General features: G+C 38.2%; 2 protein-coding genes and 1 pseudogene across 3 annotated transcripts; 2 read left to right on the plus strand and 1 right to left on the minus strand.

Moving 5' to 3' along the window:
• Positions 1–3,165: 3,165 nt before the first annotated feature.
• LOC145054751 (putative xyloglucan endotransglucosylase/hydrolase protein 26) lies at positions 3,166–5,161 on the plus strand. The gene is made up of 4 exons (XM_079003002.1): positions 3,166–3,471; positions 3,557–3,657; positions 4,319–4,512; positions 4,598–5,161. Exons 1-4 carry the CDS (start codon positions 3,201–3,203, stop codon positions 5,004–5,006), a joined length of 975 nt encoding a protein of 324 aa, XP_078859128.1. The 5' UTR covers positions 3,166–3,200; the 3' UTR covers positions 5,007–5,161.
• Positions 5,162–38,729: 33,568 nt separating this feature from the next.
• LOC145050673 (uncharacterized) lies at positions 38,730–39,302 on the minus strand. The gene has a single exon (XM_078998886.1). The coding sequence runs from the start codon at positions 39,300–39,302 to the stop codon at positions 38,730–38,732; it is 573 nt and encodes a 190-aa protein (XP_078855012.1).
• Positions 39,303–68,364: 29,062 nt separating this feature from the next.
• Positions 68,365–70,234, plus strand: LOC145051737 (putative xyloglucan endotransglucosylase/hydrolase protein 26; annotated as a pseudogene). The gene is made up of 4 exons (XR_013683802.1): positions 68,365–68,601; positions 68,687–68,787; positions 69,454–69,647; positions 69,734–70,234. The product of XR_013683802.1 is annotated as a putative xyloglucan endotransglucosylase/hydrolase protein 26 (transcript).
• Positions 70,235–72,089: the final 1,855 nt, after the last annotated feature.

Consider the following 72,089-nt stretch of genomic DNA (forward strand, 5'->3'; position numbering starts at 1 on the left):
ATACACAACAAAACATAAAACTTTTTGCCTTTTTTCTAAAGTACATAAAGAAGTAACGAAGATAATTTAGGCAATTTCTCCTTATCCTGTAATTTCTAATTTGTTATGGCGTTGATAAAATGTTTATAATTATTTGAAGTACATTAAGACAAACCTAATAAATTTTTGAACTTCTCTGCATTCACATTTTGTTTCGTGTGAAGGGCCCCAATGTACAGTAAAGCAAAGTTGGAATTTTACATATACATTCGAAGTGAAATCTCTTTTTATTCTTATATTTGTCTTATGGATTCATGTTAGAAGTTCATCATTTCCTAGGACAAAATATATTGTAGGATCACTTAGATGTGGTGCTTTTTCATGTCACCGATTAAATCAAGAGGATGAACAAAGGAATCTATAGATTCCAAATTTTTCATTGTACAAACACATGTATATTCATTCAGTTACTTTAGTGTGCAATTGGTGTTGGTAATTATATAACAAAACTAGTCCCTGACAAGGTGAATCAGAAACGTGAAGCATAAATCATAGAGTAAATGGTGACGAAATTTTATTGTATTCAGACCTTGAATTATTTATCTCAATAGTTTTCATCTTCATTGTGTTAGTTTATGAATTATGTTATTAGGTTGCTCTTTTTGTTCTAAGATAACACTTTTAATCTTAGGATTGCCTTTAGAACACCCAATTATTGGTTTCAAGTTGCAAAATGGGAAATCACTCAAAAGATGGATTGGTTGAGAGCATGTTGGTGGATCAAACTTCCATGGGTCTTGTGGTGCTAATCACATGGCATTTAATATATAAACTGAAAAACTATTATATAAGATATTTTCCTAGATTTTAGCATATTTTACACGTTTTTGAGGAAATTACTCTCAATGGATGATGTAATTTTATTAAGAAAGATTTTGTGTAATATTTTATAGAATATTGTAACTTTGTAGTGTAAACTTTGTTGGGAAATTATTGTGAAATATAGTTAGATACAAAATAGTTATTTTGTAGTTAATTTTCTAAGAATTTCATTACGAAATTGTTCCGTAGTAAGAAGACTGATATTCAATCCCAAAATCATAGTATCAAGGACTTAAATGATATAAGTGAGGCCTTGAAGTAAATATATTAGAGACCGAATATGCTAGTATCAAGACTAATACTTAGTCTTTGAAATATAGTATCCAAGACTAATATGACATAAAATAGAGATTTTAATGAAACATATTGGAGAATGAATAATATATTTTAAAGGACTGATATTCAGTCCCTAAAAGATAGTATTAGGGACTAATATGACATTAAATCGCAGATTTGATGAAAAAAATTAGTGTATGAATGAGATATTATCAAAGACTGATTTTTTGTCTTTGATACTTAAATGTATTAGGGACTGATTTCCAGATACATAAAAAATCGACTATCTAGGACTAGATTTCGGGGAGTAGCAAAGGGACTAGCTAAATCAGATTCTCATCAAAGACCTATTATTGACCATCAGAGACTAATGTCAGACTTTGATACCGCTTTTTCTTATAGTGTCATCCCTTGTTTATCCTTATCGAACCCTCCGTCTCTAAGAGAAAGTGTTAATGTATCTCACATCAATATAATCTTAGACTCCACGTAGATCTTACATAGTCTTATAAGGTGTATATATATATATATATATATGTTGGAATCCCCCCACTCAATAAGGGCTCTTATGGAGAGAGACAATCTTGAACTTCACATATATATCTCACAAGAGCAATATACACTCTGGGTAAGCTTTGGGAATACAATTAAGAAACGGGATATAGTTATTTCCACATATAGAGAATATGCCCGTCCCTCTGGAATAATGTACCACAACGTTCCCAATATATACTCAAGTCACTCTCCTCGTCAGACACATAAAATACATCGATCAACTCTCTCTCTCTCTCTCTCTCTCTCTCTCTCTCTCACACACACACACACACACATACACATACACATACACAAAATATATAAGTATTTCCCCTCCTTTGCTCTTTGAACGCAATCCTACTTAACTGCCCGATATCCCCCAAAATTTGCCTAAAGGTTCATGGTCATGTTGTGATCATGTACTTAGCTTGTTAAAGGTAGTTGCTAGCTGATCCAGATCATTACCCATTTACCCGAGCATACTCGGGAAATTTTTGTGGGTGTATTTTTGTAAAGCTTTTGATTAAATAGTTTTGTAATATTGCAAGTATATAGCAATATCACTCCAGTTAATTAGTAAAGCTTCTCGAAAGCGTTTTCTTAAATTTTAATTTTAAAAAATAATTTTGAAGTCTATGTAAGTCCCAGTTGCTTTAGTGTCCTTAATGGTTGTGGTAGATTTCTACATTTAAATGTAATTTATATTATGATTTTGAAGGGTTGTAGGCACGGTATTGTTATAACTTATTAGTCAAAGAATTAGTAAAAATATGTACAAGTGTTGTTATTGTTTAATATAGGACTATGTATGCTGTAAAGTTTTATAAAGTACTTATCAATATAATTGAAAATAATATTATAATTATTGACGTAGCTATGTTCCATTGGGATGCACGTCTTACAAAACCATAGGTAACCAAAAGCCGGTTTGTATTTATTTTAAAACAGTCCCACACCCCGTCGTGATCATCTCTACAGCTTGTACGCAAGTCTTTATGGGGTAATATACCTACTAAAAGCGTGTTTATGTGTACATGTAAGTATTAACTTTAGACATTACATATATAATAAAGTATAAAACAGATTTATTTCTTACTCCAAACATTTAAACAATTAAAAAACAATGTATATACTAGATAAATACACAACTTATGTCATAATAAAATTATGAAATTAAACTCGACTGCTTTAACATTTTTAGTTAATAAACTACTAATTAATACTGTAACATTTTGGATGGAATTCAAATATGCAAAAATTTATATTGCTAATTAATCTGTCATATATTTAATGCAACAGAAATATATGTTGTATATCTATTCTGAGTTTTATATGTGGAATAGGGTGTGCACAATATTTTTGCTTAATTGGCTTCTTTTCCATAATAACACACTCATTAAATTTAACATGAAATTTTACAACAGAAAGAAAATATATTAAGGCAGCAAGAATGTCAAAATGAAGGACAAGGTCAAGATATATTATAAAACCAAGTCAAAGAATACAAGATTCATTTTGGTAAGGTGCATATGCTGGAAAAAGGCTATATAAACCATCAAGAAATCACCACCATCACCATCACCATTAACCAACAAACCAAGCAAATAGAAACATTCACCAGATTGAAAATGGCAGGTTTTCATGCATTGGTGATGGCTGTTTTGGTGATGGGAATAGCATTCCATTCCACCCTGATTGATGCAACTATTGCCAAAAGCATGTATTTCAATTGGGGTGCTCACCATTCTTCAATTCTAGGCAATGGTGATGACCTCCGACTTGTTTTGGACCAAACATCAGGTATACAATATGGATATTAAAGAATGGGATGTTTGATTCCGACTCCGATCTTAATTCTAATTCCAGTTCCAACTTTCACATACAGGATCAGGCATCCAATCAAAGAGGGCGTTCCTGTTTGGAAGCATTGAGATGCTAATCAAGTTGGTGCCAGGCAACTCTGCTGGAACCGTGACAGCATATTATGTAAGTTCAAGATCCATCATAAAATATAGGGATAATATAAAAAGATAGCAACATACTTTCATCTAGATAGATATGTATATAACATCCTACTTTCACTTCTTTCTATTTGAAGATTGTAGCTTCAAAAGTATACACAACAAAATATAAGGAAAACGACGAAAAAGAAAAAAAACATTATATCTTCGGCACTTTCACCGTTTAACCACTAATGTTATACTTTTTTCAATCAAACAATATTAGAAGTTTCAAATATTTTTTAAAATTAACTATTATGACCTATTATATTAATCATGATGACCGGTTATAATAACAAGTCAAAATGGTTAAATTGGAAAATGGGTAACTTTTTTATACTTTGATAGAAAAAAATTAAGTACAAGTAGCTAAACCTTAAAATTGTCAAAAATGTAATGGTTTTTCTATGATTTCCGTAAAGTATATACAATTATAGAAATGGAAATTGGTTTGTGTATGGATGACAATACCATAATTACGTTTACTCTTCAAAGTACAACGCTATAAAAGAAAGAAATATATGTTTGATGGTACAATAAACAAATCAATGAAAACACGATATTTCATGCATTTAACTCTAAAAAACAAATGAAGATTGTATAATTTCATAAACAACTTTAAACACAAAGTTGAACAATGATCACAGTTGTCTTCTACGGGTGCTAAACATGATGAAATCGACTTTGAGTTCTTGGGTAACTCAACAGGAGAACCATACACAGTCCACACAAACATCTACACTCAAGGTCAAGGCAACAAAGAGCAACAGTTCAAATTATGGTTTGACCCAACTTCCGGATATCACAACTACACCATTCACTGGAATCCTACACAAGTAGTGTAAGTAAAAACCAAATCGAAGTACCGAATTCTACATCTTTAATGATTTTTTAATTGTTATTTTAATATTGTTTATGTATTGCAGATGGTATGTTGATAGCATGCCTATTCGGGTGTTCAGAAACTATGAGAGTGAAGGGATTGCGTACCCAAATCAACAAGGGATGAGAGTTTACTCCAGTTTATGGAACGCTGATAATTGGGCGACTAGAGGTGGACTGGTCAAGATTGATTGGACTTCAGCACCTTTTGTGGCTAGTTATCGTAGGTTTAGAGCAAGAGCTTGTAAGTGGAATGGACCTGTTAGTATTAGTCTGTGTGCTATTCCCACCCCCGGAAACTGGTGGATGTCTCCTGTCTACAAGCAACTGAGCAATGGTCAACAGGCTCAACTCAAATGGGTGAGAGACAACTACATGATCTATAACTATTGCACTGATTTTAAACGGTTTAAAGGTCAGATCCCCCCTGAATGCTCTAAGCCACAATTCTAACCAGAGGATGATTAATTTCAAGTCTATTTTATTTCAATATTTTGAGATTCTTTCATTGCGTTATGGTCACTTTTTTTCTTTTGTATTCCTCATATATTTGTTCCCAAAAAATGTACTTATCATATTTTAATTTCTCAACTATTATTTATTGTATACTTTATTAGTGTTTAATATTTTTGTTTACATCAACTATAGACTCTTTTAAGCACTTGATGATTCTAGTTTACATCAACTATGGAACCTATTTATGAGTTGGTAATAAGTAGGGTGATGCTGGAGGATTATTTTACCACAATCAAATATGTTTGAAGTTTCTAAAGATGAAACAACACAAGTTAAATGAATCGGAAGGTATGTAGAGCCTATGGTACCGAATGAAACAACTAACGAAGCAAAAATAAATAATATGCTTTAGACAATTGCCTCAAGTATTTACACAAGCCGCTATTGTGAACCCAACTATAGATTTTTCCTTGTCGGAATTTAAACAAATAGCATAGCCAATGCCTCAGAATAAACCTAAGAAGACCGCTCATTTGCACCAACTGCAAATACTCTAATTCTAAAAGAGGTCTACAATATCATTTGATGTTTATAACCACGGAACAAATAAGAATATACACGACGTTAAATTTGAGGAATAGAGCATCAAGATATGGTACTATATCATATGATTGATCATCACGAAATGTGGGTAATTTTAGTGTTATCAACATAGTTTAGTGTAATTGTTATTATTATCGAGACAGGTCGGGTTCAGTAACCATCCGAGACGGGAGGTGCAGCGTGCACACTCGGAGTGTTAATGTGAACTTGGGTATAAAGGGGGGGGGGGGGGGGGGCTCCTGGATATAGGTTTCGAAAGGGCAATGCCCATGGAAGGGTCTAAGGGCAGCGCTTGAATGGGGTAAGCCTCAGGCCTCAGTCATGTAATCGAGAGTGTTGATTGTTCGGGGAGACAACCCAAGCGCTAGGAGTTGTATGGATATGTGTTAGGACTATTGTCCCTGTTGAAATACTATGGATGTGTTGATAAAGATACTGCTTCATTTTAGAGTAGTAGTGTTCCTTGTTAAGGAACTAGCCGGTTTTATACATGAATAAGGGAGAGAATGATCTTTACCCTTAGAGGGTTGGCATTAGAAGTTGCGGATCATAAATTTCATATTTTTGGAAGTTTTCGTAGAGAATTGTGTTGAATCTTTATGCCCAAAAATTATTATTAAGTGACATATGATCCTATAGCGTCACACATTCATCAAATTGGTACTTATTAAATATTTATTAAGTATTTGATATTAATAAATAAATTCAACTCTTCTGTTTAATTAGAAAAAAATATTTTCTTATGAAAACAATAACAAAAGAAAGACCAAACTAGTAATTATATCATATAGTATGATTTATAAGTCATGTGCAGAATTTTGGACACTTTGGTTCATCATGGTTTAGTTAATTAATTAGTCTTTGGTTAACTAGTCAATAAATTTTGTCTTCTTCTATTGATCCTATGGCCAAAAGTATGAAGAGGTTATGGAGGTTGCTTGTCAACCTCCATATCTTGCATCCATGCCTTGTCTCCCTTGACTTATTGCTTTATAATACTTTAGAGTATTATAATGAAATGGATTTACCTTGAGTGATATATAAAAGGAGAGTGTTTGCATGGAATTTAGCTACTTCTTTTTCTAATCTTTCTCTCTAAAAAACCGTAGGTAGTAAGAGCATTTGAAGCTCTCTTACTTTTGAAGTTATTGCTTTGGTTTTGGGTACCATTTTATGCATCTTTTAGGTTTTTTTTTTTTTTTTTTTTTTTTTTTTTTTTTTTTTTTTGAATTTACCATCATATTTTGTACATATGCATGCCATTAGTTTAAATAATTTTCCGCTCATGTGTTTTATCAGAATTCCCGTATTGCTAGCATTTTTTTGTGTCATTTTCAGATATTTCGAGTGCAGCGGTATTTGGGCGCAGTTGGATGCATATTTGTAGACTAAATGAAGTTGGAACTGAAGGAGGATTCTGAGCAATGCTTAGAAGCTATTTTGGTCAAGAAACATTCAATCGAACTGATTTTACGAAGATAGATTGATACAATCTAAAGCTTAAAGGATGTTGCTGGCAGCTTTGACATCCTGTCAGTATTTTGACCATATCTCATGACTCTTAACTCCGATTGACGAGATTCCAAATGTTCCGGAAACTAGAAAAAATTTCAGACGAATTTATTGTTTCATTAAACATAATAATCACGACGAAAACGGTCCAAAAAGCCAAAAATGCGGTCGTATTTTTCACTTCTGCGATCGCATAAATTCATCGAAGTTTCCAAGGGTCAAAATAAGTCATTTGGAAGTTATCTGAAGAAAAAAACCAAAAAAATGCGATTGCAATTTCCAGTTCTATGATCGCATTTTTATGTTGTGACTCTTGAAACTACAGAAATAACATCATACATCATTTAAGGGAAAATATGGAAAAAACCTTAATATCTGTGATCAGATATCTGATTTCTGTGATCGCATTTTTCGTTAACTTTCTTCGGAAGCTTCTGTCTTGCGTATAAATATGTGCCTCATGATTAGATTCGAATGTTAGATGGTTCCACACGACTAAAAAACTTCTGAAGGCGATTTCTGATACCTTTCAATGATTTTTGAAGATCTGAAGGATATGAATAACCTCACATACTTAGTTTAGATGATTATTCGGTTAATGTTTCTCTATATTAGTTTAGATTCATTTTTGAGCTTAATGAATGTTTGATTTTAATTCTTGTTAGTCTGATCACCTAGCTAGGATTTTTATCATTCCAGTTAATAAGTTAATGGAATCCATAATTGTTCTTGCCAACTGGTAATAAGTAAGAAGCATCAGATTGGTTCCATGTTGGTGATTTAACTCTGGTATAAACTGTAAAAATCATATATTTATGGTTATGAGCTTGTGTGAAGTATTGGGTATTGCTGGGAATTCTGAACAGATCATAATGTTGCTCTTCTGATTTAATTAAGAGCTTGTTTAATTGAACACTAAAAGTGTGGGTTAAATAGACCCTGATAGGATCCCTGTAACATAATTTGGCGATTCCAGAGGTACCAGACGAAGAAAATACGATTTTGGAGGTGTTTCTTCTCCGATTTCAATGATTTCTGAAGATCTGAAGACTGTGGGTCATCTCCTACATTTAGTTTCATAAGATTAGTTGTTTGATGTCTCTTTTCATTTGTTTTTATCAGATTTTAGCCATGTCTGGCTAAAACCTTTAGTTTCAGTGCTGCAAGACAAGTACTTTTCATATGATTGATCATTAGATCTGATTTTTGGTTTGTGTTTCTATCTAGAGTCTTTAGTTTTGTTCTTAATGAATGTTTGATTTTGATTCTTGTTAGTCTGATCACCTAGCTAGGGTTTTATCATTCCAATTAATCAGTTATAGAATACGTAATTGTTCTTATCAACTAGTAAAAGTAACAACTAATAAATCAGTTCCATGTTTGGGATTTGACTTTATTATAAACTTGAAAAATCATATCTTTACGCTTCTGAGCTTCTGAGAAGTATTGGTTATTGCTGGTAATTTTACAAAGAACTTAAAGTTGCCTTTCTGATTTAATTAAGAGCTTGTTTAATTGAATAATAAAAAGTTAGGGTTAATTGAAGAGCTTGTTTTGATTAACTAGTTTAGGTAAAAGAGAAATTACTAGAGATTGTTAGTTTTTCTCAGTACCAGCTTACATAGAACACATCTCAAATAACCAGGTCAATGTTGATTGCATGATTAGGAAAGTCGCAGCAGAGCTGAAATCGTTTTTAATATTGATATTTGTTTAACTTAATATCACTGCATTTTTAGTTTTTAGTTTACAATCAAAAAACCCCCTTTTATATTCTGATTCTTGACTAGATGTGCCTGATGCCAAAATGCACTGACTTTTAGGCTGTGTCCCTAAGGATTCAACCTTGCTTCCCTGTGCTATATTTTTAGTGCAACCAGCAGTGATAAACTTATTTGTTTAATACGTGTGCGACAGCTTGTTAAAAGACCTCTAGAAATTACCACACCACAAGGCAGTCCCTTGTGGAACGAACCAGACCCAACATTTCCATTTTTCCAAAACTACCCCAATCTTCACCTTCAAATAGCCCCTTTAAAACTTACTCGTCACCATCCTCAGTTAAATCCAAGAAAACAGATTCTTATGAAATCCAATCGGAAAAATCGGAAATTCCAGAACCTTCAGAATCTGAAAATCAAGCATGAGTGATGCACGAGAAGAAGCAGAAAAGACTTTTAGAGAGTGGGTCACTCAAGAGGTCAATCAAAAACATCTTTCCATTACTTTTCCAGAATGAAGCCGCATGATGTTACTGGAGATCAGATAATGTTAAGGACATTACCCTTTTTAGTTGAAGACTCAGCAAGAGAATGGTTGTACGAGCTCCCATCCAGATCGATCACCACTTAGAGAGAACTCGCAAAATTGTTTTTAGAGAAGTATTTTCCAGAAACACGAGTTTCCAGTCTCAGAATAGAAATCTTGGTATCAAACAAGGAAAAAGAGATGACCTACACACTTACTACAAGAGATTTAAAAAGCTGATGGTTCGGTGCCCCTAACATGGGATTAGTGATTATCAGTTCTATAAGTGCTTCTGTGAAGGTCTGAAACCCATGGAGCGACGTCTAATAAATGCTTCGAGTGGTGGTTCTTAGGCGATATGACCCCAACCGAAATCCGGGACTTAATCGAGATGTTGGCGATAGAGTCCAAGCATTCCGAAAACAAAGACGAGTGGTATACTGATCATCTACGAGGTATCAAAGAAGTCATCAATACTCATTTGGAGTCCTAAATTTCTGTGTTGACGAAAGCTATTCTATTATTAACAAAGGAAAAAGCAATTGGGAAGAAGCAATGTGGTATCTGCCTGAATACTTAACATCCAACATATATGTGTCCAATATTGCAAGAGGATGTTGCTTTAGTCAAAGCTGTCAGAGGATACCAGCAACAGAGGATTTATAACCAGCCTCCAAAATATTATCAAAACAATAATTTCAGCCAAGACACAAAAGAAACACATAAAACGAATAAAAATAAGAAAAAAAAAGAAATTGTTTGCACAGTGTCCACGGCATGGGGAAGCGTGACCTTAGCGTGGCGAGCTGTAAAATAGAAAAATATTAAATCATAAAATAGAACAATAAATTAACTTTTTATGCATTAAATTCCACACAAAGGATCGATAAATATAAGTATAATAAAATCAACTACTTTATGAAACTGTTCCTCAACAACGACACCAAAAACTTCATATGCACTTTATATACCGGTTTTGAATTTATAAACCAACTATCTAAACTAGCTAATGCGTTAGGCAGTATAACTAATCAAGTAGTAGTATATTAAAAAGTAGGATGTTGAACACAAAGGGAACGGGAATGATTAAAAGCTAATTTATCTACTAAAGTTAACTAATTTTAAAGCAATTAGACAATGGTTTTTCTCTGGTTTTACAAGTGCAACTTACTTGAAAACAGTTATCATAAAAAACAATTAAACCAAAAAAAGCGATTCAAGTTAAGGTTTTAAGCAAGATATTAAAGAGACTACCATTTAGGTACCATTCACACTATTCCTATGGTTGATTTCTTGGAAAGTGCTATGGATTATGTTGTTTGTGGCCTACCGATTCCAAAGTTTATTAAACTTTATGATGAAATGAATAATCCTTTAGTAAAACTAATGCATTCATACATTGATCCGGTGAATAAAAAAATATGAATGTTGGTATTAACTTTGATTTATGCTAGACTTGAACTAATGGTTGATATTAATGGATAATAACATCAATTCAATACATGAATGATCATCACATATTAGCTTCCAAATTAATTTACCTACTTTTCTATGTAACCCTAGGTTTCTGATCAAAACACTAGTCTTACAACTTTGATGTTCACAAATTCATAACATTTAAGTTTATCAAATAAGAATGATCATATAATTTAGAAAAACTGAACAATAAACATAAAAAGTAGTTATCATTAACACACAAGGGTCTTTAACAAGTAATCATAACAAATAAACAACTAGCAAAAATCCAAGATCTAATAAATCAACACATAGTCATAATGATCCTGTACTCTAAACAGAAGATAGGCTTTTTAGCCCATGGTTACCGGAAACAAACACTTAAAATCGAAGTTCACAATGGAAATAATAATGAAGAACAAAGTAAACAAGGTTTAGAAGTATTATATCATTATATCTCTTTGAAAACCAAACCTCAATCGAAATATGATCTCCTTCTATCTTCTAGCACGTCTCTAGCCTCCAAAATTGGAAAATAACTTAAAGCGTAACGTAGGGTTGGGAGATTAGACGAATATTTATAGCTTTCTAAATCAAGTCCCCACGCCGTGGCTAAAGCCTCCACGGTGTCGCTGGCATTATTCACATGTGTTTGTCAAATTTGTTTGATGGTCGCAAATTTTATTCTCCCCATGTCGTGGCCAAAGCCTCATTGTCGTGGGTTTTAGACTCCTTAGGTAATTCTGTCTTTGGTTGGTCTTCGGTTAACCATCTTTTTCCCACTTCCAACTATACATTTTGCTTCCTTTTAATCTCGAGCATGTATTCACTGCTACAAAAACAAAATTATTAAGTACCTTTTTTTTCAATATTGAGCATGAATGTAGCAAAAAGTATTAACAAAATGCATTAAATATATAACTAATTATGCATATATCAAAAATACCCCACACTTGACTTTTGCTTGCCCCACAACAAAACTGATTTTATTATTATAATCATCACATCAAAACCCTAGTCACCAAAATCATGCAAAACAATCCATTTTAAGCCTATCCATTACATCAAGACCGCAGTGCATATAGTTGGGTCTAAATTTCCTAAGAAGTTCCCAATCCTAAATACTTACAATCCTCATAAACACATCCCCTCTTATTTTGAACAACATTCATTTTATGCATCCCTCTTAATATATCCTCGAAAATCTTTGTTCACCTCAAGGTAATTTTTGATTAAGCTCCCAAGCACACATAAAGAAAAATAACCTCGAAAAGAAAATTACAATAAAATAAAATACTCAATGGACTTCATGGCGATTTTGTACTTTCTTCTTCAAACTTTATAAGCTTTGTTCACTCAAAATTTATCCTTTTTTTAACTAACTTTTTTCACACAAAACTAAATACCTAAGAAAAATATATGCTTAAGTAAGTGACCTTAATCTTCAACCCTTATTGGTTAGAGGTATTAGTCTAAAGTGCGATGACTACTTAAGCATTCATCCATACATTTCTGGTACACAATGCTAAACATATTATTGATGGTTTTACATGTAATAATGTGGAAAATATCTTAAACTCTTAAAGGTACATGCAAACTAATTAGATCTATGTCATAACTCAATTGAAGCAACAAACCATTAAACAAGAAAATTCTAACCCTTGTAAAAATGGAAATTCATAAGGATAATTAACATACCTCTAGTTTGTTATGGTAAACAAAACATTTGATCAATCCTATAGCCTTTTGAAAACTAGCTTCAATTTTGTGAAAGTCTCTAATAGTTCACACCTACAACACAAGAACCCTAGAAGATTTAGGATAGAGTGGAGAACTATCTAATTTTCGGCTTTGGCTTGTCTGAATGCATTGGCCGAAAATTCCAAGTCCAAGGTCCTATTTATAGATGACTAGGAAACACCTGGAAATCCTAATTTGAATTAAAATAATATTATTTCAAATAAGGTAGTTATCTAGTTCCTATTTTATCCTCATGAAAGCTTCCAGACGGTTCCAAGAGAGCCTCCAAACTGTCAACCACAAGGACGGTTCTAGAACCTATTCTTTGCTCAACTTTTGAACAATTACAAATCTAGTCCTTCAAATTTTAATTAATTCTAATTAGCCCAAAATTAATTTCAAATTAATTCTAAAGTAATTATAACTACAATTAATTAATATATTAGTCATATAATTAATATTTTAATAAATCATTTATCTCTCTCTAAAATCAATCTAGGCAATTTCATGGTTATGAGGGCAGCCCAAAAAGGAATTTACTCATATTCATCAATATTATACCAATTTAGTTAGGACCTTAGACACCTTAATCCAGCAGTCTCTCACTTTGATAAGTCGCTAACTACAATTGCCTGTATAACTCCGAATAACCGGTAACGAGTGTTTTCAAGACTCTACCATACTATATTGGTCCCAAGATAAGTGATTTCCTATTAGAATGAAAATGAGACATGGATTAGAATCAATCTCCTATCCAAGATTTTGTTTCGAGATACTCTCGTTTTGTGATGATGTCATCAAACTACTAATGGAACACATCAATTGGTCCTGGATGGGCCCAACACTATATTGTCAACATCAAAACACCTAGGGGTCCAAAGATATTACTTTTCCTATTAACGAAAAAGGAAGGAATAAACTTTAGCTATATAATCATTTAATTTCACTCATTAAGTCATACATGGAAATACTCTTTCTAACACCTAGTTACGAGATACGTTCGATCAAACCAATGCACAACCAACTCGCGAAATATGACTTACACACATCCATCTTAAGAATAGAGGATATTATCGTCTTAGAATTACTTGTGATTAAATCCATGAAGTAATCTCTAAGAATAGAAGATATTATCGTCTTAGAATTACTTGTGATTAAATTCATGAAGCAGTCATCAATTTTGCAGCAATTCCAATGCAATGTCCAGTCTAAATGGACAATTTACTGACGATTCATAACAATCTTAAATCATTACTTACTTCCAAAGTATGACCAACTATGGAATTTCGGATAACTTAATATTCAGGAAGTAAATTATGCAAAGTCAAACGTAACAAAAATTAATCGACAAATAGCATCAAACACATTGAATTTGAAGAAATATCTATTTAATTAATCACTATTCAGTTACAAATTTATTGTTATATAGTTTCGAAATAACTTCTAAAATATAATATCAACTCTTTGTCCAATGCTTTTAACATGCTCCATGTCTGCAACGACCGAAAAATTCCAACCAATTTAAATTTTTTCAAAAACAACTTGATTCCATTAAAGTTATTACAAAAAGGTTTTCAATACAATTTATCTAAAGTATTCCCAGAATCACATCACGACAAAACATGAGGAGCGGTACGATCACGCCTTTGCCTTGCCACGGTCTCCTGAAGAACCTGAAAAACATTAAACCACAACTGTAAGCCCGAAAGCTTAGTGAGATATCCCCAAAATACCAACCACATATACCATACACGCATAACCTGCCATAACATATCCGATCACAGAACAGCCATGCACTTCGGGTCTACTGTGTGGCTGGTCCGCCGCACCGGCCAACAGTCCACCTGGTCCACCCTCCGAGTCTAGCCATATACATCGAGTCTGTAGTGTGATTGGTCCGCCTGCACCGGACCTTCAATCCACCCGGTCCACTCTCTGAGTCTACAGTATGACTGGTCCGCCCGCGCCGGGCCTTCAGTCGGCCTGGTCCACTCTCCGAGCCTCGGCACGTCTGGTCCGCCCTCTTGGGGCCTACAGCCTATCTGGACCGCTCGCTGGGCCTTCGGGACAATCGGTCCGCTCTGGGTATCTTGGCCTACAGCACAAAGCAGGACCCGTCTCAACCCAACTCCAGTCCAAACAACCATGTGCACATAAACATACAATCATATAACAATTAACAGTCAACAAACCGATCAAACAGATCACATAACATATCATCATCCTAACCAGGATACCGACCTAACCGGTCACTAGCATAGCATCACCCTACATCTCAGGATACCGATCTCAACCAGGTCTCTAACATATACCATCCTAGCTACCAGGATGCAACATATCAAAGCAATAATATACAAAAAATACCCGGATCTTAATTCGATAAAGGGCCGGCCTTGGTGCCTTAGACCCTATTGATATAGTGAGGATAACTCACCTCGAAACTGCCGGCTGAACGGATAACTCAAGCTGCTCCGACTACTAATAGGATCTCCACCACTCGCCAACCACCAATACATTGAACTTAAAACAATATTTAATAATTACCAAAATGCCCCTGGAAATCAACTAGTCAACCCTTGGTCAAAGACAGGGTCAAAGTCAACCCCTGACTGACATTACTCGCTGAGTCAACCCGATGACTCGCCGAGTCCCTATACACAGAACTTCCCCAATTCGCAACTCAACTCGCCGAGTCACCCCGAGACTCGCCGAGTTCAGCAACGCTGAGTCCACTCGCATACAACTCACCGAGTCATCCCTTGACTCACCGAGTCACAGCTCTACCAAAAGAAACTTAGATCCCTCGACCAAACTCGCCAATTCCAAGAACAGACTCGCCGAGTCTACGACTATCTTCAACCTACTCGTCGAGTTGTTCTTCCAACTCACCGAGTTCCAGGCCATCTTCATCCAACTCGCCGAGTTGTTCTTCCAACTCGTCGAGTTCCAGCCTATCTTCAAGCAACTCGCCGAGTCCACCCATGTGACTCGCCGAGTACCACCGGATCTGAATCCATACAGAGGCTTTCCAAGCCATGCAGATGATCCAAACAATAGATCTACCCTTCCTAAGGCCATCCATCACGTAAAGTGGCAAACTTTACGTGAATCCAAGGAGATCTAGGCATTTTCACTCTAGGGTTTGGGTTTGGGACAAGATAGCTCCTTCAATCACTCAAAAACAGGGACTTTTATGCATTCTAACCCTTCTCCATTCCAGATCTGAGGTAGCAACCTCAGATCTAACCTCTAAACTCGAATACACCAAAGGATATGATCTCTAACACCTCCAAAAATGATGAATCTAGATAATAGCAGCTCAAACAATGAAATAATACCTCAAAAGGAAGCTCCAAGAGAAGATTAATCCGGATCCTTGCAAAGCCCTTTGATCCAAGTCTCTTCTCCTTCAAGATTTCTTCAACAACCACTTCTCCAAGCTCCAATTGCACTCTAATCCGTCACAATCATGGCTCAGGGCTATTTGGACTTCAACAGAGGGTAAAGAGGCTGGGGAGAGGGTATAATGTTCTTTATATAGGGCTCATCCTCCGGATTTAGGGTTTTCTCCACTCAGCGCCTACTCGTCGAGTCCATCCGCTGACTCGCCAAGTCGGCGACTTAACACGCGACCAAAGTTGCGACCCTACTCGCCGAGTCTCCCCATGGACTCGTCGAGTTCCCCTTCCCAATTTACTCTTTTAGCCCTTCAACTTTACTATTGATATTCCGGGATGTTACAATTCTCCCCCACTTAAATTAGGCTTCGTCCTCGAAGCCTACAACAACTCGACTTTTGAGCCACTCCCGCAACGCACCACCTGGCATTAACCAGACCAGGTTCCTCAAGGCACCACGATCGAAACTCGAACTCACTTTCTCCTTGTTGGGCTGAAGATTGTTTTGTTATTGCGTCTTTTGGGCTCGTTAGTTTAGCCTTGTACTCTCCGGTTTGGGCCTGTCCAACCGAGAGCCTTTTATGTATTGTATATAAGTTAATGCTTGCATGCATATTAGGTTAACGTTTTAGAGATTATCGACATAGCGATTCATCCAGAGTACAAGATTTTTCTTTAATCGTTCTTGTAATCTTCTAATCCTCTACAGTTGATGTTCTTAATCGAGCTCTTCTGAGGATTTTATTTAATCATTCGACACGTTTGATTCAAGCTGTTTTGTTCTTATTATTGCATTCTTACTGTTTTATATTCATATACTTGTTCAAGATCTAATCGATCTTCATAGATTAAAAGTTGTTTTAATCCCATCAATTGGTATCAGAGCAGGAGGCTGTGTAATCGATACACATCTTTTCTGTGAAAAAGATTTCCATTAGGGTTTTCCGCAATCATCGATATTTATTGAGTCGTCATCTTAATTGACGTATCTTAATATTTATTGTTTTGCCCTAATCTGCTTTATTACAAGTCTGATCTTTGAACAGGTTTTACGATCATAATGGACGCGACGCAATCAAACCCTATTAATATTTCCAACAGCATCGGTTCGACGACAAAGATTCCAATCTTATACACCCATGACTATGAAGTGTGGGCGCATCATTTTGAAGATTACGTGATTGGATCGGAGGACAATGGTTACCTCATATGGGAAGCCATCATCAATGGACCGTTTTCTCATTCTGCTACATCCAGGATCATCAAGACACAAAAAGAGTACAACGATCTGCTTAAGGACGTGAAGGATATTGAACAAGACGAGAAAGACAAATTCCAGTGTAATATTAAGGCGTTGAGGTTGATCAGATTTGCCCTTCAGTCCGACACATTCAGACTGGTCAGCTCATGCACTACGGCGAAGGAAGTATGGGATAGACTTCGCGAACTGTATTCCACAGACGAAGATCTTGAACATTCTATCCAAACCTTGCTTCTATCTGAGTTTGGAGAATTCAGGCAAGGGCCGAAGAAACGGTGACCCAGACGTTTGATCGCTTCAATCATCTTCTCAGCAAGATGATCAAACACGACATTGAAAGGAAGCTTATTGAACAGAAGGTTACTTTCTTGAACGGACTGAGGTCAGAGTGGAGAGCAGTGGTTTCCACAGTCAAAGCCCATGAGCAGTTTAAATCATACTCTTTGGCGAAACTGGTGGGTATTCTAAAGTCTCAAGAGAAGATTGTGGTACAAGAGAAGAACGTTGTTTCTAGTCTTGGTTCGTTGGCCCTCCTATCTAAAAGTAAAGCTGTGATGGAGGATGAAGAGCTCAACTTGGAGGAATATGACCTCACGTCTGAGGATTATGCCATGATGGTGTCCAATCCTAAGAGGTTCATAAAGAACAGATTCCCCAGCAACAAAAACCGAAGCTGGCAGGGGAGTTACAGCTCTGAAAAGGTGAACAATGAACCGAAGGCTGAGGAGCCCAAGAAGGAACCGAAGGCAGATGGCGATTCCGGAGTAAGCTGTTTCTACTGTGGTGGCAAGAACCACTATGCTAAGGACTGTGTTCTTAAGAAGATGGCTGAAAAGGACGATGGAAATGATGAGCAAGCCGTGCTGCAGAAGAGATTGGATGAGTTGAGAAAGAAGAAGTCTACCGCTAACCCTTCTATTAATGCTCTTATTGTGCAGGGTTCGGTTAATGATGATGAGTTCGGTAGCACAGAAGTTTGGTCTACTGACTCAGAAGACGAAGAAGTGAGGAAGCCTACCCATGGAAAGGCATATGTGGCTAAAGAGGAAAGCAGTGGAGGAAAATGCTTCATGGTGACTGACGTATCTCAAATGAGGGGATACAACACCGATGGAGGAAGCGATGGACCGAAGGTACAGGAGGATATGTGCTTTACGGCCAAACCACTCAGCCAACAGTTCAATGAGCTCGATGAACTGATAAAGAAGGTACAATCTGTTTTTATTTCATCTAAAGTACCACCATCCTCATATGAGAAAGAACTAAAAAATGTTAATACAAGAATTTCTCATTTAGATAGTAGCTTAACTCAAACTCGAGTCACCAATTCTAACCTGACTGATCAATTAAGCAGGGCGGCGTCGAAGAGTGAGGAGCGGCGAATGTGGATTGAGTTAAAAGAGTCGGAATTAGTTAAAGTTAAAGACGAAAACATTTATTTGCAGAGAGACAATTTAAAATTGTTAAAACAACAAAATGTTTTTTGTTTAATTGCTAAACGTTTATATTCCAATATTACTCAACTTCACTTGGATTGTGAGATAGGCCAAAAGATCCATCGCATGATTTTGCCCTTCCTAGAGTTTAAGGAGGATGAAATCGATGCCGAAGCCTACAATTGTGAGAGTGTGATATCGTCTGATGATGTCAACCCAACCTATATGTATGGACTGGACAAAATTGAGTCCTTCATTAAATCCAAAGACCACAAGGACATGCTCAAAAACCTTTTGGACGAAAATGACAGACTTAAACTGAGAACCGAAACCATGCAAAAATTTGACTCTCTAAACGCCAACGTAAGCTCAGAAAACAAAATCGATGTTGAAAATGCATATGAGCGTAACGAGGACGAAAACATGAGTGAAATTTCTGTAGAGGATACGGTTGACTGCTCAGAATTTGTTAAAAGCGAAACTGAAAACCACAAAAATCTTATTTCTGAAAATTCTGTGGAGTTCGCTAGATTGTCCCAACAAAAGTCCCCGAAATTAGTAGAAAAAGTTGTTGTGTATCAAAAGGTCAGGACCACTCCGAATCAAGTATACAAGGTGACTGGAGTAACGGAACATCAAACAGCTGAACTCACAGCTATTGTTAACGAAGACAATGCTGATGGCTGTGATGAGTACTTCTGGGAAGCTCCAATTGATAATGCAAACAAAACCGTTGGCTTGTCTGAAAGAACCTCCTGGATGAGCAAAGGAAGATACATCCCTGAACCATTGAACAAGCCGGATAATTTCAATGAGCCAAGTACCAGTGGTACGAAAGATATTCCTCAGGAGGATCATCGTTCAGCAAAAGAAGACATTCCCTCTACTCCAGCAGCTCAAAGTGGAACTTCTTCAGATATTCCTTCCACTCCCTCAGTGCAAACTGGATCTTCTTCGGATATTCCCTCTGCTCCCTCGGCTCAAAGTAAAACTCCTGAAGTTCAAAAGGAACCAGCCAAGGAGACAACAAAAACGAAAACGAACGTTCATCATCAACCTAAGCAGATGAGGGATAAGAAGATAGAAAGGAACCAAAGATACAGGAAAAACCTTTCTGAAAGGAAACAATTCTGGCACTCCCAGAATGCATACTACTCACACCAAGACAAGAATCTGAAGCATGAAAACAATCCTGTAAGAAAGCCTGAAAGTTCCAACAACCGAAAGCCAAGGTTCGGTTCACAAAAAGATACCAACCGAAGGCAAAGGTTCGGTTCTGAAAAGGACTTCAACCGAAACCAAAGGTTCGGTTCCAAGAACAACTCCAACCGAACGTAGAGGTTCGGTTTTGAAGTCAAAAGAGAACAAGACTCTAAGGTCAGTCCCACTAATGATCAAAAGCAAAAGGGTCCCCTAGAGTCACCAGCCAGGAAGTCCTCTCTATCCAAATCCTCTCATTCTAATTCTTCTCGTTCTTCTAATTCTTCTACTTCCACCAATTCATCTCTATCTTGCTCTAAAGCTAATTCTGCTTGTTCTCAAAAACCTCATTTATCAGCTGAACAAAAGGGAAAGCAGAAGGTCAAACCAGAGTCCAAAACGAACACACCCAATCCTAACAAAATAAAAGTCTTTACCATTAAAAAGAAAGATGAAACAACTCTAATAAAACAAACATATCTAGTTGACATCTCTCTTACTATTCCCGTTCCCATGAAAAGCTCACATGGACCCAAGAAACTTTGGGTTCCTAAATCTGCTTAATTTTTGCAGGTTATAAGTGACGAGCAGTTTGACGAAGAATGGTACATCGATAGTGGCTGCTCGCGTCACATGACAGGGAGGAAAGAGGAGCTCAGGGAATACAGATCTTTTGCTAATGGTGGCAACTTCAAGTTTGGAAATAACTCTTTCGGCACCATAAAGGGATATGGGATGATAACAAATAGAGACTTCACTATAAGGAAGGTGGCTTATGTGGAAGGACTCCAACACAACCTCATCAGTGTATCTCAGCTTGTTGGAGGTACAGGTCTCAAAGTCTCATTCGATGATGAAGGTTCTGAAATCATAGAGAAAAAGACAAACAAAGTGATTCTAAAGTCAGAGCGAAAGGGTGAAATGTTTCCTCTGAACATGAAACCCATCAAAGGAAACCCAGCCATATGCCTGTTATCAAAAGCTCAATCCGACGAAAGCTGGTTGTGGCACAGAAGACTCTCTCATCTCAATTTCAAAGATATCATCCGACTTGTCACTGGAGGTCATGTTAGGGGTCTTCCATTGCTCAAGTTCGACAGAGAGCATTTGTGTGCTGCATGCGAAATGGGAAAGCAGAGTCGTCAAAGTCACCCATCTGTAATCAACACAAAAGTTGTTGAACCACTCGAATTGCTTCATATCGATTTGTGTGGTCCTTCATCTATCGAAAGCATCGGTGGTAGCAAGTATATTCTTGTTATCGTTGATGACTTTTCACGATTTACATGGGTGTTCTTTCTAAAGCTCAAATCTGAAGCGACTCAAAAGCTGAAAGTGTTTATCAAGCAAATAGAAGTCCAGCTCAAGAAGGTCGTTCGCAACATCAGGAGCGACAATGGTCTTGAATTCAAGAACAGGGAGTTTGAAGAGTTTCTTACAGAAAAGGGAATTAGTCATAATTTCTCAGCTCCCTACACACCACAACAGAACGGAATAGTCGAAAGACGAAACCGATCCTTGTGTGAAGCTGGCCGAACTATGCTAAGTTTCGCTTCCTTACCTCTTTATTTTTGGGCTGACGCTATTTCTGCTGCTTGTTTTACACAGAACAGGTCCTATCTCAATAAGCGATTCACGCTCACACCATATGAGATAATAAACAACAGAAAACCCAATGTGAAATTTTTCCATGTGTTTGGCTCAAGGTGTTTCATCTTTAACTCTAAAGAACACCGCAACAAGTTTGATGTCAAAGCCGACGAGGGAATCTTTCTGGGTTATTCACTCACATCCAAGGCGTATAGGGTCCTAAACAAACGTTCAAGAAGGATTGAAGAGACATACTATGTGACCTTTGACGATAGCTATGTCAAGAAGCTACAGGCCATAGAAGACACTGCCGGGGAAATCTTTCCTCAAACTGGCCAAGTCACAGTCTCAATCGCCAATTTATACGAGAAATTTCTGGAACTCTTTGACGAACCGGAAAAATCTTCTCTCTCAGAAGCAGGTGCAGCTGACAACAAAGTTGATCATATGAAGCAGATTGTCGAAGATGCTGCAAGAAGAATGCATGAAGGAGAATCGCCCACTGATGAATCTCCATCCAACAATGCTTCAGTCGAGGGGGAGCCAAGTTCTCATGTCGAGGGGGAGCCAAGCTCACAAGTCCAGGGGGAGCCAGACTCTACAACTTCAACCGAAGGTCCTTCACCAACCGAAGGTGCCTCTCCAACCGAAGATGCCCCTCCAAACGAAGGTGCTTCAACGTCTGAAAGTCCAGCACCACAAGAAACCCCTGAACCTTATGTTTCTCAAGACTCATCAATTGAGGGGGAGCATGATGATATGACGCTTGATTACGATAGCCAATCTGAGCCAGAAGAAATGATCAACGCTGAACTGGATCCAACCATCGATCCGAATTACCCTCCTCTTACCAAATGGACCAGAGATCATCCTATCTCTCAAGTAGTTGGTGATGTATCTGAAAAGGTTCTAACTCGATCTCAACTGAAGGCAAAACAGACATCCTTATTTTCAAAGGTTGAGTTTTGTATGTTTAATTCATTCGTATCAAAAGTTGAACCGAAGACAGTAAATACTGCCCTCGATCACTCTGATTGGGTTCAAGCAATGCAAGACGAACTGAACGAGTTTGAAAGGAACAAGGTCTGGCGCCTCATTCCAACTCCTGCAGATGCTTCGGTTGTTGGTCTCAAATGGGTTTTTAGGAACAAAATGGACAAGGAAGGTAATGTCATAAGGAACAAGGCTCGTCTGGTGGTCAAGGGATACTGTCAGGAGGAAGGAATAGATTACGAAGAGACGTTCGCTCCAGTAGCTAGGCTAGAATCTGTTAGAATATTTCTGGCCTATGCTGCTCACAAAAACTTTGAGGTTTTCCAAATGGACGTCAAATGTGCATTTCTCAATGGAGAACTCGAAGAAACTGTGTATGTGGAGCAACCTCCTGGGTTCGTGAACGAAAAGTATCCAAATCATTGCTATATTCTGGATAAAGCTGTGTACGGCCTCAAACAAGCTCCGAGAGCCTGGTATGAAACGCTTACAAAATTTTTAAAGATGTCCAAATTCAAACAAGGTTCGGTTGACCCAACCTTCTTTCGCAAAAAGGAAGGTAACCACCTTATGATAGTTCAAATTTATGTCGATGACATCATCTTTGGCTCCACGAATCCCAGCTTAACTGCTGAATTCAGAAAGTTGATGGAGACTAAGTTTGAAATGAGCTTAATGGGTCCTATTAACTTTTTCCTTGGTTTAAATATAAGACAGGGACCCGAAGGCATCTTTATCAATCAGGAAGCTTACACGAAGACTCTCCTAGCGAAGTTTGGCATGATGGGAGACTCAAAAGTCAAAGTCCCAATGGCATTCGGCACCAAGCTTACCCCTTCACTAGACAAACCGGCTGTCGATATCACGCTCTATCGTCAAATGATAGGCTCACTGATGTATCTAACTGCTAGCAGGCCTGATATCATGTTTTCTGTGTGTTATTGTGCTCGATTTCAGGCTAACCCACGCGAACCTCACATGCTGGCAGTGAAGAACATCCTACGCTATCTTAAGCGAAACACCTCCTTAGGTCTATGGTATCCATCCAACTCAGGCTTCTTCGTTCAAGCCTATTCTGATGCTGACCTTGGAGGATGTGGACTCGACCGTAAAAGCACAACTGGTGGCTGTCAATTTCTTGACGGGAAGTTGGTCAGCTGGCAATCCAAGAAACAAACGTGTGTGTCGCTGTCTACTGCCGAAGCGGAATACATTGCCGCTGCATCCTGCACATCACAAGTGATTTGGATCCAAAGTCAACTTCGAGACTATGGACTCAATATGAAGAAGATCCCACTATATTGTGACTCTGAAAGTGCAATTAGGATCTGTCATAACCCAGTTCAACACTCTAAAACCAAACACATAGCACTGAGGTATCACTTTATCAAAGATCATGTGGAAGATGGAAATGTCGAAGTTCACTTCGTAATTACCACTGATCAACTGGCTGACGTCTTTACCAAAGCTCTTCCTGAAGCATCATTCAATAAAATATTGCAAGGGCTAGGTATGATGGAATCAGAGTCAGTACCTCACACTACCTCTCAACCTCAAACGTAAGAAGCGAAACCAACCGAACGTTCGGGTTCGGTTCACACATCTGACTCGCTCATTACTTCAAAGGTAGTTTTTCTGAGTTGTATATTTTTTGTACAAAATTTGTTTTTCTTTATGTAAAAGTTTTTTTTAATTGCATGTCTAAATTCCTTGGTTTCTTAAAATTTTCCAAAACCGAAACCTACAAAAGGTTCGAGTTCGGTTTTCCAAAATTTTGTTGAACCGAAACCAACCGAAGGTTTGGGTTCGGTTTTTCAAAATTTTCCTGAACCGAAACCAACCGAAGGTTCGGGTTCGGTTTTTCAAAATTTTCCTGAACCGAAACCAACCGAACGCTCGGGTTCGGTTTTTCAACTTTTTCCCAACCGAAACCAACTGAACGTTCGGGTTCGGTTTTTCAATTTTTTCCAAAGTTTTTTTTAAATCGTATTTTTTTTCTTTTAACTCTTTTATAATTTTTTTTAAGTCTTATTTTTTTATTTTTGTTTTTATTTTAATTTTTTTTTAAAAAAAAAAAAATTTCAAAAACTCCAAAAATATTTTAATTTTTTTTGTGTGTGCTCATTCGTTTATGGGGATATATTTGATGACTTACTTAAGTGTCCCTAGAAGCATGCTGCTGTATGTGTCCCAAGCCTCATAAGATTTTGAATAATAGCCTTCATGACCTGGTATACATAAACCTTGTCTTCCCAATAAGGCTAACACATTTATTCTAATCGTGAGCTACCTCACTCTTTTCTCACATGAGTTAAGAGTTTCCTGCTTGGTCCTTATGTTCGCAGCAGAGGTACTATGTTTTCTTACACCATCCCCATTACACTTCTACATTTCATTCGTTTCATCAACGTAACCCTTGAGATTCTCAGAAACTACCACTGAGGTTTATGGTTACACAACATCTGTGTTTATGATCTTAGTTTCGTGCCACTACGAGTTGAGTGAAACCCAAAATTCAACACCAACGAATTGACGGTGACCAATTAATATGATCGAGTTTTCACCAATGAATTGACGAATGTACCCTCATGAAATCTCAATTTTTCTTTTGCGTGATTCCCATGAAATTGTTACACACCATAACATTTCTTCCCAAGGGATCCAATTTTAAATTTTTATCTGAGATTTCATATTAATCCAAGCCAAAACAAAATCAACTCCAACCTACTTGTTCAACAGACTACACCGGTCTCACAAGTACTTTGTTCACTTTCTTTCTTATATCAAGAATAGAATTGATGAAGCAAAGCGAAACCACCCTTAATTAGCCTTATTAAAAGAAGCCTTTCAACATTTATTAATAAATGTTTGATCGTAATTCAACGGGATTCCACACTAACACTTTGAGGTCTCTCTTGACCTTGAAGGAAGAGATTCGTGCCCGGGATCATCAGTTTCGTGTCATTATTGACATCACAGAATATCCTAAAAAGAGTTGCTTTATTTCTTTTTCTTTTACACTCTTTGCACGAAAATCCTAGATTTTCCAAAATTCCGTTACTAATTATTTTACAGGCTGGATTATTACTGGATGGTTAATAATGAAGTTGTGGTCAGAAACTATCCACGTGGTTCATTTATTCTACAATGTCGTTTAAAAGGGATAAGACGAAAGGTTGCTGACGCGGCGAGAGTTCAAAGGATAAAAATTCAAACGACGGTAAAAAGGAGGGCGCGTGAATTTGAAACGGCCGCGCTTTTTCTGACACTTAAGGACGCGTGTGCGATATTGAAGCGTCATCACTCTGACATTAAAGGCGCGTGTGGAAATGGAAACGGTTCCTCTCTCTGAACCGGCGCTTATTGGGCGGCGTAATCCTAGGAATCTGACACTCTCTCTCCTACGTGATCATCGCACGCCCCAACTGTCACCAATCAGTCACTCAAAAAAAAACCCGCTTCGTATTTCCATATGAGATTTGAAACGATTTTTCTCTCTCCTATCACCCACTATAAAAAGCCATCAACACCACCTTTTACCTCTTTACTGCCTCCATAATTCCCAAAGCAAAAATACTCCCAAACACTCTCCCGTTCATCTTCTTCTCCAAACCTGCAACAATGGCTGAATCTTCTTCAGTTCATGCAACTTCTCAGATTCTTCCCATCCGACCCCAACAATGCCTAGTCATTGATCTGAACCCACTGGCGTATGATTCCTACATGTCGTCGGTCATAGAATGCCTCAAGTACTCCCAGCTTGCTCCTGCACTGTCAATAATTGAAACGGTGCCAATGGTGGCCTTATCTCAGGTCTATGCGACGGCTTACTACGACAAGGCCGTCGACCGGGTATTCTTTGAAGTGGCAGAACACAAGACCTCGATTTCTCGCCCCCGTTTCTGCACTATGTTAGGGTTTGCTGCTGACCCATCGCGAGTTCACCCGGAGACGATTCCGGTTGGGATGTTGTACAGCATGTTTTACAACATGGGCTACACAGAGGTTCTCACCTCTGTCGCCAAGTTTAAGAAGTCCTGCCTACCGCCCCAGTGGAATGGTTTATTTATAGTTCTCTTCAAGGGACTGTCAGAGAGGAGCTCAGGATCTGACGGTGCAAGTCGTCTTTTCCTTTCGATAATGTATGGGGTGTACAACGGGATAAACCTGGACTATGGGTTTGTCCTATGGCAACAGCTGATTCAGAGCCTCTCTTCCTCATCCCGACACTCTGAGGTGTCGTTGGCCCGGTTCTGGATCTTGATAACAAGATGGGCCATGGACAAGTTTAATGTTCCAACTGCCGATGGTGCATCGATGTCTTCTATTGGTACGTTCCATACCAAGAAGATCATCATATCCGATGCATCAAAAATTTCATTCATTGGCTCTATCCCGGAGTCGATGTATGCCGATGTGCCCGCCGATAGCAGACTGATCAGGACGATCAAGGAGTTTAGGCCAACTGGTCCAAGGGAACTGACACCGGACATGCTGCGATCGATTCATGATGCCGACAAACCGGTGGCCAGGGGCAAAAAGGCAGAGAAGGGGAAGCAAGTGTCCAAAGCTCCAAAGGGACCTTCTCCCAAGAAGCGAAAACAACCGAAGGCTGCTTCATCCCCACAGCCGAAAAGGAGGAAGACTCAACAGAAGCGAAAGCTAGTTATTCCCTCCTCTTCCAGCGAATCTAAGGGTGGGAGTTCGAACTCTGAAGGATCACAAGGAGACGAATCTCCTCAACGAGGCAACACACCACCTTGGTCCCCAACCCCAGAGATGGAACTTCATCAATCCCCAGTTCCTTCACCTCCACCAACAATTCCTATTTCCATTCCCACCATAAACCCCACCATTCCCCCAACCTCTTTCCCTATACCTCCACCCATATTCACCACATCAACCGAAACACCACCAGTTACCGAAACCCCTCTAGTAACCGAACCACCACAAACTCAAACACATACAACCGACCCTACCCATACACAACCACCACCCGAAACTAACCCCCCACCCACTCAACCTGAACCAACCAAACCCATAACACCCCCAGCTTCACCACCACCTCAATCTCCAGAAGACGCATCCGATGGCGACGATCAGTACCTTGGTGGTGATCACATGAACTTCGATTCGGTCTACTATAGTCCGTTTCAAGTTCAGAGTGATGAGGAGGATGATGCTCCTGTAACAAAGAAGCATCTCCGCGAGCTTAACGAGAAGGTTGATCAACTTCTCGCCTCCTCTTCCAACCAGCAGTCATCTTTGTCTGAAGCTGCCCTTCAGAAGATCGTTGACGCCTTCTCCAGGGCTCAACATGATTCCGTGGCCTCAGCAACTGCTGCTATCGACGCATCCACCCGAGCCTGTGAGGCTGCGAGCGAAAAAGTCGATAAACTATTCAACGACGCATCCGTCCTGCTGAAGTCCTTGCAGGAGAGCGCCGACGCCACCAAGACAACTCTGGAACCAGTTGTTCAACAATTGGCCAATTTTGTCTCGACGGAGCTGTCTTCGTTCGCTACTCTCAGACAACATATTAGCGACGACAACTCGGCACTTCGTGCCTCCATCGATGCCCGCCTGGCAAAGTTACAAGAGGATCTTGCGGCAGAGAATTCTCTGATGGACGTCTTGGCGAGCAAGACAACCGCCCTTAAGGTCAAGAGCACGCAGCTTTCCAACTCCCAGCAACAATTGGAAGCTCTTCGATCCAAAAGGGAGGTCATAAAGACGTGTGTTTCGGATGTCCACGCAGCTCTATCAAACATCCTGGAAGCACACAACCCCATCCTAAACCACTCAGTGAGGCGTACCCTCGCTGAAAAACTCTCTCCGGCCATGGACCTTTTAAGCAAAATTGAAGGCCTACCGAGTTTCGTGTCCATCCCGAAACAAGGGGGAGATGAGAAGAAAGGATCGAAACCACCTCCTTCCTCCAAAGCTACTCACACAACCGAACCACCCCCAACTGGTCATGCCTCGGGTTCGAGTGTGAAGAACAAGGGCAAAAATATAGCTGAGGGAGGAGATGAAGATGAAGATGAAGATGAAGATGAAGACAAGGAGACCATTGCTGACATGATAAAAAGAAAGAACAGTCGCAATGCTGAAGACGATGTCAGTCGTGTGGCGCGTGAGGCGGAAGAAGCCGAACGAAAGCAAAAAGAAGCCCGCGATCTCCTTGAGAGCCGAAAGTTGCTCTTCCCTGCCTGGACCAAGGATTGTATGATAAAAGAGGCCATAGAGACTCCAAGCATATTATGGCTCGAGCCGGTTATATCATTTGACTGCAACAACTCCATCGATTCGCAGTTTGATATGCCGCTGACTCGAAAGGCGTTCATCTTCCACGCCTTCTCTAACATTTTTGAAGTCCCGCATCCGAACGATGAGCTTGACAGGGAGCTCATTGACTTCTATCTGGAGGCCGCTCGTCCTCAATACCTCACCTGGAGCGCCCAGAAGATTGTTAATGTTCGGGTGCTGAAGCCTTATGCCGTGGGGAGATTCACAAACGTTAAGTTCAAGCTTATTCGTGGATCTGCAAGAACTGCTCACATTATCACCCTGGCGGATCTGCCGAATCTGAATCCTCATGACTGGATAGTCTTGTACCATATCCTTCTGACAGATGAATCTGAATATGGTCCCATCATAGACCATGTCAAAAGGATGTTGGCTTGCTACATCATGGAGGTTGCCCTAATGGATCAGGAGGTTGCCACAGTGTTTAAAAAGAAACCGAAAGTCGCACCTGTGGGATCGGCCAGTGATCTAAATCAAATGCAAATGGGCAAGATCGATCCGAGGCGAAACTCAGTGATGTTCACTAGAGCCGAAGGACAAAAATGTCTCTTCGCTTTAGCTGACAAGCACCTTTACACCACAACTTGCTTGGAACACGTCTTATCAATCATCAAGCAGTGTAAGGAGAATTCAGCTGATGACATCAAGTACTTCAACGATATGATCAATTGGTACATCCGGTTTAGACAGACCATCCTCTCCATAACCAAGTGTCTGTTTAACACCGTGAAGAAGAAGGTACCAGCTTCAGCTGCCGGCCCAAGTCACAAGTGAAGGTCTCGCTCCAAATTGACGCAAAGGGGGAGATTGTTGGGCTGAAGATTGTTTTGTTATTGCGTCTTTTGGGCTCGTTAGTTTAGCCTTGTACTCTCCGGTTTGGGCCTGTCCAACCGAGAGCCTTTTATGTATTGTATATAAGTTAATGCTTGCATGCATATTAGGTTAACGTTTTAGAGATTATCGACATAGCGATTCATCCAGAGTACAAGATTTTTCTTTAATCGTTCTTGTAATCTTCTAATCCTCTACAGTTGATGTTCTTAATCGAGCTCTTCTGAGGATTTTATTTAATCATTCGACACGTTTGATTCAAGCTGTTTTGTTCTTATTATTGCATTCTTACTGTTTTATATTCATATACTTGTTCAAGATCTAATCGATCTTCATAGATTAAAAGTTGTTTTAATCCCATCACTCCTTTCTTGCGGTGTACTGACCACCGCCTCAAGCTGGCCACTGGCTTTACTCTCTGATAACCACACTTAACCACTGAGTACTACCCATGATGCAACACTGCTCCAAATCGCAACCATCACTCGACCCATATGAGCTAAAAATAACCATACACCACCGGATTCCCGATCCGAGTCCAACTCTATCCATTCCGCTGACAGAAAGACACATTCTTCAGAGCAACTCCCATGAGTTCTCCTCTTGCAATCACATACACATGCTGAACTAGCTCTAGGACCCTCGGGTTGGGAAAACCCATCACACTGACGACAACTCCAAACATCCCCCAGGATGATTTACCACTACATACTCCATTCCTGGATCAAAATCAAACTGGGAATCCAAGACTCCATCCCTGCATCCCTTCCGAGCCTCTTGGCTCTACACCCTCGGAATTCCTTCCGTGATCTCAGCAGACATCCAATCCGGATGTGATTCCATTCCACTGCCGCATACACGCTGCTCAATAACCATACTTGGATTACTCCAAACATAACTCTGCGCTGCTGCTTTCACTTCCGTGAATTTGCACTCCCTCTCGGAGTTACATTCCCTTCTCTTTCCCTTACCAAGGAAATCCACTTGGCCGCCTGGTTACTACGACAAGTGCCATGGTGCTCGCCCAACGCTACACCACTCCTTGATAGCATAACCGCTATCCATGCAACACACATGCTCTGAATCTGCTCGCAAGGACCCTTGAGTCCATGCACCATCTCCACTAATCAAGATCAAAACCCCGGGCCAAACCTTCTAATGCTAACACATCACAACATATTCAATCCATTCCTCGAACCGATCGAACAACACCTGCAGACTCTTCAGCATGACTGGACCGCCTTAACAGGCCTTCAGCCAATCTGGACCACTCTCAGAACCTTCAGCCAATCTGGACCGCTCTCAGTGCCTTCAGTCTGGCTGGACCGTCCTCCGAGCCTTCGGCCTGACTGGTACGCCTACCGGCCTTCAGTCTATCCGGACCGCTCAACTAGCATTCATCATTCCGAGCTATCTCTCCGAGAAATCCTCCCACGCATATTGTTCTAGCCCTATAGGGGTTCCGAACTCTATCTCCATTACACATAATCAATCCCGGCCTGATCCCAGGCCCTCCAAAATCAAATGCCCTAGGTCTGTATCCCGCCCCGCATGCCCGACACTTACTCATACCAGCCTACACTCTGGGCTGACAGATCACTGCTGAATCCCAAACAGCTAAGCAACCTCACATGCTCATCGATCTTCCGGAGAATTTTCCAATTCTCCCCCACTTATAGCACTGATTATCAACCACCGGTTGCTATCACCGACCTCCCAAAACAACCCTGCACAAAACCAACACTTACACGTGGACCGATTCCCACTAGCACTAACAACCTTCACAAAAATCACATTTCCACACTGATCATCCCGCTCGAAAGAAACTCAATCTGCAGCTAACCACTCCTCAGAAAGCAGATGCTACCCGGCCTTCAGGCCAATGCCAGGTTTCCACTAACAACCCCTCATGAAAGATAACCGACAAAATTCCCATCACTAAACCACAACCATACCATAATTCTCAAAGAACAACGAACACCACACCGAAAACCACACAATGAGACTAGCAGATAAACAATATCCACAATAATCACAAGATAATCAAGACATCAAGAAAGAAACATACCCGCAACTGCATCCGACACTGCTCTGACCTCCTCCGCTGTAAGTTGAAAATCATGACCTTGAGCCCTTGGGGGCTCCGCTCCACCCTGACCTCCACCTGTGATCCTCAAAGTGGCCGGTGCTGGAGCCTGCACCGGTCCTGCAGCGAGCTGTGGACAGTTGACCCTCAAATGTCCAACCTGATGACAATGATAACGAATCCTCAAATCCCGAACCGACGCTGAATTCCGACAATCCCTCGCATAGTGCCCCTCCTTTCCGCACTTGCGTCATGCACCACCAGACCTACAAACTCCGGTGTGACTCCTCCTACACTTCCCACAAGTGTGGCTAATCAGATCTCCCATCCTAGAATCAACGGTTTTGGACCGTTTCGGCGCCGGCTGCGACTGCACCAGAGCCTGCCTCAGCTCACGCAACTGTAACTCAATCTCTAACTCGCGCCGCCTGGCGGCCTCCTGCAACTCCAACAAAGTCTCGCACCTCTGTGTAGACACAAACTGCCTGATATCCTTCTTGAGCATGCTCAGATATCGAGACATCTAAGGCTGCTCCGAAGCGAACTCAGGGTAGAACATCGCCCTCTCTGTGAACATCCTGGTGATCTCAGTCATTGACTCCGAAACCTGCTTCAGCTCCAAGAACTCCTTAGCCAATCTCTCTCTCTCTCTCTCTCTCTCTCTCTCTCTCAACCTGCAGAACATAACGAGTGCTGAACATCTCTCTAAACTGATCCCATGAAACCGCAGCCCTCTGCGCATCCAAATATGACCCCGTGGTCAATATCCACCAATCCTTCGCCCTTAGCCTCAACAGGTTCAGAGCACACCTCAACCTCTGATCAGCAGGGCATGAACATGTGAAGAGACACCCCTCCACGTCCGATAACCACCTCATAGCAACAATTGGGTCCTGAACTCCATCGAAGGTGGGAGGCTTCGTATTATCGAAGTCCCGATACTGAAAACCCCGACCAGCTCCTCCCCCTTCCGCTGCTACAGCCGATGTAGCCGCCGCGACAGCCGTCTCTGTGAGAGCTACATAGCGCTCATCAAAATACTCAACCATGGCGGTCTTGATCGACCCAAACAGTTCCAACAACTCAGCCCGGAACAACGCAACAATCTCATCACGTAGGATCTCACGAATCCTCGCATCCAACTCGCATGTGCTCATCTGACCAATAACCTCGGGTGGTATTGATCCGCCCGGAACTCGCTCTCCTACTCCCGATCCTGACCCAGATCCACTTCCAGCATGCCTCGGAATCTCCATACTGAAAAACACCACAAAATCTCAAATTCTTCCCACTATCCCGGGAACCAACTCTCAGTCCAACCCTAGAGGTCATGGTTTCCCTGATACGCGTATGGGTCTTGTGCTTTCAGTAGTACGGGCCCATACTACCTTCCACACCTACCCATATTTGTATGAAGTACTACCACAACACCCTAGTGAAAACATATATAACAAGCGCTCAACCCTCACCACTAGAGGAACACTGGAAATCTCCCACAAGGAAACCCTAGGCTACAGGCATCACAAATCAGGCAGCATTATCATGAAATCCTGAAGATCCCTAGCCTAGCACTAACATGTTGTTCTATCAAAGATCAAAAACAAATATCATGTATGGTATTTTGGGGTTACTTACTGGCTCCGACTGATCGTACCTCCGTGTCCTCCTTTACTCATTTTGAAAACCATTTTAAATTCTCTTTTGAAAACTCTGCTCGATTTGAGACTGGAGTCACACAAGTGGTCCTCCAATTCACTCAAACCAAGGCTCTGATACCAAACTTGTAACGACCGAAAAATTCCAACCAATTTAATTTTTTTCAAAAACAACCTGATTCAATTAAAGTTATTACAAAAAGGTTTTCAATACAATTTATCTAAAGTATTCCCAGAATCACATCACGACAAAACATGAGGAGCGGTACGATCACGCCTTCGCCTTGCCACGGTCTCGTGAAGAACCTGAAAAACATTAAACCACAACTGTAAGCCCGAAAGCTTAGTGACTGGTCCGCCATAACATATACCATATACGCATAACCAGCCATAACATATCCGATCACAGAACATCCATGCACTTCGGGTCTACTGTGTGACTGGTCCGCCGCACCGGCCAACAGTCCACCTGGTCCACCCTCCGAGTCTAGCCATATACATCGAGTCTACAGTGTGATTGGTCCGCCCGCACCGGGCCTTCAATCCACCCGGTCCACTCTCTGAGTCTACAGTAAGACTGGTCCACCCGCGTCGGGCCTTCAGTTGGCCTGGTCCACTCTCCGAGCCTCGGCACGTCTGGTCCGCCCTCTTGGGGCCTACAGCCTATCCAGACCGCTCGCTGGGCCTTCGGGACAACCGGTCCGCCCTGGGTATCTTGGCCTACAGCACAAAGCAGGACCCGCCTCAACCCAACTCCAGTCCAAACAACCATGTGCACATAAACATACAATCATATAACAATTCACAGTCAACAAACCGATCAAACAGATCACATAACATATCATCATCCTAACCAGGATACCGACCTAACCGATCACTAGCATAGCATCACCCTACATCTCAGGATACTGATCTCAACCAGGTCTCTAACATATACCATCCTAGCTACCAGGATGCAACATATCAAAGCAATAATATACAACAAATACCCGGATCTCAATCCGATAAAGGGCCGGCCTTGGTGCCTTAGAGCCTGTTGATATAGTGAGGATAACTCACCTCGAAACTGTCGGCTGAACGGATAACTCAAGCTGCTCCGACTACTGATAGGATCTCCACCACTCGCCAACCACCAATACACTGAACTTAAAACAATATTCAATAATTACCAAAATGCCCCTGGAAATCAACTGGTCAACCCTTGGTCAAAGACAAGGTCAAAGTCAACCCCTGACTGACTCTACTCGCCAAGTCAACCCGATGACTTGTCGAGTCCCCATACACAGAACTTCCCCAATCCGCGACTCAACTCGCCGAGTCACCCCGAGACTCGCCGAGTTCAGCAACTCTGAGTCCACTCGCACACAACTCACCGAGTCACAGCTCTACTAAAAGATACTTAGACCCCTCGACCAGACTCGCCGAGTCCAAGAACAGACTCGCCGAGTCTACGACTATCTTCAACCTACTTGCCGAGTTGTTCTTCCAACTCGCCGAGTTGTTCTTCCAAGTCGTCGAGTTCCAGCCTATCTTCAAGCAACTCGCCGAGTCCACCCATGTGACTCGCCGAGTACCACCGGATCTGAATCCATACAGAGGCTTTCCAAGCCATGCAGATGATCCAAACCATAGATCTACCCTTCCTAAGGCCATCCATCACGTAAAGTGGCAAAATTTACGTGAATCCAAGGAAATCTAGGCATTTTCACTCTAGGGTTTGGGTTTGGGACAAGATAGCTCCTTCAATCACTCAAAAACAGGGACTTTTATGCATTCTAACCCTTCTCCATTCCAAATCTGAGGTAGCAACCTCAGATGTAACCTCTAAAATCCAATACACCAATGGATATGATCTCTAACACCTCCAAAAATGATAAATCTAGATAATAGCAGCTTAAACAATGAAATAATACCTCAAAAGGAATCTCCAAGAGAAGATTAATCCAGATCCTTGCAAAGCCCTTTGATCCAAGTCTCTTCTCCTTCAAGATTTCTTCAACAACCACTTCTCCAAGCTCTAATTGCACTCTAATCCGTCACAATCACGTCTTAGGGCTATTTGGACTTCAACAGAGGGTAAAGAGGCTGGGGAGAGGGTATAATGTTCTTTATATAGGTCTCATCCTCCGGATTTAGGGTTTTCTCCACTCAGCTCCTACTCGTCGAGTCCATCCGCTGACTCGTCGAGTCGGCCACTTAACACGCGACCAAAGTCGCGACCCTACTCTCCGAGTCCCCTCATGGAGTCGCCGAGTTCCCCTTCCAAATGTACTCTTTTAGCCCTTCAACTTTACTCTTGATATTCCGGGATGTTACAATGTCATTGACCTTCCCCGAACCCTTTGTTCGAGGATAAGTATGATTATCTTCTGATGAAACACGATTCACCATCAGTGCACCTTTTTCAACCTTATGTCTAATGTAGTGATATTTCCTCTTGATGTACCTAGATCGACCATGATCTTTAGGTTCTATTTTCAAAGCTACTGGACCTTTACTGTCGAAGAAAATCTCCATTGGTTCTTGGATTGATGGAACAACTACAAGATTTCCAATAAATTTTTTTAACCACTTAGCCTCCTTAGCCGCCTCACTTGCTGCGTTGTAATCTGATTCACAAGTAGAGTCAACGACCGTTTGTTGTTTGGCAATTTCCAAGTTACCGATCCACCATTTAATATGAAAATCTAACCAGATTAAGAATAACTATTATGTCGATATGTTTGAAAACTTGCATCACTATATCTACTTACCTTAAGTTCATCATTGCTGCCAAAAATAAGATCATATCTTTCGTTTTTAGTAAATACTTAAGAATATTCTTCATTTACGTCCAATGAGCTAAACCAAGATTTCGATCTACTAACCATGCTCAAAGCATAAGCAACATCAGGTCGAATACATGTCATAACATACATGATAGATATTATAGCCAAAGCATATGGAATCCGACTTATAGTATCTATCTCCTTATAACTACTCGGGCATTGAGACTTGCTCAACTTACAAGTATGATGCATGGGTAAGTCTCCCTTCTTGGAATTTTTCATATTGAATCTTTTCAATATTTTATCCAAGTACGTACTCTGACTTAATCCTAGTAACCATTCCTGCCTATTAATGTATATTATTATACAAAGAATATATGTAGCATCTCCTAGATCCTTTAGCAAAATATTTCCCAAGCCAAAACTTCCCTTATTGAAAGGTTGGAATATTGTTTCCTATTAGGAGTATGTCATCTACATATAGAACTAGAAAAGTTACAATGCTCCCACTAGCTTTGACATATACGCAAGATTCATCTGCACTCCTAGAAAATCGAAACTCTTTGACCTTTTCATGGAAGCAATGATTCCATCTACTAGATGCTTGTTTTTGTCTATAGATGGACTTCTCAAGCTTGCACACCTAGTTAGGGAATTTTGCATGTACAAAACCCTCTGGTTGATCCATGCGTGCATCCTCATCCAATTTCCCATTAAGGAAAGAAGTTTTCACATCCATTTGTCATACCTCATAATAATAGTGAGCAGTTATGGCAAGCATTACCCTAATTGACTTAATCTTGGCAACATGTGAAAAAGTATCATCATAGTCAATCCCTTGGGTTTAAGTAAAGCCTTTTGCAACTAGCCTTGATTTATAATTTTGTACATTACGATCAATGTTGGTCTTTTTCTTAAAGATCCATTTCCACCCCACTGTCTTTCAACCAGGTGCATGATCAACCAAAGTCCACATTTGGTTATCATACATGGATTTGATCTCTCTGTCCATTGCCTCTTTCCATTTAGCAGCTTCAGGTCCTCCCATTGCTTCCTTGTGGTTAGTTGGCTCATCCAAATTTATTAGTGTTTCATCACTAATAAATCTATCACCATATGAAGATATGGAAACCATAGAACGAAGGCATCATGCTAACCCTACTAGACTGACAAAGAGCCAACGAATTGTCAATGGGCACAATAGTTTCATTCTCATGTTGAGAGCCAGTATCTTCAAAACTTACTTCATCATATGAATCTTGAATCTCTTCTAGATTAGTTCTGCTCCAACTGCCCTCTTTGCAGATGATCTCTCTTTCATGAAAGACTCCTTTTTAAGCTACAAAAATCACATTGTCACTGGGTTTTTAAAACAATTATCTCACCTAACAAGAAACTCACCTTGATATATGCTAGTGAGGGAGGTTTCCATTTCCACATTTCATGAGGTGTCTTAGCAGCTTTCATAGTTGGAATAAGATTTAGGATATTAGCGGTTGTTTCTATGGAATACCCCAAAAAAGATATTAGAAGTGAAGCTCAACTCATCATGGAATGAACCATATCAAATAAGGTCCGATTATGCCTCTCATCTACACCATTTAGTTGTGGTGTCCTAGGAGGTCTCAATTGTGAAACAATTCCACATTCCTTTAGATAGTCATTAAAACAATGCCACATTCCTTTAGATAGTCGTTAAACACGATAATAAGATACTCACCACCTCTATCAGATCGTAGCATCTTTATCCTTTTTTCCCAGTTGGCTCTCTATTTCGTTCTTATACTCTTTGAACCTTTCAAAAGTTTTTGATTTATGTTTGATTAAGTAATTGTACCCATATCTTCTATAATTGTCCGTAAACGTGATGTAGTAGCGATTTGCATACTTTGTGGTAGATCTGAATGGTCCACACACATCCGTATGGATTAGGGCCAACACATCTTCATCTCTTTCATATGAACTAGTGAAACATGACTTAGTCATCTTGCCCAACAAATAGGACTCACATTAATCGTCTGATTTTTGGGTATACGATTCCAACAATCCATCCTTTTGGAGTTAGGCGATGCGTTTCTTGTTGATGTGCCCAAGACGATAATGACATACGCATGACTTGTCTAAACTATTAAAACAACCAATGTTATACACATTGTTGCCTAATTCCTTCACAAAAACAATACTTTCGTGAACACCATCACAAGATAAGCTTTGAAAATAAATGCACCATTAAAATAAACTAAAAAAGTACCATCATTATTATCAAAGACATAATGATATCCTTGTCTAAAAAAAGCATGAAAATAAATTATGTTTCTAGCTATTTCTGGCTAGTAGAAACAATTATCCAAATCAACCCTAATATTCTCAAATAAAGGCTAATAAGTCCCAATCTTGGTAACAGTCGATCTTTGTTTGTTCCCTATCATTAGACTCAGCTTCCCATGCTTGACCTCTTCACTTTCCTTTAGTCCCTTCATATCAGAACAAATATGTAAACCAAATCCTATATCAAGAACCTAAGAATTTGAAACACTAGTATTATTGATATGAAAAGAACACGTACTTGAAGAAGATCCAACCACTTTGGCCTAAGCATCTTTCACTTCCTGCAAGTACTTGGGGCAGCTTCTTCTCTAATGTCCCTTTTGGCCACAATGAAAGCACACGACTTTGTTTGGATCAACAACAGGAGGAGTGTTGAAGTTAGGCTTTGTTTTTGTTCCTCTAGGCTCTCCACGATGGACCTTCCCTTTCCATTTGGATTGGGTAAGGGCCTTTCTCTTTTTCCCTTTGCTTTGTTGAATAGCCATGATAGGCGTACTTGCAGAACTGTTGGAATGAGACATCTTCATTCCTGCCTCAGCTATTTTCAACAGATTGTGAAGCTTAATTAATATGGTCTCTGTATTTTTCAAATGATAGGTCAATATGAAATGATCATAACTACTGCACAAAGAGTTAAGGACCATGTCAATGGCAGGATCCTTTTCAAAGTTCACATTAAGCTTTTCCAATTTTTCTACATCCCCTTGCATTTTATGTATATGAGTGCACACAAGTTCCCATTCTTTCAGTTTGAAGGCCATTAGGGACTTGGCCACTTTATAAAGATCTTGTATCACTTTCTTGTGGAACATTTGAGATAAGGTCATGCTAAGTTCATATGGCATGTAATCCTCATAAGTCTTTTGGAGCTTAAGTGTCATAGTTGCAATCATAGTGCAAGAGACCTTGGTGGCATCATCCATATGTTTATCATAATCAACAAATTCCTCATGAGTGGCAGTTTATTTGTTGATTTTTGGAATTGGAGTACTGAGAACATATTCTTCATTCTGATAGGGAATCATCATCTTTAGATTCCACATCTAGTCCATGTAGTATGGACCGACAACTTTGTCCTTAGTAAGGATCGATAGTAGGGTGGAGTTGTGGCTTGATGGAGAAGGGGGAGGAAGTTCTCCACTTGAAGACATTTTATTTGAAAATAATACAAGATTTTAGTTAGTTGACTTAATCCTTGATATTTTAACACAAATTAATATCCAAGTATAGGATCCAATAATGCAATTCAAAAATAAGAAAAGGGATATCGTAATCTAATCACAAATTCATTTAAGGTAGGTAATGCATTATACAAATTTCAAACTATATGAAATTCGTAGATCATTTGAGATTCAATGAATCTTATCAATGGCATATTTCATATCAATTATGCTCTTCGATTTGTGACTGGGATGCCGAGGATCACAAATAAAGATGTGAATAATCATGCAAACCTACTTGACAACCTCAATCTCTTTTATAAACTCAAATAAATGTGTCAATAAACCACAAACACTTAATTAATTAATGATAAATTTTGAGTTTTTCCATCAATACAACTTTATAGAATTAGTGTGTTGGTTAACAACACATGCTCCACTAACGACAAATAAAGATTGATATGCGTTTTCATTGATTAGCATACAATTTTACATTTTTTTAAAGTAACTAGAGTGGTAATTCATAAAAGGTTCTCTTATTTATAGCATTATACTTTTAATGTAATTATGTCCTATTGAACTTATACGGCTAACGACCCTCCACCATATAAAGGAGTGATGGTTGAGTGCAGACACCCAATGGCGATCATTTTGTAGACCGCTTCCTTAAACTTTCCTTATAGTATGGCTACGTGAATGAGGCCTCCTATTGGTTCAACTAACTCACGTTATACATATAGTATTAAACCTTTAATATATATATATATATATATATATATATATATATATATATATATATATATATATATATATATATAAGTGTGTATTTTAAACATTTAAAATTTAGGAGATCAAAATTACCAATTTAAATATTCAGATTTTATCCAATTAAAAAATATCTTTAAATATAATTATCCTAATCTAGATCTTAATTATAAAAAAAAAAAAAAATTCGCTGAACAGGATGTCCTCCACGATGTGGCAAAAGGCTCCACATTGTGGCAGAAGACAAATATACAGATTAGGCAGTTAGCCATGACGTAATAGAAGAGCCCACGTTGTGGCGACGAAACAAAATGTCGATTTTGTCTATTCTCCGGTTGTTCAAGTTCAATTTTGCACATTCAATTGTTAAAAATCAAACGTTTTGATACCACTAATGGGTTTTACATGTAATAATGCGAAAAATATCTTAAAATCATAAGGGTACATGCAACATAATTGGATCAATGTTATAACTCTAATGAAGCAGCCAACCATTAAACAACAAAATTCTAACCCTAGTAGAAATCGAAATTCATAAGGATAATTAACATACCTATTATTTGTTATTGTAAACAAACCCTTTGATCAATCCAATAGTCTCTTGAAAACTAGCTTCAATTGTGTGCAAGCCTCTAATGGTTCACACCCACAATACAAGAACTCTAGAAGATTTAGGAAAGGGGGGAGAAGTATCAAATTTTCAGCTTTAGCTTGTTTGAATGCATTGGCTGAAAATTCCAAGCCCAAGGCCCTATTTATAGATGCTTAGGAAACACCTAGAAACCCTGATTTGAACATAAAATAATATTATTTCAAATAATGTAATTATCTTGTTACTAGTTTATCCTCATGAAGACTTCCAGAAAGCTCTGAGAGAGCCTCCAACCATCAATCACAAGGAGTGTTCTAGAACATGTCCTTTGCTCAACTTTTGAACAATTAAAGTTATAGTCCTTCAACTTTAAATTAATTCTAATTAAACAAACATTAATTCCAAATTAATTTTGATTACTTCTAAATTAATTATAACTATTTATAATTAATATATTACTCATATTATATTTTAATAAATCATTTATCTCTCTATAAAATCAATCTAGGCAATTTCTTGGTTATAAAACCAACCAAGAGGGGCTTTACTTTCATCAATATTATATGAATTTAGTTAGGACCATAGAGAGCTTAACACATCAATAATGTCCCTGAAACTAAGCAAGTTCATGTTTTTGTTCCATGATTTCACTACGACAGGAAAGCCACATTACACTTTAACATATGTTGGCTCAAATAAACATCGAGGCTCGCATCAGATCGTCCCACACAACACTAGCAACCTAGGTCTAAACAGGACGATACAACAAATTTTTTTAACTAGATTCAATTTTTATAACATTATTTCAAGTCTTTCAAAAAAAGTTAATCCTAGTCATTTTTCATTATTTTTTTTTCAGTATGCTTGTTATTCATATATTCAACCCCTACCCCACTTTTAACTCATGCAATGTCCTCAATGCATTCTTAACACAATTAAAGAACATAAAAGTAAATAGAGAATTGGAACATACTCCCAAGGGATAGAAGTGGCGAGGTGAAACGGAACATTGTATGGTTGACATCTCGCAGAATGGTTGGATGTTTGGTACATGTGGACTTTAGTAGGAATACTCTTGAAATGCACTGCGAAAACGCACTTCAAATAGCGGTAAAACAAATGAAAAAAAGTGTTACTAAGCTTTACCATGCCACGGCAGAGCGTATCCATGTCTTGGGATTCAAATAATGCATTTCTAAAATCGACGAAATCTTTGTGGCCATGTCGTGGGCACGTATAACCACGTTGTGGTTGCTGGGAATTCGGAAAAGCATAGTGATAAATGCCATTTTATGCATCTTTAAGGATAGATTTTATTAGAATTTAACATCATATTTGTACATTTTCATGTCATTAGTTTAAATAATGTTCAACTCATGACTTTTATCAGAATTCTTGTATTGCTAGCATGTTTTATGTCATTTTTAGATATTTCGAGTAGAGCAGTATTTTAGGAGCAACTGGATGCATATTTGGAGCCTAAATGGAGTTCAAACTGAAGGAGGGTTTTAAGGAAATCTTAGAAGCTATTTTGGTTAAGAAACATTCTATTGAATTGATTTTACGGAGATAGATTGCTACAATCTAAAGCCTAAAGGATGTTGCAGGCAACTTTGATCCCCTAGTAGTATTTTAACCATATCTCATGACTCGTAACTCCGATTGACAAGATTGAAAATGTTTTGGAAACTAGAGAAAATTTCAGATGACTTTAATGTTTACTTAAATAGAAGAATCGCAGCAGAAATGGGCCAAAAAGCCAAAAATGAGATTGCATTTTTCACTTCTACAATCGCATAAATGCATCGAACTTTCCCAAGGTCGAAATAAATCATCTGCAAGTCTTCTCAAGAAAAAAAACAAGAACTACGATCACACTTTCCACTTCTAAGATCTCATTTTTACGTCACGACTCCTGAAACTTCATGAATAGAATCGTACATCATTTAGGGGCAAATCTGGAAAAAAAACCTTAATATCTGCGATCGCAAATCTAACTTCTCCGATTATATATTTCATTAACTTTCGTCAGAAGCTTCTCTCTTGCATATAAATATGGCCCTCATTATCAGATTCGAAGGTTAGACGGTTCCGAACGGCGGAAAACACTTCTGAAGGCGATTTCTGATACCTTTCAGCGATTTCTGAAGATCGTAAGGATGCGAATAATCTTACACACTTATTTTAGAAGATTATTCAGTTAATGTTTCTCTTTATTAGTTTAGATTCGTTTTTTAGCCACGTCTCGCTAAACCCTAGTTTTCATTTATGCATAGACTAGTACGTTTCACGTGATTAGTTATCAAATCTAGCTTTCTTATTGTGTTTCTATATATATTTTTTTGTTTTGAGCTTGATGAACATTTTATTTTAATTCTTATTAGTCTGATCACGTTTGATAAATGCTTCCTATGGTGGTTCCTTAGGCGATATGACACCAACATAAATTCGGGAGTTGATCGAGAAGCTAGCGATAGAGTCCAAGCATTCCGGAAACGAAGAAGAGTTGTATATTTATCAGCTACGAGGTGTCAAACAAGTCAGTAATGCTCATATGGAGTCCCAAATTTATGAGTTGATGAAAGCTATACTATTATTAACAATGGAAAAAGCAGCTGCGAAGAAACAGTGTGGTATCTTCTTGAATACTGAACATCCAACATATGTGTCCAATATTGCAAGAGGATGTTGCTCCAGTCAAATCTGTTGGACGATACTAGCAACATAAGATTTATAACTAGCCTCCAAAATATTATGAGAAGAATAACTGTTCGCCAAGACAGAAAAGAAACACATAAATTGAATAAAAATAAGAAAAACAGAAACTCTTTGCACATTGCCTAAGGCATGGCCAAGCGTGACCACGACGTGGCGAGCTGTAAAACAGAAAAATATTAAATCGAAAAAAAAACAATAAACTAACTTTGTATTCAATAAATTTCACACAAATAATCAATAAATATAAGCAAAATATGATCAACTAACTAATGAAACCATGCATCGACAACGACACCAAAAACTACATATGCAATTTATATACTAGTTTTTAATTTATAAACTAACTATCTAAACTAGCTAATGTGGTACGCAGTGTTACTAATCAAATAATAATATAGTAAGAAAGTAGGGTCTTGAACACAAGGGGAACAAGAATAATTAAAAGCTAATTTATCTTCTAAAGTGAACTATATTAAAACTAATTAGATAAGGGTTTTTCATTGGTCTTACAAGTCCATCTTACATAAAAACAATTATCACCAAAAACGATTAAACTAACACAAAGCAATTCAAATTAAGGTTTAAAGCAATATATTAAAGAGACTTCCATTTAGATATGATTCATACTATTCCTATGGTTGATTTCTTTGAAAGTGCAATGGATTAAGTTATTTGTTGCTTATCGATTCCTAAGTTGATTAAATTTTATGATCAAAAGAAAAATCATTTAGAAAAACTATTGAATTCATACATTGATCAGGTGGACAAACAAATAAGAATGCTAGTATTAATTTCGAGTTATGCTAGACTTGAACTAATGTTTGACATTAATGGATAATAACATCAATTCAATACATGAATGAATATCACATATTAGCTTCAACATAAATTTACCTACTTTTCTATTTAACCCTAGGTTTATGATAAAAATATTAGTCTTACAACTTTGATGTTCACAAATTCATAAATTCATAACATTAGTCTTAAAATTGAAGTTCACAATGGAAACCATATTGAAGAACAAAGTAAAAAGGTTTTAGAAGTACTATTGCCTTAAATCTCTTCAAAAACTAACCTTCAATCGATATCTGATCTCCTTCTATCTTTCAACACGTCTTTCGCCTCCAAAAGTCCAAAATAACTTGAAGCATAAGCTTGGGTTGGGTGATTAGACAAATATTATATAGTTTCCTAAATCTGATCCCCACACCGTGGCCAAAGCCTCCACGGTGTGGCATGCATTATTCATGCGTGTTCCTAAATTTTGACCTATAGTCGCAAATTTTCTTCTCCCAACGGCGTGGCCAAAGCCTCCACGATATGGGCTTCAGAATCCTTAAGCAATTATGTCTTCGGTTGACCAACTCCACTTTTTCAATGCTTACAACTCCACATTTTGCTTCCTTTTAACCCCGCGCATGTCTTCACTACTACGAAACAAAATTTCAACATATTAAGTACCTTTTGTTCTATAATGAGCATGAATGTAGCAAAAAGTATTAAGAAAATGCATGAAGTACATAAATAATTATGCATATATCATAACTTAAAATTTAAAATATTTTGAGATCACATTTTATTTTGTTTAACATTAAGTAAAGGACTTCCGTTGTATGTTGTTAGTTTTGGGAGTAATTTTTATTTAGTGGAAGTTTAAAGTCTAAGTTTTAAGTATTATATATGGTTAAGTGTGAGTATGCATACACAGCAAAACGGAAAACTTTTTGCCTTTTATCTAAAGTACATAAATTAGTAACAAAGATAATTTATGCAATTTCTCCTTATCCTGTAATTTCTAATTTGTTATGGTGTTGATAAAAGGTGTATAATTATTTGAAGTACATGAAGACAAACCTAATAAAGTTTTGAACTTCTCTGCTTTCACATTTTGTTTCGTGTGAAGGGTCCCAATGTACACTGTAGCAAAGTTGGAATTTTACATATACATTCGAAGTGAAATCTCTTTTTATTATTATATTTGTATTATGTATTCATGTTCAAAGTTCATCATTTCGTAGGACAACATATATTGTAGGATCACTTAGATGTGGTGCTTTTTCATGTCATCGATTAAACCAAGGGCATGAATAAAGGAATCTATAGATTCCAAATCTTTCATTGCATAAACACATGTATATTCATTTGGTTACTTTAGTGTGCAATTGGTGTTGGTAATTATATAACAAAACTACTCACTGACAAGGTGAATGAGAAACATGAAGCATAAATCATAGAGTAAATGGTGATGCTATTTTATTGTATTTAGACCATCAATTTTTTATCTCAATAGTTTTCATCTTCATTGTGTTAGCTTATGAATTATGTTACTAGGTTGCTCTTTTTGTTCTAACACAACATTTTTAATCTTAGGATTGCCTTTACAATTAACATCCAACTATCGGTTTCATGTTGGAAAATGGGAAGTCACTCAAAAGATTGATTCGTTGAGAGCATGTTGTGGATCAAACTTCCATGGGTCTTGTGGTGATAATCACTTGGCATTTATTATATAAACTGAAAATCTATTATATAAGATATTTTTCTAGATTTTAGAATATTTTACGTGTTTTTGAGGAAATTACTCTCAATGGATGATGTAATGTTATTAAGAAAGATTTTGTGTAATATTTTATAGAATATTGTAACTTTGTAGTGTAAACTTTGTTGGGAAATTATTGTGAAATATCGTTATATACAAAATAGTTATTTTGTAGTTAATTTTCTATGAATTTCATTACGAAATTGTTCTGTAGTAAGATCATTAATAATCAGTCCCAAAACCATAGTATCAAGGACTTAAATGATTTACACTACTAGAAAAACAACCTTTTATGACGCGCAATGCGTGTCGTAAAACGCTCAGACGACGCGCAAATGCGTGTCAAGAAAGGCCCTGTCATAACAAGAGACGACACGCTTTTGCGCGTCATCTATAGTAGACGTGCATTTACGACGCAAATTCACGACGCACGTTTACGACGCTTAATGTGTATCAAGGAAGCCCCTGTCATAAAGGAAGACGACACGCATTTGCGTATCGTAACCTTACGACGCACGTTTAGGACACACGTTGCGTATCTTTAAAGCCCCTGTCATAAATGAAGATGACATGAATTTGCGTGCCATAAACTTTATCAACCATTTACGATATACATTTACAACGCATTTTTATGATATTCATTTACGCATAATATAAAAATATGGTAACAAATATATACCAATACAATCAATTTCATTCATAACGTCATGTCAAAAAATTGTAATATATTGGTATTAAGGGGATCCGATTGTACATTGATATTAAGAGGTTTTCCCTAACTATATAACCTAATAGGACATTACTAATAAGGAACACCTTCTTGTTTCTACTTCTTATTGTTATGCTTCTATTTCCACATGATACTTGTTTACATCATCAACACATTAGTATTCAGAAAGGCTTCAAGCATCATCAGCAACCTGTTTTTGACTAGATTCAGATTGGATTGTGAGTTTCTTTTTAATGTTGAAGATTCCATCTGACTGTGATTGTGATTTACTAAGCATCACATTCAGTTTTCCCTTTTATGTCTCTGGTAAGCTCTTGATTTCTACAAATCCTAAAATAATCTAAAACAAAGTAAACACATTTTATTAGGTCTCATATAAAGATTTAGATTAAAAAATGTACAAAACACTCTTGCAAAAGTAAGAATTTTATGAGTCCCTTATAAAGAATTAGATTAAAAAGTGCAATATAAAGTTTTCAAGAATTACCTATCCTCCATATAAAGTTGTTTCCTTCACCCTCGACTCAACCTTTAAAGAAATAAGAACACCATTTACAATTTCATCGGAGAAGTGAAAGAGAGTTTTATCATTGTTACAGATGGAACAAAGGAGGTGGAATTTTACAAAGGAGGGTTGTCACAACCCGAAACCGATGGTGGAAACGTTCGGGGGCGGAGGACGTCATGCGTAGTATCACAACCAATGTATATAGCAAGCATAGTAAACACAAGCATTACATTACGTAAGAAAATTTACATTTGTTGAAAGTAAGGAAATACATGTTTTATATATATATATATATATATATATATATATATATATATATATATATATATATATATATATATACATCAGTTTGAACAAAAGTATAGACGTGACTTCTATATGCACCGTCTTCTGCAAAAGTAAGCGAGGTACATGTCTAACGTGAACCTGAGAATACAAGCAGTTTTAGAAATATCAGCATAAAGATGGTGAGTTCATAAGCGGTTTGTTTCTGGTAAAAGAATAAGTTTCCTTTGGTTTTATGAAAAGTTGTTACCCAAGAAAATCCCATATGTTCTTATAAAAGTAGTTTGGTTATTCATTTGTTATACAGCCTGTTTATGAAAAGTAAAGTTATCCCAGGAAAAACCCTTATTTTCCTTAAAAGTTGGTGGTTGGTTATCGATCCGGAATGAAGTGTACAAGTATCTACCATACTTGTATTGTTAAGTGAAGTTTCCCTGAAAGCTTGGTTATCCTAGAAAAGTACATTAGTTTTAACACGTATATAAAACTAATAAGTAGGTAGTGAACTAATTCCTAAGGGTATTGCTGATACCCTCAAGTAATTAAAACAATTATTACTTTGAGGTTAGTTCACTAGGTTCATTATTACTTAAAAGTAATCTCCATTATCTAAGTTGCGAGTTCCATAACCATACAATAAACTAGATATGGCACGTAACAGGGCCAGTATCGTTTTATGACTTTGTCACCCGTAGACCTGTCGGTCCTACTGTAGCTAGCAGCAAGGTGCGGGATAGTCAGTCCCGTATAGATCTATACACACAAGTCACGTTCTCCCTCCAAGAGATTCTGGTTACAGGGTTAGTCCTACACTCGCGTATCTCTGTGGAGTGTTACGAAGGACGTGTCTCCAATCTTAATGTAACACCCCATTTATTAAATAAATAAATGAATAAATTGATGAGTGTATAGTAGCCCTAAAATCAACAATTTATATAGCAAGGTGTTGGTCCTGGGGGTTAATTGTTACAATTTTAGAAGTTGGGGGTTAAAAGTGTAAGTTCCAAAGTGGTTTGTGAATATTTATGAAGGCAGGGGCTGTTTGGTGAATTATTGGGGCTTAATTTGAATAGATTTTGGAAAGAAAGGACTAAATGGTAAATTCTGGATTTAATTGTAAATATTTCGAGGGCAGGGGCTATTAGGTAACTTTTGGACTTATTTTGAAGAAGATATGGTAAGGAGGGGTAGATGTGACAAAATCGTATGGAAGTTTTGAAGGGAGCGGGGGTGTCTTGTTTCCCTCCCGTATGCGCGACTAACCCAAACCCTAAGCATCAATTCTGGTCGCCACTTCTCCTCCTCTCACTATTTCGATCAGGCAAGGACGTCGCTTGCTGCCCCACCAACGAACGCCACTGCACCTTGCTGTCGGAGATGCGTTGTACAACCGAAGAACCTCCAGAGACGTCGTGACAGTCGACTGAACTACCATTGCCGACTGTTGGAGCGGGAACGTTGATGTGCGAGTTGTGAACAGAAGCAACTCTTGGTAAGGATCTGCACCGCCTATTTATTCCTTCTCTCCGTTCTTCTGACGGATTGGCGCCGGGTGTGTCGGTTGTGGCTGCCGCCGCCCGTTGGCCGCCATATCTATGTATTCCGGCGATATTAGCTGTTGAATATTGGCTGGACTTTATGTGTTGAGAAATTTGCGGGTTGTTATGGTGTTTTTGGGGGACGGTGATGTACTATCTAACCGGAAAATGAAGGGAAAGCCCACCACCACCACCGTGAGGTGGTGGCTACCACCCATTATTGTTTTCTGCCACCCTTCACCACCACCAGCCGCCATAAGAGGTGGTTGTAAGTGTGATTAAGGGTTTGATGTTGAGCATAAGTGCTGATTTCGATATTTTGGGGGTTATATGCGTGTTTAGGTGGCCGGAAAACCCACCACCACCATGAGGTGGTGGCCGCTGTCGTGAGCCGCCACTACCCACTACCTAAGGTGGTAGTGGGTGGTGCTTGGCATATTGAACCCTAATCGGCCCAAATGCTTGATCTTGACTAGTTGGTTGATGATTGGACTAGAAAACCCTAATTTTGGGTTTGTTAGTTAGTTTGGATTTTACCGGGACCCGCGGTTGGACTATTAAATTGATATTCTGAATTATGCGTGACTTCTTTGTGTCAATGGCCTAGTGGAGTGATGGACTTAATGGGCTAAGTGAGAAACACTTAACCCTAATCTTCATTTTATGTGAAAACCCTAATTATACTTGGGCCTTGAGTTGGGCCTTTGTATTGGGCTTTGTGATTGGGCTATTAATGGGCCATCCAAGGACAACCATGTGGACCAGAATACTTAGATGGGCTTTTGCATAAGGCCCATATGAGGGTTTGGGCCCAATTTGGAAAATTGGGTCATAGTTGGGCCATTAGTGGACTTTTGTGGACCCATTTGGTATTGGGCCTTAGTGGGCCCATTGGGTTTGGGTTATTTATAGACCAAATTGGTGGACCATATTTAGACCTAATATGTGAAGGATGGTCTTAGAGTCTTAGATCCTAATGGGGTTAATTGTGGGTTTGGCTTAGTGTTAGAAGCCGGAGTACAACATCAGCATTTACAGGATCTGTTCGCCATCCGAGGTGAATCTTCTCACTATACTTACCTGTGTGGTGATTTGTGTGAGACCGGAGGGTCTTATCCGTGTTATTGATCGGAGGGTCTTACTTACACTGTTGACCGGAGGGCCTCAGTATATTATTGATCGGAGGGTCTTGGTACATATAGACCAGAGGGTCTTAGTACATTATCAACCGGAGGGTCTTATTTGTTTATTATGTCTTATGTGCTATCGTGCATATTGTCTTTGTGACTTATGTTGTTATGGTAATATGTGTATATATTGATCTTATGTGTTTATTAGAGTACTGTGATATCCTGCATTATGTCTATGTGAATTATGCTATGTATTTACTATGAGCTTACAGAGTTAGGACCGGAGGGTCCACATCGTTAGGACCGGAGGGTCCACAGAGTTAGGACCGGAGGGTCCATTAGAGTTGCGGGACTGGAGGGTCCCTCTGAGACACATTGACTAGAGGGTCTTACAGAGTTATAGCCTCGAGTGGCTAAAGTGTATTTGTGGTGTTTTGGGGAACTCACTAAGCTTCGTGCTTACTGTGTTATGTGTTATGTGTTTCAGGTACTTATCAGGATCACAGGAAGGCATCGGCTTGATTGTACACAGAGGATGGAGTTGTTTTCGAGGATCTTGGATTTTAATCAACTAATTATGAACATGTGTTTTTGATAATTGATAGATTGATATTTTATGATATGTTTTGATGATATTATTGTGATTTTAAAAATTAAAAATTTTTATGAAAATTTACGGTGTTACACTTAAGAATAATGAATTTACAAGTAATAATATGGAAATCCCATTTTATGATTAGCGTGAATCCTTTGTGAAATATAAAATATATCATATTATAAAGAATTTCACAAGTTTTCCTGGTTTTAGTTTCAAAAAGAAACTCTACAAGTTAAACGGTTGGCAAAACGGGTTTCTGTGTTAAAAGCATGCTGAACATGTAAACATTTCATATGAAATAAAAGGTTTTGAGTACATGTACCCTTGTACTTTTGCTTGTATTCCCCCCTGAAAGCATCAAAAACACGGAAAAAGGTGTAGGGGTATGAACTCACCAGACGAGGATGTGTCGGGTAGGACTCTAGGTGTCAATTTAGGGCTTGAACACACGCGAGGATCCTATGTAACATGAAGTGATATATAATTGTATCTAATTAGCTATTTAATCACTAATTAAGCAAGTAAATACACTCTAATGCGTGGAAACACTTTATTTCAAGTGTTAGGAATGATACGAGTTGCATCTATGGAGTGTATGGCCTCGATAAGGAGTTTACTCTTCAAGAGTAAGCCCTTAGGGGTGTTTATGGCCCAAAGACCATATCCCCCATGAGTTTACGGCCGTAAACTCATGGGTGGGGTGTTTTTGGGTGTTCAATGGTCTCATACTTCACAAGGAAAGGTTCTAGGGTTGATTCAAGGGCTTAGGAAGTGATCAGGACTTGAAATGACCTTGGAAATGGAGTTTACGGTTCTTGAAGGACCCTTGGTGAGTTTATTGTCGTAAACACATGGGTTTATGGTCGTAAACTCATGTGTGGCTCATTTGTGCATGATTTGGTGCATCACATGAAGGGATACAAGGTTTTAGGCACTTATGCAAGCTTTTGGAGGTGTTTAAGGGTATTTTGACACCTTAAAAAGGTGTTTACGGTTCATGAATGTTCATGGACCATAAACTCATGTTTACACCCATAAAGACATGATTTTGGGGTTCTAAGTTCATGCATGCAAGTTTCTAAGTCATAGATAAGCTTTAGAAGGGTTTTGGAAGGGTTTTGGGGCTTCAAAACCCCCTTATGGGAGTTTACGGTTTTGGGAGGTGTTCCCTAACTGTAAACACAAGTTTTTGGGGTATTTGGATGATTCAACCACAAATATGCATGAATACAAAGCTAAACCACAAGCTAGGAAGGATTACTTACGATTTTGGAGCTTGAATGAGGTGTTTCTTGACCAAAATCGACTTGTAGAGAGAGAGAGAGAGTAGAGAGAGAAAGTTATAAGGAGGTGTGAAAAGGCTCAAATGAAGGCCACTCAACCCTTATATAGGGTTTAAGTTTGTGGCCAGATGGGGATCCACCCAATACCGACGTTAAACGGAGTTTATGGTCGTACCCGATTTAATAGTCTTAACCCGACTTGGTCGTAAACTAAAAACTTTCCCAAATGAATTTGAGGGTGTTTCAAGTGTTTTTATTTCGTTCCGCCACTTAAGAAATCATAATAAAAATCTTAATTGATTTGCGTAACCCAAAAGTTAACAGAAAATTTCAATAAAAATAAATTTAATTAACGGAAATGGGTTATAGTGACGGAATAAATTTTGAGTTGTCACATCATCCCCCCGTTAGAGGAAATTTCGTCCCGAAATTTAGAATGAAGATACAAATCATAGATTTGGAAAGAGATGCGGATATTTCTATTTCATTGAGTCTTCGTGCTCCCAAGTGAATTAGGGTCCCCGCTTGGCATTCCAGTGAACCTTCACTATCGGGATGCGGCTCTGTTTCATACGTTTGATGTCTCGATCCATGATTTCGATTGGTTCTTCCACGAAGTTCAGATTTTCGTTGATCTTGATCTCATTAAGAGGGATCACGAGGGTTTCATCAGATAGACACTTTTTAAGATTAGAGACGTGGAATACAGGATGGATGTTGCTAAGCTCTTAGGGTAATCGGAGTTTATAGGCTACAGGACCGATCCTAGCGAGGATCTCAAAAGGTCCTATGTACCTTGAATTCAATTTCCCACACTTTCCAAAGCATATCATGCCTTTCCAAGGCGATACCTTCAACAGGACACGATCTCCAACCTGGAACTCCAAAGGTTTTCCTCGTTTATCAGCATAGCTCTTTTGTTTGTCTTTAGAGGCTTTCAGTCGCTCTCGGATTTGGATGATCTTTTTTGTTTTTTTGTTGATGATTTTAGGACTAGTGAGAGCACTGTCGAGGACTCAACCCTTGGCTAGTTGCGTGTCCCCTACCTCATCCCAGCACAGAGGGGATCTGTACTTTCGACCGTAGGGGGCTTCGAACGGGGCAGCCTTGATGCTGGTGTGATAATAGTTGTTATACGAGAACTCGATCAAGGGTAAATGGGTGTCCCACGACTTTCCAAAATCGATGACACATTTTCTCAACATGTCTTCCAAGATTTGAATTGTTCTCTCACTCTGTCCATCAGTCTGAGGTTGATAAGTTGTACTCATATCCAGCTTAGTTCCAAGAGATTTCTGAAGGGACTGCCAAAATCTCGAGGTAAATATGTTATCTCGATCGAAGATAATGGACACAGGCACACCATGCAGTCGGACTATCTCTTGAATGTAGATTCGCGTGAGTCTTTCCATCTTGAATGTTTCTTTAATCGGAAGGAAGTGAGCGGATTTTGTCAATCGGTCGACAACTACCCAAATGGTATCGTACCCACTCGGAGATTTGGGTAACTTGGTGATGAAATCCATAGTAATCATCTCCCATTTCCACTCTGGTATCTCGGGTTGTTGGAGCAGACCTGAGGGTTTCTGATATTCGACCTTCACCTTGGCGCAAGTCAGACACTTACCCACGAAGGTAGCAATTCCGACTTTCATGTTTGGCCACCAGTATAGCTTCTTGAGATCCAGGTACATCTTATCCGAACCCGGGTGCACAGAATATCTAGTCTTGTGAGCTTCGTTCATGACAACCTCCCTAAATCCTCCGAACTTTGGGGTCTAGATTCGATCAATGAAACAATAGACTCCGTCACCTCTGATCTCAAGATTCTTATCCATTCCCCTCAAGGCTTCATTCAACACGTTCTCTGGTTTTAAGGCTTCCAACTGAGCCTCTCAGATTTGTGTGGAAAAGTGGGAATGCATGGTCATTGTCAGTGTCTTCAACTTATTACCTGAGCTTTCCTTTCGGCTAAGGGCATCTGCCACCACATTGGCCTTGTCGGGATGGTAGCGGATTTCGCACTCATAGTCGCTGAGCAGCTCTATCCATCGCCGTTGTCTCATGTTTAAGTCTTTCTGATCGGAGATGTGTTGTAGGCCTTTATGATCAGTGAAGATCGTACACTTAGTTCCGTAAAGATAATGTCTCCAAATCTTCAGTGCGAAGACCACTGCTCCTAATTCCAAGTCATGAGTTGTATAGTTGACTTCGTGTGCTTTCAGCTATCTCGAGGCATAAGCGATGACTTTTCCTCTCTACATAAGCACATAGCCTAAGCCCTGGTTGGACACATCACAGTAGACAACAAAGTACTCCGTCCCATCGAGCAGGGATAGGATAGGTGTGCTACACAAGGCTCGCTTCAATGTTTGGAATGCAGTGTCTTGTTTTTCACTCCAACAAAAGGGTACAACTTTCTGTGTCAGAGTAGTTAGGGGTTTGGCGATTCTGGAAAAATTATGAATGAATCTACGATAATAGCCGGCGATACCCAAGAATTAACAGATTTCTATGGGTGTCTTCGGTGCCAACCAATTATCTATCGCCTTGATTTTGGACGGGTCCACATGTATACCCTCCTCGCTTACCACGTGACCAAGGAAAGTTACCTTCCGAATCCAGAATTCGCACTTGGAGAATTTTGCATACAACTTTTCCGACCTAAGTGTTTCCAACACTAACCTCAAGTTTTTTTTTGTGATCTTCTTCGCTTCTGGAGTAGACAAGTATGTCGTCAATGAACATGATAACAAACTTGTCCAGAAAGGGGCGACACACCTGGTTCATCAGATCCATGAACACTGTCGGTGCGTTGGTTAGACTGAAGGGCATCACTACGAACTCATAGTGACCATATCGAGTCCTGAATGTTGTCTTGGAAACATCATTCTCATGAACTCGAGGCTGATGGTACCCTGATCTAAGGTCTATCTTTGAGAAGTAACTGGCTCCCTAAAGTTGATCGAAAAGGTCGTCTATTCGAGGAAGAGGATAATGGTTTTTGACGGTTAGCTTGTTCAATTCGCGGTAGTCTATACACATCCGGAAGGATCCATCTTTCTTCTTCACAAATAACATCGGGGCTCCCCAGGGTGAGGAACTCGGTCTGATGAACCCTTTACTAAGTAGCTCATTAAGCTGACTGGATAACTCCTGCATTTCTGCTGGCGCTAAGCGATATGGAGACTTGGCTACGGGGGTAGCTCCGGGAATTAGGTCGATGCGAAAATCGACTTGACGTTCGGGAGGAATTCCCGGGAGCTCTTCGGGAAAGACATCAGGAAAGTTGCAGACTTCGGGGATGCTCTCGAGGTCTCTAACTTCCTGTTTCTCGTTTATCACATGGGCTAGGAATACATGACACTCCTTTCGCAGAAGCTTTTGAGCTTTGATGCACGAAATGATGCAAAGATTGGAACTAAGTTTATCGCCGTAAATCACGAGGATTTGACCAGAAGGAAGATTGAGGCGGATAGCTTTTTTGTAACAAAGGATATCAGTATGATTGGGGCTCAACCAATCCATGCTAATGATAACATCAAAGCTCTTTATGGAAACTGGCATAAGGTCGATGGGAAAGGAATGATCGTTGAGGGTAAGGGTGCAGCCTATGAATATATCGTTAGCGTTCTCTTTCTCACCATTAGCCATCTCGACGGTAAACGTTTCGGTTAATGGTTTAGGACTATGTTTAAGAAAATGTTTGAATGAATGGCTAACAAAACTTCGTTCCGCACCAGAATCAAAAAGGATGCATCCATAAGAGTTGTCGAGAAGGAACGTACGCGTGACAACTGTCGGATCGGCGACCGCCTTTTCTTGTCCCATTGTTAGAACTCTCCCGGTGTTGTTGGTTGTTGTTGCTTTGGGGCAGTTTCACTTGTAATGCCCGACCTCACCACAACCGTAGCAGGCCTGACTGACACCTGCTCCAGAAGCTTGATTGGTTGGTTGGGCTGGTGTCTTGCAAAATCGAATCGTATGCCCCTTTTTACCACAGTTAGAGCATGACAGTTCGCGGCATGGGCCGGAAGTGAGATGATGGTAGTTGCACTTGTCGCACCAAGGAAGGGTACCAGCATGTCTACTGGTAGGTGCTTTAGTGGTAGGAGTAGCGGTAGGGGTAGTAGCAGCGTGGACTGCTACTGTTTGTTGTTTCTTTGAGGGTTCTTGCGAAGACTGACCCTTCTTCTGTTTCCAGAATTTTCTTTTCTCACCACTCCCTTTAGCTGGTTCAGGAGTGGTGGTCACTTCATCGAGATCGACTCCATGATTGATCAAAGTCTGCGCCAGGCACTTTGCGCTGTCGAATGTGTTTGGCCTAGCAGCCAAGACAATTCCTTTGGTTGGCTGGGTCAGCCCTCAAATGAATCTTTCAATCTTTTTGCTTTCCGGGGTGACCATTCCCGGACAAAGGAGTGCTAGGTCTTAAAACCTAGAAGTGTAGGCGGCAACATCAGAACCCTTCATCTTTAGGTTCTAGAGTTCGTGATCCAGTTTCTGTAATTCACCCCGAGGGCAGTACTTAGCAAGTAGGAGCTCCTTCATGCTCTCCCAACCCATAGCATTTGCTATTAGCAGGGTTAAGGATTTGACTCGGCCATTCCACCAAGTCAATGCCCTGTTGGCGAAAGTGCAAGCGGCAAATTTTACTTTGTTGACTTCGGAACAGGAACAAATTTCGAAAATGGACTCAATTTTCTCAATCCATTGAGTCAGGGAAATAAAACCTCCAGTGCCATCGAAGGATGTGGGTTTCGCATTCATGAAGTCTTTATAGGAACACTCCTTCTAGTGTCCCTGGCCACCTTCCTGGTTTTGGGGCTGAGTACCACCTCCTGGCCCGCCAGGATCGCCAGGGTTCATTTGTGACATAGCAGCAGCCACAGCAGCAGTAACGGCTTCTTGGAACATGGCGGGGTCAAATTGAGAGCGAGGTGATGGAGGAAGATTGTTGTTCTTTGAGTTGGGTCTTTTCTTTGGAGGCATCTTGATCTAAAATGATCAGGAAAGAGAGGATGGTAAGTCCTCTGGATAGAATCAAGAGATATGAAACAAGAGATATCTCATTATGGCAGATAGAGTGTTCTACTAAGCGATAAAACAGGAAAGAGTTACCGAAGCAAGTAAACTATCGCTAAGGAAAGAATGAGTAGCAACACTTGGAATGAATTTCTACAACGTATTCGGCTTTGGCTAAAATACTCCTATAGTATTTTATGGTTTGTTGTGACGATGACTTGTTGTTTGGATATTTGGTAAATTTTAGGCTTGTTGTACACCACAGTCACTCCCAAGCACATGTTGGTCGTGTCTCGAATGAATATAGTTGATCAGGCTATATTGACCCTAGACACGACTACATAACTGCCCAGGTTTAACCGCAGTGCCCAACACCCAATTACTTATGTTTTGTTCTACTCATGGTTACGGTTTCTGGCGTTTAGGTATTCTTTTATACTTTTTGAAAACTACTTGTATTTTAAAGTATACTTTTAGTTCAGAGCACTTCGGCCCCTTAGTGTTTATAGTTATATACCATGTAAGGTTCGGTATACTTAGTTCACTATAAACAAGGGCTCTGATACCAATCTATCACACCCCGAAACTGATGGCGGAAACGTTCCGGGGAGGAGGACGTCATGCGTAGTATCACAACCAATGTACATAGCAAGAATAGTAAACACAACCATTACATTACATAAGAAAATTTACATTTGTTTGAAAGTAAGGAAATACATGTTATATATATATATATATATATATATATATATATATATACATCAGTTTGAACAAAAGTATAGACGTGACTTCTATATGCACCGTCTTCTCCAAAAGTAAGTGAGGTACATGTCTAACGCGAACCTGAGAAAACAAGCAGTTTTAGAAATATCAGCATAAAGCTGGTGAGTTCATAAGCGGTCTGTTTCTGGTAAAAGAATAAGTTTCCTTTGGTTTTATGAAAAGTGGTTACCCAAGAAAATCCCATATTTTCTTATAAAAGTAGTTTGGTTATTCATTTGTTATACAGCCTGTTTATGAAAAGTAAAGTTATCCCAGGAAAAACCCTTATTTTCCTTAAAAGTTGGTGGTTGGTTATCGATCCGGAATGAAGTGTACAAGTATCTACCATACTTGTATTGTTAAGCGAAGTTTCCCTGAAAGCTTGGCTATCCTAGAAAAGCACATTAGTTTTAACAAGTATATAAAACTAATAAGTAGGTAGTGAACTAATTCTTAAGGGTATTGTTGATACCCTCTAGTAATCAAAACAGTTATTACTTTGAGGTTAGTTCACTAGGTTCATTATTACTTAAAAGTAATCTCCATTATCTAAGTTGCGAGTTCCATAACCATACAATAAACTAGATATGGCACGTAACAGGGCCAGTATCGTTTTATGACTTTGTCACCCGTAGACCTGTCGGTCCCACTGTAGCTAGCAGCAAGGTGCGGGATAGTCAGTCCCGTATAGAGCTATACACACAAGTCAAGTTCTCCCTCCGAGAGATTCTGGTTACAGGGTTAGTCCTACACTCGTGTATCTCTGTGGAGTGTTACCAAGGACGTGTCTCCAATCTTAAGAATAACGAATTTACAAGTAATAATATGGAAATACCGTTTTATGATTAGTGTGAATCCTTTGTGAAATATAAAATATATCATATTATAAAGAATTTCAAAAGTTTTCCTTGTTTTAGTTTCGAAAACAAACTCTACAAGTTAAACGGTTGGCAAAACGGTTTCCTATGTTAAAAGCATACTAAACATGTAAACATTTCATATGAAATAAAAGGTTTTGAGTACATGTACCCTTCTACTTTTGCTTGTATTCCCCTCTGAAAACATCAAAAACACGGAAAAAGGTGTAGGGGTATTAACTCACCGAATGAGGATGTGTCGGGTAGGACTCTAGGTGTCAATTTAGGGCTTGAACACACGCCAGGATCCTATGTAACATGAAGTGATACATAATTGTATCTAATTATCTATTTAATCACTAATTAAGCAAGTGAATACACTCTAATGCGTGGAAACACTTTATTTCAAGTGTAGGAATGATACGGGTTGCATCTAAGGAGTGTATGGCCTCGATAAGGAGTTTACTCTTCAAGAGTAAGCCCTTAGGGATGTTTACGGCCCAAAGATCAAACTCATGGGTGGGGTGTTTTTGGGTGTTCAATGGTCTCATACTTCATAAGGAATGGTTCTAGGGCTTATTCAAGGGCTTAGGAAGTGATCGGGACTTGAAATGACCTTGGAAATGGAGTTTACAGTTCTTCAAGGACCCTTGGTGAGTTTAATGCCGTAAACACATTGGTTTACGGCCGTAAAGTCATGTGTGGCTCATTTTTGCATGATTTGGTGCATCACATGAAGGGATACAAGGTTCTAGGCAATTATGCAAGCTTTTGGAGGTGTTTAAGGGCATTTTGACACCTTAAAAAGGTGTTTACGGTTCATGAATGTTCATGGACCGTAAACTCATGTTTACACCCATAAAGACATGATTTTGGGGTCCTAAGTTCATGCATGCAAGTTTCTAAGTCATAGATAAGCATTAGAAGGGTTTTGGGGCTTCAAAACCCCCTTATGGGAGTTTACGGTTTTGGGAGGTGTTCCCCAACCATAAACACAAGTTTTTGAGGTATTTGGATGATTCAACCACGAATATGCATGAATACAAAGCTAAACAACAAGGTAGGAAGGATTACTTACGATTTTAGAGCTTGAATGAGGTGTTTCTTGACCAAAATTGACTTGTAGAGAGAGAGTAGAGAGAGAAAGTTATAAGGAGCTGTGAAAAGGCTCAAATGAAAGCCACTCAACCCTTATATAGGGTTTGAGTTTGTGGCCAGGTGGGGATCCACCCAATACCGACGTTAAATGGAGTTTATGGTCGTACCCGATTAAATAGTCGTAACCCAACTTGATCGTATACTAAAAACTTTTCCAAATGAATTCGAGGGTGTTTCACGTGTTTTTATTTCATTCCGACACTTAAGAAATCATAATAAAAATCTTAATTGATTTGCCTAACCCAAAAGTTAACGGAAAATTTCAATAAAAATAAATTTTATTAACGGAAATGAGTTATAGTGACGGAATAAATTTCGGGTTGTGACAAGGGTTGAGATAAAAAAGCATTTGAAATTATATAGAGTTTAAAATGAGAAATTATGATGTTCGAAACAAATTATATACAAACATCAACATCATCTTTGTATTTTGGCTCCTAAGAAGGTGAAAATATACCTGAAAACTCAATACACATTTTTTCGCTTTCTCTTTATCCATGCCACTCCAATCATCAAACATAGAAGAAATAACACCTAAAAAATCAAAGTGGCTATAATGAGATATTACTCCAGAAAAGGAATAATATTACTAGGTGGCTGAAAGAGGCATAGGGTCTTACCATTACAATAAACAAACTGTAAATCTATCTTTTCCCCTATATGAATAGGCACCAAACTGAAACACAAATATATAAATAAGAAAAAATAAACTAGCCAGGTTAAGAAGATCTGATAAACCATAAATATAAGGAATGTAAGGTTACCACCCATCAAATTGTTGAAGACATTTCATTGGCTTCAAAATTGAACTAGAGTTGATAAGTGAAAAGTCATTGCCAATTATCTTCAATATGGCTAATGCACAATGTGTTCTTGCCAAATGAATGTTAATGGGAACTAAAACCTGTAAACATGAACTAGAGTTAGAACATAACACCCGAAATATAAAAGAAAAAACTAAAACTGACACTTCTTAAACAACTAAATTCTGAAATAGAATACAAATTGATAACAAGACTTCATACCCCATTAAGAGTTAAGACAACACTTAATGGAAAACAGAAGAAAAAAAAAAGGTCTTACTAGATCTATTCAGATGTGGTTTGTTGTACAGTTGTTCGTTTAAATGGACTGACTTTATTAATTAAAGACAATTTAAAATTTTATATTACTTGTTTTAGAAGTTATGTGAGTGATGAAATAGAGCTAATATATGAAGCTGTAGTATTCCTCTGTTTATGTCTAATAAGAGTTGATAAAGTGCATGACAACCACCAACTTTCAGAGGGGATAAAAAATAAGAACCATACCTGTTGAACTTTGGTTTCAGAAGAGAGAAAAACGAACAAAAGCAAATGAAGCCGATCAATTTGTTTGAGACGGAGAGACGTCAGCTGTCCCGGATAGCAATATCCAAGACACGAGAGAAACCTAGCTGCAATTAAGAAGTCAGAGACGCGGTCTGCCTTCTCCCACGCAATAGAGAGAAAGGTTAGGGTTTCTTGATTGTGAGACAGGTTAGGATTGATAGAATTTACGAGAAAGATCTTGTAGAAGGAGTTGATAAAGCCCGAGGCTGTGAACATGACCATATGGGATAACAAACGGCTGACTTCGGCGCAAGTGCAATATGCGTGCATTGATGCTTTTTCTGAGTTATAGAATGGGGAGGTTCTTGATTGAGAGAACCTGAACTAATTCAAAGTTGAATTCACAGTTTTTGATTTAAGGCACCGTTTCTCAAGAACAAATTAGGGTTCTTAATATCTAGGGATTTATGATTTAGGGTGATTTGGGGAGTCATAGTAGGCGGGATGTTAAAATTTTTGGGAATGGAAAATGGTTATGAATGAATTAGGGTTCTTAGCATAGGATTTTAGAAGGAGAAGAAGGCAGGGTGTTTAATTTTTTTGGGATTTCATTTCCCAAAAAAATATTGAGAACGCGCCTTCTTAAAAAAATATAAAGCGACACCTTTACACGACACGCTTTTTATGGTAGGTGCCCTCCGTATTATTTTTTTTTCTTTTCTGACACTAATTTCAAGGCACGCATAAATGCGCGTCCTCTATCCTTCAAATTTTTGAAGAGATGACATTATTTTTAGGGCGCACGCTTTTGCGTATCGTAAATCACAGCGTGTCATTGTTTGCACGTCATTAAATGGCTGTTTTCTAGTAGTGTTAAGTGAGGCCTTGAAGTAAATATATTAGAGACTGAACATGGTAGTATCAAGACTAATATTTAGTCTTTGAAAGATAGTATCCGAGACTAATACGACATAAAATAGAGATTTTAATGAAACATATTGGAGACTGAATAATATATTTTAAACGACTGATAATTGGTACCTAAAAGATAGTATTAAGGACTGATATGACATTAAATGGCAGATTTGAATAAAAAAAATTAGAGTCTGAATGAGATATTATCAAAGACTGATATTTTGTCTTTGATACTTAGATGTATTAGGAGACACATAAAAAAGCGACTATCTAGGACTAGGTTTCGGGGACTAGCAAAATCAGTTCTTCATTCTCATCAGAGACCTATTATTGACCATTAGAGACTTATGTCAGATTTTGATACCGCTTTTTCTTAAAGTGACATCCCTTGTTTATCCTTATGGAACCCTCCGTCTCTAAGAGAAAGTGTTAGGTAGTGTTTGTTTTTTGTTTATCCTTATCGAACCCTCCGTCTCTAAGAGAAAGTGTTAGGTAGTGTTTATTTTTTTTCTGCAAATCTACGTGGCCTCTTCTGTCTGTGCTGCGCAGACCATGCGCAGAAATTAGCCTTCGTAGACTGTTTGTTTTTTTGAAGACTGCAGACCTAAAAATGTTTGCGCGCCCTCTTCTTGGCGCAGATGTGGACCAAAGTCTTCTATCATCTTCAGACATCTTCTAGCCTAAAAAACATATATATCTTTATTTTTTTTAAGTTTTTTTTTAATTTATATTTTTTCCAACTTTATTAATTATAAACAATTTGAAAAAAAAAATTATCAAACTTAAAAAAAACGTTCGAATATACAAACATGATATTTTTGACAAATTTATAAATAAAGATTTATTACAATAATAGTCGTTGAAGTTGTTCATATAAATATGAAAAAATCATAATATATTCTTATATTATTTTGCCAAATTTTGTAAAACATTATTTAATACAGTATCGACAATTTCTCGAGAAAATATTTATGGTACGTTTTTAATGGATTTAATTGAAAAAATCGAAGTTTATTTCTATCCATTTATGTATCAAATTCTTTGATCGCTAATTAGAATGTTTAGTTATAACTTTGCAACCAAAGTTGTTGGATTTTATCAAATATATACGTTAATTCATACCATTTTTATTTTTATTTTTTATACAATAATACGTAAAAGTTGATCTAGATTCGTTAATTATTTATAACAAAGTCATAAAAATATTTAAAATCACTTTGAAGTTTAAAAAAATCAGTTTATTTAGATTTCAGTTTATTTTAGTAGCCCGCAAATGTTAAAAAACAATCAGTCATATTTTTTCAGACTGCAAATGTTTAGTTCACATCTTCTACTGCAGAGGTCTACAAATATGGTCCGCAGACTACAGACATTTTGCCTCAGAAAAAAAAACAACACTTTAATGTATCTCACATCAATATAATCTTAGACTCCACATATATCTTACATAGTCTTATAAGGTGTATATATATGTTGGAATTCCCCCACTCAATAAGGGCTCTTATAGAGAGAGACAATCTTGAACTTCACATATATATCTTACAAGACCAATATACACTCTGGGTAAGCTTTGGGAATACAATTAAGAAACGGGATATATGTAACAACCCGAAATTTCATATCACTTCTTGTAACTCAACTTGTAATCCAATTTGATCAACCAAACGTCGTTTCCAAATTCGTTTACGATTTTGCCATTTTATTAAGTCATTAACTTGTATTGATCTAAAATGACTTAATGGGTGTCTTAATGCCATTAGGAATCATTTTAACACCCCATTATAGCTATCGGAATAATTCTAAAATCGACCATATCGGGTCACGACAATTTGGTCGGGTATGACCAAAAGCCCCACTTAACGCCGGTATCGGGTAGAATTCCGTCGTGTCCAATTCCCGAGCACTATATAAGTGATTCAAAGCTTTCATTTGAAGCTTTTGGCCATTTCTTCCATAAACATTTCCAACCTCTCTCCTCAAACTAGAATTAAAGGTCCAAATCTCAAGTTTAAGGCTTCAAATCTCTGAGGTAACTTCCCTAGCATGCGATACAACCTCTTTAGCCTTCAAATTCGAGTATAATCTATGGATTAGGACCATTATTATGTGTTTACGGCCCTAGAACTATCCTAGGCCGTAAACTCATATAAAGGAGGTTTTTTGGAGCAGCAAAATCCTTCCAAACCACAATTAGACCTTAGATATGACTAGATGACTTTATGGAATGAGCTTAGAATGCCTTGAACCATGGATTAGAGCCTTGTTTAAGAGTTTATGGCCGTGGAAGGTGCCTAGGCCGTAAACACTAAATTAAATGGGTTTTAAGCCCTTAAACCCTTCCTAGACTCAATCAAGGCTTAGATATGGATTATAGAATAATGGTATTTGTCCTAGAACATCATAAACATAATTTTTGGGAAGTAAATAGGAGTTTACGGCCAAGGTTCATGCTTGGGCCATAAACCCCTCAAAAATGGAGAGTAAACTCATTTTTACATGTCCAAATGCCTTCAAACTTAACCAATAGCCTTGTGGTAAATCCTAGAACCATCTAAAAATAGTTTGGAAGTCTTAAACACATCAAAATGTAACATATGAGAGTTTATGGCCATAGAACATGCCTTTAGGCCGTAAACTCCCAAACATGTGTTAAATGATGCCATTAAATCATAACAAGGCTTGGAAAATTATTTAGAATCACATGTGATTATCCTAAGTGCCTTAAATCAATTTCTTATGACCATAAGAGAGTTTACGGCTGTAAACTCTAAGTTTACAGCCGTGAACTCCCTTTTAAATGGTATATGTCCCAACAAATTAAACCAAGGCATTCTAGAAGTCCATTCCAACAATCCCCATGTCCACTCAAGCCATTAAACCCTCAAAATCACACCAACATGAGTTTATGGCCGTAAACTCATGTGTGTGTATGTTTTGTGGCTGTAAACTCCCTAATATGTTTACTCTTGGGGAGTAAACACAAGTCCTAAGTCCCTAGTGTCAATATACGTCCGTAGATGTCACCCGGGTCACTCCAAACACTCGTTTTGAGGTGTTTAACCTCGTTGGAGTGTAATGTTCCATATAATTAGTGATTATAAATCTAATTAGTTATATATGGACATTATTACATTTTACATAGGGACATCGCGAGTAAACAAGCCCGAACCAACGTCTAGTATCTAAAACCGTCGCATTCCCGAGTCCGGTGAGTTCATACCCCTACCCTTTTTCACTGTTTTTCACTGTTTTCAGGGGGGAACACAAGCAAAGTACAAGGGTTTTCTTGTACTCAAAACTTATTTTCGTGTGTTTGTTTCACATTTCATATGCTTTTAATACTGATATACACAACTGATAACCAGTAGAACATGCAGATCACGTAAACATTTATTTGTGAAATGGGTTTTATAAACTGTTATGTTTTATATATTTCACAAATGGTTTTTCCACATTTTTATCAGTTAAAAGCATGACATTAGAACACATGAACAATATAATTTGTACACTGTCTTGTCCTCGGTAACATTCCACATAGATACGCGAGTGGAGGACTATCATATTATTACTAGTAAATTTGTTAATCTTGTATGATTGGAGACACGTCCTCGGCGAACACTCCACAGAGATACGCGAGTGGAGGACTACACCCATAACCAGAATCTATGGGATTTAGAGAGCGTGACTTGAGTGTATAGATCTATACGGGGCTGACTACCCCACACCTGGCTACTAGCTATAGCCGAACCGAAATGGTTCAAGGGTGACGAAAGTCATAAAGTTGTGGACTACTTATTGCCACAGGTTCAGTCTTTAGTATGGTTATGGAACTCGCAATTAGGATAACAGAGATTTACTTATAGTAATAATGAATAACTTATACATCTTTTACATTGATAACCAACATTCAGGAAAGTATGCGACTTTCCTGGGGAAAACTTGTACATAACCAGGTCTAACAGAAATCAACTTTACAATGAAAACCAACATTCAGGAAAGCATGGGGCCTTCCTGGGGATCATATACTTAATTAGAAAAGTGTAACAAAACAGATAACATTACATCTTTTATAAATGATAACTCATAATCAGGAAAGTATGGGACTTTCCTGGGGATACATTGGAACTCAAACAGAACAGTTTAACAAACCGGATAATCAAACCATACATTTTCACATGAATAATGTGTTTTCAGTGTACAAACCTACTATACTTTGTAATTGTGAAACAACAATCAATTTTTAAGAAAATGTGGGATTTTCTTGGCGTGTGTTACATTTTCAGAAACAGAAAGGAAACATTAACTTTTCACAAAACAAAACTACTTATGAACTCACCAGCGTTATGCTGATTTTCAAAACCGCTTGTGTTCTCAGGTCAACATTAGAACATGTACCGAAGATCCTTTTTGCTCGAAGTTGGAGTACTCAGAAGACCCGTTTCATTTTGTTCATATATATATATATATATATATATATATATATATATATATATATATATATATATATATATATATATATACTATGTATCACAACTGTACAACTTTACTTTTGAAAACAATTGTAAAACTATTATATGTAATGTAATGGTTGTTCTACTTTACTTACTATATACATTGGATTTGATACTCAACGTGGAGTCAATCCCGGAAATGTTTGCGCCTTCGGTTTTCGAGGTGTGACAATATAGTTATTTCCACATATAGAAAATATGTCCGTCCCTCTGGAATAATGCACCACCACGTTCCCGATATATACTCAAGCCACTCTCCTCGTCACACACATACATATACATCGATCATCTCTCTCTCTCTCTCTCTCTCTCACACACACACACACACATACACATTCACAAAATATATAAGTATTTCCCCTCCTTTGCTCTTTGAACGCAATCCTACTTAACCGCCTGATATCCCCTAAAATTCGCCTAACGGTTCATGGTCATGTTGTCATGTACTTGTTAAAGGTAGTTGCGAGCTGATCCGGATCATTACCCATTTACCCGAGCATACTCGGGTAATTTTTGTGGGTGTATTTTTATAAAGCTTTTGATTAAATAGTTTTGTAATATTGCAAGTATATAGCAAAGCCTATAGCAATGTCACTCTAGTTAATTAGTAAAGCTTCTCGAAAACGTTTTCTTCAATTTTGTTTTAAAAAAAATAATTTTGAAGTCTGTGTAAGTCCCAGTTGCTTTAGTGTCCTTAATGGTTGTGTTAGACTTCTAGATTTTAATGTAATTTATATTATTGATGTTGTAGGGTTGAAGGCACGGTATTGTTATAACTTATTAGTCAGAGAATTAGTAAAAATATGTACAAGTGTTAAGCTGTTATTGTTTAATAAGGACTATATATGCTGTAAAAATTTTATAAAGTACTTATCAATATAATTGAAAATAATATTATAATTATTGAAGTTGCTATGTTCCATTGGGATGCACGTCTTACAAAACCAAAGGTAACCCAAAGCCGGTTTGTATTTATTTTAAAACATGCAGTCCCACACCCCGTCGTGATCATCTCTACAGCTTGTACGCAAGTCTTTATGGGGTAATATACCTACTAAAAGCGTGTTTATGTATACATGTAAGTATTAACTTTAGACATTACATATATAATAAAGTATAAAACATATTTTTTACTCCAAACATTTTGAACAATTAAAAAACAATGTATATACTAGATAAATACACAACTCAGTTTATAATAAAATTATGAAAATAAACTTTACTGCTTTAACATTTTTAGTTAATAAACTACTAATTAATAACATTTTGGATCGAATTCAAATATTCAAAAATTTATATTGCTAATTAATCTGTCATATATTTAATGCAACAGAAATATATGCTGCATATCTATTCTCAGTTTTAATGCAAAATTTTAACATGACTTAATAACAAACTCATTAAATTTAACTTGAAATTTTACAACAGAAAGAAAATATATTAAGGCAGCAAGAATGTAGAAATGAAGGACAAGGTCAAGATATATTATAAAACAAAAAGAATACAAGATTCATTCTCTGGTAAGGTGCATATGCTGGACAAAGGCTATATAAACCATCAAGAAATCACCACCATCACCATTAACCAACAAACCAAGCAAATCGAAACATTCACCAGATTGAAAATGGCAGGTTCTCAAGCTTTGGTGATGGCTGTTTTGGTGATGGGAATAGCATTCCATTCCACCCTGATTGATGCAACTATTGCCAAAAGCATGTATTTCAATTGGGGTGCTCACCATTCTTCAATTCTAGGCAATGGTGATGACCTCCGACTTGTTTTGGACCAAACATCAGGTATACAATATGGATATTAAAGAATGGGATGTTTGATTCCGACTCCGATCTTAATTCTAATTCCAGTTCCAACTTTCACATACAGGATCAGGCATCCAATCAAAGAGGGCGTTCCTGTTTGGAAGCATTGAGATGCTAATCAAGTTGGTGCCAGGCAACTCTGCTGGAACCGTGACAGCATATTATGTAAGTTCAAGATCCATCATAAAATAAAGGGATAATATCATAAAATAGCAACTTAACACACTTTCATCTGGATCGTTATGTATATAACATCCTACTTTCACTTCTTTCTATTTGAAGATTGTAGCTTCAAAAGTGTGCACAACAAAATATAAGGAAAATGACGAAAAAGAAAAAAAACATTATATCTTCGGCACTTTCACCGTTTAACCACTAATGTTATATTTTTTTCAATCAAACAATATTAGAAGTTTCAAATATTTTTTAAAATTAAGTATTATGACCTATTATATTAATCATGATGACCAAATATAATAACAAGTCAAAATGGTTAAATTGGAAAATGGGTAACTTTTTTATACTTTGATAGAAAAAAATTAAGTACAAGTAGCTAAACCTTAAAATTGTCAAAAATGTAATGGTTTTTTTATGATTTCCGTAAAGTATATACAATTACAGAAATGGAAATTGGTTTGTGTAAGGATGTCAATACCATAATTAGATTTACTCTTAAAAGTAAAATGCTATAAAAGAAAGAAATATAAGTTTGATGCTACAATAAACAAATCAATGAAAACACGTTATTTCATGCATTTAACTCTAAAGAACAAATGAAGATTGTATAATTTCATAAACAACTCTAAACACAAAGTTGAATAATGATCACAGTTGTCTTCTACGGGTGCTAAACATGATGAAATCGACTTTGAGTTCTTGGGTAACTCAACAGGAGAACCATAAACAATCCACACAAACATCTACACTCAAGGTCAAGGCAACAAAGAGCAACAGTTCAAATTATGGTTTGACCCAACTTCCGGATATCACAACTACACCATTCACTGGAATCCTACACAAGTAGTGTAAGTAAAAACCAAATCGAAGTACCGAATTCTACATCTTTAATGGTTGTGTAATTGTTATTTTAATATTGTTTATGTTATTGCAGATGGTATGTTGATAGCGTGCCTATTCGGGTGTTCAGAAACTATGAGAATGAAGGGATTGCATACCCAAATCAACAAGGGATGAGAGTTTACTCCAGTTTATGGAATGCTGATAATTGGGCAACTAGAGGTGGACTGGTCAAGATTGACTGGACTTCTGCACCTTTTGTGGCTAATTATAGGAGATTTAGAGCAAGAGCTTGTAAGTGGAATGGACCTGTTAGTATTAGTCTGTGTGCTATTCCCACCCCCGGAAACTGGTGGATGTCTCCTGTCTACAAGCAATTGAGCAATGGTCAACAGGCTCAACTCAAATGGGTGAGAGACAACTACATGATCTATAACTATTGCACTGATTTTAAACGGTTTAAAGGCCAGATCCCCCCTGAATGCTCTATGCCACAATTCTAACCAGAGGATGATTAATTTCAAATCTATTTTATTTCAATATTTTGAGATTCTTTCATTGCGTTATGGTCACTTTTTTTCTTTTGTATTCCTCATATATTTGTTCCCAAAAAATGTACTTATCATATTTTAATTTCTCAAGTATTATTTACTGTATACTTTATTAGTGTTTAATATTTTTGTTTACATCAACTATAGACTCTTTTAAGCACCTGATGATTCTAGTTTACATCCACTATAGAACCTATTTATGAGTTGGTAATAAGTAGGGCGATGCTGGAGGATTATTTTACCGCAATTGAATATGTTTAAAGTTTCTAAAGATGAAACAACACAAGTTAAATGAATGGGAAGGTATGCGGAGCCTATGGTACCCAACGAAACATCTAACTAAGCTAAAATAAATAATATGCTTTAGACAATTGCATCAAGTATTTACACAATCCGCTATTGTGAACCCAACTATAGATTTTTCCTTGTCGAAATTTAAATAAATGATATAGCCAATGCCTTAGAATAAACCCAAGCAGACCCCTCATTTGCACCGACCTCAAATACTACAATTCTAAAATAGGTCTACAATATCATTTGATGTTTATAACCACGGAACAAATAAGAATATACACGGCATTAATTTTAAGGAATGGAGCATCAAGAAGTGGTTCTATATCACATGATCGATCATTAAGAAATGTTGGTAATTTTAGTGTTATCAACATATTTTAGTGTAATTGTTATTATTATCGCGACAGGTCGCGTAACCATCCGATACGGGAGGTTCGGGGTGCACACTCGGAATGTTAAATGTTTACTCGGGTATATGGGGAGAGGGGGTGTGGAGCGGGGGGGATCCAGGGCAGCGCTCCTGGGTATAGGGTTCCAATGGGCAGCATCCCTGGAAGGGTCTAGGGGCAGCGCTAGCCAGTGGATTTGGTACGCCTCAGTCATGTAATCGAGAGTGTTGATTTGTCAGGGAGACAACTCAAGCGCTAGGAGTTGTATGGATATGTGTCAGGACTATTGTCCTTATTGAGATATTATGGATGTGTTGATCAAGATACTGCTTCATTTTATAGTAGTAGTGTTCCTTGTCAAGGAAGTAGCTAGTATTATACTTGAATGAGGGAGAGAATGATCTTTAGCCTTAGAGGGTTGGCATCAGAAGTTTCGGATCGTAAATTTCAGATTTTTGGTAGTTTTTGTAGACAATTGTGTTGAATCCTTATGCTGAAAAATTAATATTGAGTGATATTGCTAATGACATATAATCTTATAGGGTCACACCTTAATCAAGTTGGTACTTATTGAATATTTATTAAGTATTTGATATTAATAAATAAATTCAACTCTTGTATTTAATTAGAGAAAAATTATTGTCTTATGAAAACAATAACAAAAGAAAGACCAAACTAGTAATTGTATCATATAGTATGATTTATAAGTTATGTACAAAGTTTTGGACACTTTCGTTCCACTAGTACAAAAATGACCTACGGTCACACTTTCTGAAAAATGGTTTGTGACACTTTTTATTAAAAGTGTGGCCAAAGTCACTAAAAAATTTAGAGACTGTTTTTGGATACATTTAAATTAGTTTTTGTGGCCATTATATAGATAATCAAAACTTTAACCACACTTAATTATACCAAATGTGACAAATATTAGTCACACTCGACCACTGAGGCCATAAGTCACAATCAGCCACAAGTATCGATTAAGATTGTCATACTTTTTTTTATGAGAGACAGTAGATTAACGTATTGTGACATGAGTTAGTTCTATGTGTGTTTGTAACCTGGTGCCTATTTAGCCACATAGCAGACAAAGTAGCTAAAAGGTGATACATATGGTCACACTAAATATTTGTGTGTCTATAGGGCAGTTCTATACTAGTTGTACTTAGTTAACGCAAGAAATTAAAACAAGTTAGTATTGGTTACTTATTGTCAT

This window comes from Lactuca serriola, chromosome 5 (genome assembly GCF_051521515.1).
Source record: "Lactuca serriola cultivar US96UC23 chromosome 5, Lser_US96UC23_V15, whole genome shotgun sequence".
Classification (NCBI taxonomy): Eukaryota; Viridiplantae; Streptophyta; class Magnoliopsida; order Asterales; family Asteraceae; genus Lactuca; species Lactuca serriola.

Bases quoted from the DNA above. Each gene is read 5' to 3' on its own strand.
- LOC145054751 (XM_079003002.1), top strand. From the start codon at position 3,201: ATGCTGGAAAAAGGCTATATAAACCATCAAGAAATCACCACCATCACC. The intron at 3,658-4,318 runs GTAAGTTCAAGA...CAATGATCACAG, and splicing joins GAACCGTGACAGCATATTAT to TTGTCTTCTACGGGTGCTAA. The intron at 4,513-4,597 runs GTAAGTAAAAAC...TATGTATTGCAG, and splicing joins TGGAATCCTACACAAGTAGT to ATGGTATGTTGATAGCATGC.
- LOC145050673 (XM_078998886.1), bottom strand. From the start codon at position 39,302: ATGACACTTAAGCTCCAAAAGACTTATGAGGATTACATGCCATATGAA.